The 72,089-nt window shown below is 41.1% G+C and overlaps 2 protein-coding genes across 4 annotated transcripts; both read right to left on the bottom strand.

The window, feature by feature from the left end:
- Positions 1–13,627: 13,627 nt before the first annotated feature.
- NUCKS1 (nuclear casein kinase and cyclin dependent kinase substrate 1) lies at positions 13,628–45,928 on the bottom strand. 2 transcript variants are annotated; one of them, XM_040262964.1, is made up of 7 exons: positions 45,618–45,928; positions 28,342–28,391; positions 26,660–26,765; positions 23,709–23,764; positions 21,175–21,327; positions 20,202–20,351; positions 13,628–19,276 (listed from the first exon to the last, which is right to left on the bottom strand). In XM_040262964.1, exons 1-7 carry the CDS (start codon positions 45,632–45,634, stop codon positions 19,077–19,079), a joined length of 732 nt encoding a protein of 243 aa, XP_040118898.1. In that variant the 5' UTR covers positions 45,635–45,928; the 3' UTR covers positions 13,628–19,076. The 2 variants fall into 2 exon arrangements, with proteins under 2 accessions (XP_040118898.1, XP_040118899.1); XM_040262965.1 differs by having other exon boundaries at positions 20,202–20,348; positions 45,618–45,909.
- Positions 45,929–59,070: 13,142 nt separating this feature from the next.
- Positions 59,071–65,665, bottom strand: RAB29 (RAB29, member RAS oncogene family). 2 transcript variants are annotated; one of them, XM_040262963.1, is made up of 6 exons: positions 65,400–65,662; positions 65,054–65,279; positions 63,159–63,230; positions 61,801–61,982; positions 61,386–61,507; positions 59,071–61,107 (listed from the first exon to the last, which is right to left on the bottom strand). In XM_040262963.1, the coding sequence occupies exons 2-6, from the start codon at positions 65,175–65,177 to the stop codon at positions 60,996–60,998; spliced, it is 612 nt and encodes a 203-aa protein (XP_040118897.1). In that variant the 5' UTR covers positions 65,178–65,279; positions 65,400–65,662; the 3' UTR covers positions 59,071–60,995. The 2 variants fall into 2 exon arrangements, with proteins under 2 accessions (XP_040118897.1, XP_040118896.1); XM_040262962.1 differs by having other exon boundaries at positions 65,054–65,665.
- Positions 65,666–72,089: the final 6,424 nt, after the last annotated feature.

Raw genomic sequence — 72,089 nt, 5'->3', positions numbered from 1 at the left:
TTCTGAAGGAGATCAGTCCTGGATGTTCATTGGAAGGACTGATGGTGAAGCTGAAACTCCAATACTTTAATCACCTCATGCAAGGGGTTGACTCATTGGAAAAGACTCTGATGCTGGGAGGGATTGGGAACAGGAGGAGAAGGGGACGACAGAGGATGAGATGGCTGGATGGCATCACTGACTCGATGGACGTGAATCTGAGTGAACTCCGGGGGTTGGTGATGGACAGGGAGGCCTGGCGTGCTGTGATTCATAGGGTTGCAAAGAGTCAGACACGACTGAGCGACTGAACTGAACTGAATAGTCCATTGCATATGTGTACCATAGCTTCTTTATCCATTCATCTGTTGATGGACATCTAGGTTGCTTCCATGTACTAGCTGTTGTAAATAGTGCTGCAGTGAACACTAGGGTATACATGTCTTTTTCAATCACGATTTCCTCAGAGTATATGCCCAGTAGTGGGATTGCTGGGCCATATGGTGGTTTTATTCCTAGTTTTTAAAGGAATCTCCATACCATCTTCCATAGTGGCTGTATCAATTTATATTCCCACCAACAGTGCAAGAGGGCCCCCTTTTCTCCATACCCTCTGCAGCATTTATTGTTTGTAGATTTTTTTGATGATGGCCATCCTGACCAGTGTGAAGTTGTAGTTGATTTGTTGTAGTTTTGATTTGCCTTTCTCTAATAATGAGCAATGTTGAGCATCTTTTCATGTGCTTATTAGCCATCTGCATGTTTTCTTTGGAGAAGTGTCTGTTTAGGACTTCTGCCCACTTATTGATGGGGTTGTTTGCTTTTCTGGTGTTGAGCTGCACGAGCTGCTTGTATATTTTGGAAATTAATCCTGTGTCAGTTGTTTTATTTCCTATTATTTCCTTCCATCCTGAGGGTTGTCTTTTCACTTTGTGTATAGTTTTCTTTGCTCTGCAAAAGCTTTTAAGTTTGATTAAGTCCCACTTGTTTAATTTTGGTTTTATTTCCATTATTCTAGGTGGTGTGTTGAACCTTACCTTTTGTCTCTATATAGAATCTTGCCCTCCTTGTCCCCACTGCTTAATGCTGATGACTCTGTGTCTTTTGATCAGTCCTTTCTTCAGATGGTGCCTTGATTTTTGCTCCTTGTTGAGGGTAACTCCCGTCATTACTGTAATGCTCCCATCCTCCCTCTTGGATGGAAGTGCCAAAGTCAATTGTCTTCAGTCTCCAAGGAGTATTGACTGAGGCCCCACTGTGTGCCCATGCAATGCGGTCATTGGATAGAAAATCACTTGATGTTCACATAAACTGAACATCCATAGCAGCCTTATTTGTAATAGCCCCAAACTGGAAACAACCCATATGTCCTTCAAAGGGTGAATGGTTAAATAAACTCTGGTACCAACGTACCACAAATTCAGTTCAGTTCAGTTCAGTCGTTCAGTCATGTCCGACTCTTTGCAACCCCATGAACTGCAGCACGCCAGGCCTCCCTGTCCATCACCAACTCCCAGAGTTCACTCAAACTCAAGTGATGCCATCGAGTCGGTGATGCCATCCAGCCATCTCATCTTCTGTCGTCCCCTTCTCCTCCTGCCCCCAGTCCCTCCCAGCATCAGGGTCTTTTCTAATGAGTCAACTCTTTGTATGAGGTGGCCAAAGTATTGGAGTTTCAGCCTCAGCATCAGTCTTTCCAATGAACACCCAGGACTAGTCTCCTTCAGTCTTTCCAATGAACACCCAGGACTAGTCTCCTTTAGGATGGACTGATTGGATCTCTTTGCAGTCCAAGGGACTCTCAAGAGTCTTCTCCAACACCACAGTTCAAAAGCAGCAATTCTTCTGTGCTCAGCTTTCTTCACAGTCCAACTCCCACATCCATACATGACTACTGGAAAAACCATAGCCTTGACTAGATGGACCTTTGTTGGGAAAGTAACTACTCATAAATAAAAAGGAAAAAAAGGGATGAATTATTGATGCACACAACAACTTGGATGGATCTTCAGGGAATTATGCAGAGAGAAAAGCCAATCCCCAAAAGACACATGTGATGTGATTTCTTTTATATAGTATTTTTGAAATAAAACCTTAGAAATGACTCACAGAATAGTGCCTGTCAGGAACAGCGGGCAGGGATGGTTATAAAAGGCCAACACAAGGGATCCTTGTTCTCTGTCGTAACTTGAAAATCTGGATTGTGACAGCTCAAACATACACAGGTGATAAAACTGTATAAAACTAAACACTCACACAGGCACACGTAAAATGGAAAAGCTGAATAAGATTTGTGGATTGTATCAGGGTCAATATCCTGGTTGTGATACTATACTATAGCTTTGCAAATGTTACCTTTGGGAAAAAATGGGCAAAGTGTACAAGGAATGTCTATTATTGTTAGTAGCTTTTTGTGTGTGAATTTGCAATGAGAGAGAGATCTGCCTTCAAGGGGTTCACATTCTCCAGTCCTCTGCTGCTTTATCCAGCTCTGCATTGACTGCAGTTGAGGTATAATAATTGAGGGACTTCCTTGGAGGAGAAGGGGACGACAGAGGATGAGACGGTTGGATGGCATCACTGACTTGATGGACATGAGTCTGAGTAAATTTCGGGAGTTGGTGATGGACAGGGAGGCCTGGCGTGCTGCAGTCCATGGGGTCACAAAGCGTCGGTCGCCACCGAGCGACTGGGCTGACTGAGGCATAATAAACAAGTGGAAAGAGGTTGCTGAATCGTCATCGAAAGACCACAAATGCAGCTTACCCTCACTCCTCTGCACGGTTTCCCGAGTCCCAGCCTCCCCAACTGTGGCATTTTTTAAAACAAAGAATTGGGAGACAGAGGCGTTGGAAGTTGGGGTAGGCAGCCCCGAGGTCAGGGTCAGGGTCAGCCTCCCCCGGGCTCCACGGCCGGCTCCCTCCCCGCTCGGCGGCTTCCTCCCTCTCGCTGTGGGTCTCGCAGCGACTGTGGATCGTGGGATCTCTTCTCTCTGCGTCTCTTTGCGTCCATCTGTCTGTCTCACCGACAGAGGAAAGAAGAGAGGTGCCCGTAACCCTCACATCCTGGCCCCTGCCGCAGGAGCGACCTTCCCCGGGAAGCAGCAGCCCAGCTGCTTCCTGCTCCCATACCCGCCTCTCCGCGTCCTCACCTAGGATCCCACGAGGGGCGCTTTTCTGAACCCAGCCCCCGGGGACTGGGCGGGCGGAGGAGGCAGCCCCTAGGAGAGAGGAGGATCTTGCAGCCGCGTCCCAGGCCTTCGCCAGTCTCCCCTCCGACCCCGGGCCGATCCTCCCTTCCCTCTCCCAGTCCTCCTCCGGCCCAGCTCGAGCCGCGGCTCCATCCCCGGCGGCGGCTCCATCCCCGGCAGCTGCGCGCAGCAGGGGTGGGGCAGCCACACCGCCCTCCCACCCGGGCAGCGGCCGAGGGCCTGCGAGGAAACATCTCCGCTTCCTCAGGGTCTCTTCGGATTCCTAGCCCGTGGCCCCCACCTCCTCGCATCCTTCGCCAGGGTTTCCTCCCAGCATCCGCGTCTCTCAGCCCGGCCCAGAGGTGGATTCCGAGGCGTCTGCGTGGAGGAGGAGGCGCTCCGCGTCTCCAGGCCGGGTTGGGCGCCCCGGGCGAGGCCGGGGAAGGCAGGGGGAGCTGTGAGCAGCTGCCTCCTTTCTTGTTCTTCCCATGATACCCGCGACGAAGGGGCACCGGGGACTTGGGTTTCCCAGCTCGGCCGGGAAACTATTTCCTTTCATAAAGAGGCATGTAATTAGCCTGGGGAAAAGGGAGGACCCCACAGTCAATGTGTCCTTTGGCTACACTGACGACAGAGGAGGGGCCCCAGGGGGATGGGAAGCCCCCCTCCCAGCCTCTGCAGCACACAAACCCTTGATGCTCTGCCTGTTTCTCTCGCATACACGCACACAGGCCGCACTCAAAAAAGAAATACTAGGTATGCTGGAATAAATGGAAGACCTTTGGAATCTTGTTGAGTTGGGAGCACACTGTGGTGGGTTCAGGAGGCAGGCAGACACAGGGCGACCACGGCTACACACGACTTGCTAGAGGAAGGTGGTCCCCTGGGATCCTTCCCTCCCAGCTTCCTGTTTCATGTCACTTCCCACTCATCGCCAGCTATTCCCCCAGGACCCAGACCTCACAGGCCTGCACTGGCGGACAGTTGCAGCTTGTTCACGGAGGTGCGGCTGAAACTCCCGGGCCTCCCCACCCCGGCCTCTCTGCTCTATAGGAGCTGCAGCATTGAATCTGAGGGGGCTTGCGGGGGCTGAGTGGGCGTTCACACCACTCCCAACCCTCCCCCGCCCCAGCCCATATCGCTACTGTTCTATTTCCCAGTCAGAGCCTCTCTGTTAGATCTTTCTCTGTGTTTCCACCGTGCACTACTCCCACCCCTAACCAGAAAGGTCTGAGCAGTCAAGAGAATGTTGTTTCCAGGCAGGCCTAGCCTGTGCCCTTCGGGGGCGCCGAGACATTCTGATCAGAGATCCCCATCTGGTTCTAGCCCCCAGTACCAAAATGTACATAAGCCTGTTGTTTGCCAGCTATTTCATAGGACAAGTGTAAATAAAGTGCTCGGGAGGCACAGAGGGTGGGCAGCCGGGAGCCTTGAGACAAGTTGGCTGGGTGGTTCCCATCTCCTCACTTACTTGGATTGCCCCCTCATACCACCTCCTGCAGAAGGCGCAGCCAGAGAAACTGCTGCATGCCTCTGCAGCACGAATGAAGGGCACTCTGGTTCGAGAGAGCCGAGGCTGCTCCTCTTTCATATTAGTGATGCATGATTAGCTTCGAGTCCCCTGGAAATAGCACCATGAGGCCTCTAGCTGGGCGGGCTCACTTACGACCCTTATAACAACCCTGAGAAGTGGATGTCACTGACACAGTTAACAGTCTGAGAAAACGGACACTTTGGGAAAGTCAGCATCCTGCTGGCGGAGAACTAGAATTAAACCCATATCCCCGACTTTCTGTCTAAAGTTGTTGTTTTTCTTCATTATATATCTTTTAATCTATTTTTGGGAGAAGGCAATGGCACCCCACTCCAGTACTCTTGCCTGGAAAATCCCATGGACAGAGGAGCCTGGTAGGCTGCAGTCCATGGGGTCCCTAGGAGGACTCAGCGACTTCACTTTCCCTTTTCACTTGCATGCATTGGAGAAGGAAATGGTGACCCACTCCAGTATTCTTGCCTGGAGAATCCCAGGGATGGGGGAGCCTGGTGGGCTGCCGTCTATGGGGTCGCACAGAGTCGGACACGACTGAAACGACTTAGCAGCAATCTATTTTTTGGGTCAATTCATTGCTTCCTGATATTTCAGCTAGAAGCAGAATATGGCTATTCTGGGGAATGGCAAAATGCAACCTATCAAAGTTGGCCTTAGTCAATAAAAAAGTAGCTGGAGAAAAAAAAAAAAAAGAGGAGCACATGCTTGTCAGGCCATGTGCTCCGGGGCACCCCCTCTAGACCTCGGTTTCCTCCTCTGTAAATTGGGGATCGTGACATTACCTGGATCTCATGGGGCTGTTGTAAGGATTCAATGATAAAAGCCATGATAAATGTTCAAGATGATTCCTTGAACATAAACACTCAAAAACAAGAGGTATTCTCATTAAGACTAATGTTGGAAGAAATACAGGGTTAACAGCCCAAATGAGTTCTCCAGGGTGAGATGTAGATTATTAAAGGATGTTACTATGTATTTTCACTTTTGAACATGAACTTCCGTGGTTTGTCAAAGACATTTTCAAGGTCCAGTGGTCTTCCCAGAAAGAATTTGAAAAAAAAAAAAAACACCTTAAGACCAAGGCCTGGATTTGTAGGAAGTCCAAAAGCAGGCAGAATTCTTAAGGCACAAGATAAAAAAATCAGAGGTACCAGTGAGATGACAGCAGGATTCATTCCAGAGAAAAGGGCTGTTTCCATCTTTAGAGACTCAGAGAGGAATGAAGCATCTAGGGTTGAAGAAAATCATTTCCAGGAAAGGAAAATAAAGGTGCAGTTATGGGGTTTAATTGGTGCTATTGAGCCAAACTGAGATGGGTGCAATAACTGGTCTGTCGCAATAGCACCATCTAGGCCAAGTCGCCTTTCCAATAAGAAGGAAAGGGCAAGGGTCTGGTCTAGCTGATCCTTTGTCATGATTTAAACTAGCAGAGGTTCTCAAACTTCAGCGTGCGTTGGAATCAACCGGAAGGCTTGTTAAACCCCAACAGTTGGGCCCTGCTCCGTTTCTGATTCAATAGGCCTGAGATGGAGCTGAAGATTTTGCATTTTGAACAAGTTTCCAGCTGATGCTGAGGCTGTTGGTCCAAAGATCACATTTTGAGAACCACTGGTTTAAAGCCCTTTTCCAGGGGCAGCCAAAGTGTTTGAAATTGCAGAATCCTTAATATCTTCCTTTCCAACACATATAACAGTTGCACTTACTTACTAGTCATCTAACTCCATCACATTGATTAGAAAATGAATACGTGCATTCTCAATTAAGAATTTTAAGAATGTGGAAAGCACAAAAAGAAATAAACACCCCATAACAAAGAAATCTCTTTGGAAAGTCTGACTGACACAAGCAAGAACTGACCTGGTCTATGCGGCGAGGAGAACAGGGCTGAGGGGAAGGCAGGTCCCGGACCACTCACACTGCGTCACCACTGGCTGCTTTTCTATTGAGAACCTGCCTTATTTGTCTGTCTGCCCCCAAGCCCACATTCTGACTCTGCAAGAATGTTGCGAAAGCTAAGCCTGAGGAGAAGAGGGCCATCCTGGTGCATAGCTCAGTTTCCTCAATACCACACTCTTAAGAGGGAACAAAATTCCAGTTCTCACGACCTTAAATGCTGACACTTTTCCAAAGTGCCTAATGAGGAGGAAGCGTGTGTCATGCACATTAGCAGAGCTCAGAGATGCTAACTGCGTTGCGAAAAGTGAGAATTTTACTAAAGCCCAGATGACCAGTTCTATCTCTTTAGGCGAGATAGCATGACAAGAGGAACTTGCAACTTCTGGGAGTTATTTTATCTACACGAGAAGCACAAATGATCTTCTTAAAAATCTGATGGAAGAGAGTGTTCAAGATAACAGGCTTCTGACCAGAATTTCCGTATTTTTAGTCTGACTGTTACTCAACTCACATAAATCAAAGTTTAAAAAAAAAAAAAAAGCCTCTTCCATATCTGTTGAAATTGCATCTTCCTTCCCCTCAGACTGAAGAGAATTTGTGGGGGAGGAGGGAGCATCTATCTTCTAGCTCATCCCTGCGGTCCGGTTGGCAAGACGCTCTTCATCTGCAGCAGGGTTTCCTGATAGGGGCCTTCTACAGAGAGCACTCTGGCGAGGCCCCAGTGTCGTGAGAACACAGGATATCATACTGCAACAGCAAAACAGTTCAGCTGACCCCCGGGGGTCTGTCCCTGATAATGGCTCCAGCAGATAGTTTTGTGGCTTCCTTTCTGGTATTAAACTTGAAAAACCAGAGATACAAAAATATAGTGATTTCATACACAAGAAATATGCTCCTGACAAGTATTTCTAATCAGCTTTCCAGTGAAAATGAGCGTTCCCTCTTTTAAAACGTATGTCCCTTAACTAGAAATACAGTTTGTAACTACTGGGTGGAATTTTTTTTTTTTCATGTGAGAAGCTGAATACTCACACCCCCCCATCAGTTCTGTGCACCCCCACTATTAAAAATCCTTTTCGGGTTTCCTTGGTGGCTCAGTGATAAAGAACCCGCCTGCCAATGCAGGAGACACATGTTGGATCTCTCAAGGGGGAAGATCCCACATGAAGCGGAGCAACTAAGCCCATGGGTCGCACCTAATGAGCCTGTGTTCCAGAAACCAAAAGCCGCAACTACTGAGCACACCTGCTGCAACTACTAAAGCCCATGCACCAGAAAGTCTGTGCTCTGCAGCAAGAGTTCAGTTCAGCTCAGTCGCTCAGTCGTGTCCGACTCCTTGCGACCCCATGAATTGCAGCACGCCAGGCCTCCCTGTCCATCACCAACTCCTGGAGTCCACCCAAACCCATGTCCATCAAGTTGGTGAGGCCATCCAACCATCTCATCCTCTGTCGTCCCCTTCTCCTCCTGCCCTCAATCTTTCCCAGCATCAGGGTCTTTTCAAATGAGTCAGCTTTTCACATCAGGTGGCCAAAGTATTGGAGTTTCAGCTTCAACATCAGTCCTTCCAATGAACACCCAAGACTGATCTCCTTTAGGATGGACTGGTTGGATCTCCTTGCAGTCCAAGGGACTCTCAAGAGTCTTTTCCAACACCACAGTTCAAAAGCATCATTTCTTCAGCGCTTAGCTTTCTTTATAGTCCAACTCTCACATCCATCCATAACCACTGGAAAAACCATAGTCTTGACTACACAGACCTTTGTTGGCAAAGTAATGTCTCTGCTTTTCAATATGCTGTCTAGGTTGGTCATAACTTTTCTTCCAAGGAGTAAGCGTCTTTTAATTTCATGGCTGCAATCACCATCTGCAGTGATTTTGGAGCCCAGAAAAATAAAGTCAGCCACTGTTTCCCCATCTATTTGCTATGAAGTGATTTGGACCGGATGTCATGATCTTAGTTTTCTGAATGTTGAGCTTTAAGCCAACTTTTTCACTCTCCTGTTTCACTTTCATCAAGAGGATCTTTAGTTCTTCATTTTCTGCCATAAGGGTGGTGTCATCTACATATATAAGGTTATTGATATTTCTCCCGGCAATCTTGATTCCAGCTTGTGCTTCCTCCAGCCCAGCGTTTCTCATGATGTACTCTGCACAGAAGTTAAATAAGCAGGGTGACAATATACAGCCTTGACATACCCCTTTTCCTATTTGGAACCAGTTTGTTGTTCCATGTCCAGTTCTAACTGTTGCTTCCTGACCTGCATACAGGTTTCTCAAGAGGCAGGTCAGGTGGTCTGGTATTCCCATCTTTCAGAATTTTCCAGTTTATTGTGATCCACGCAGTCAAAGGCTTTGGCATAGATCAACGAGAGAAGCCACCACAAGAAGCCCGAGGACCATAACTAGAGTAGCCCCACTTGCTGCAAACAGAGAAAAACCTGTGCAGCAGTGAAGACCCAGCACAGCCAAAAATAAATAAAATTATTTTTTAAAATTAAAAAAAAAAAAAAACTTTCACTGGAGTAGACTTGGGAATTATTGTCACTCTTCCTTCCCCTCTAAAGCCACCCTACATTGGGGCTGGTTAAAATTTACCCTTTTGCAAAAGTGTTCTTACTAATAAATAACTCATTTGTACTCCAGAGACAAAGCTAAAAGGATTTCAGTTTGGCATGAATGAGGTTTTCACTGCCCCTGTACCTTGCCTAGAGGCACACTACTGCTTTTGTTTGAGGCCGGTTAGTCTACAACCTAAGGTTCAAGGCATTAGGGACACACAGCCTCATTCAGGCTCATAGCATCCCTTTGAAGCAAGGAAAGTCAGTCAGTCCCATTATATAAAATGGAGAATCGTGCATGGGGTGCGGAGAGATGAGGGGCTGGGCAGGTAAGTGACTAGCCTAGGTTCACTCTGAGCTGATCTGCTTGATCCACAACCAGCCACAAAGCTTTTCTTAAAGCAGGTAGGAAAGATGAGGCTTCAATGAAAGGGAACTCGTGCTTTAGTGGGCATTATGTCCTATTCTCAACTCTGCTGTTAACATCTGTTACACTTTTTATACAAGGCACGTGCATTTCCTGAAACAGTCCGGTTTTAAGTATTTCACATGTTAGTTCCTTAAACTATAAAAATATCACAGAAATGCTAATACTCTGAGATCCAGACTGTATCTTAGACTGTTTTTTCCAGTGAGGAGTAGGACAAAACTTCATGACACCACAGGTCCCAATTTTGGGCTGGGAATATCGTCACCATAATTTTCATCGTTGAAAATTGCTGGCTAATTCAGAGGTAAACTCCAGAAGCAACAGACGAGCTAGAAACTCTCATTGGCACTGTCTGGCAGTAGGAGCATGTCCCCTCTTAGACTTGAATCTCCCAGAGCAAGGCATCTGCTTCTCAGTGGCTGCTCAGGATATTGACTTCCTCAGTTAGTGACCCATGAGCCAAAGTTTCGGTCTTATTGCTTCAGTCGAGGGCGTGGGAAGAGAAAGAGGGAAAGCAAGATTAGAAAAGGAGCGACTTGCTTTGTAATGACCCGACTACCCGTTGTGCAGGGTCTAGGGCAACAAGCACTGCCTTTGACTGGGCACCGTGTGTGCACATCCTGAGTACCTGAAGTCACAGCAGCAGCTCCCTACAATGGAGCTTTGGAGTCTAAGCTCTGCATTGTTCCAGGCTTACCAGGAAATGCTATTTATCTTGTATGTGGGCCAACTGTGTGACTCTACCAGACAGGTGGTTCCCCAACGACTTCTAGGGCTACCTGATTCATGTATAAACAATATGTTTGCCTCAAACACACTAACCCATAGACACTATTTATTCACCAAAAAAGAAGAGACATGGTGGTAAATTAGGTCAGAGGCAGAAGACCGAATCCAGGAGCCTGGAGTCTGTAACCGAGATGTGGCATGCATTAGATATGAAGTCAGGTTACCAAAGCCCCAGTTCATGTTCCAGGATCTACCCAGAATGTCAACTGAGCCCTCTATGACTCCTAAAGACATTCCGTGTCTTAGAAAAGCGCTTTGCTATTTCATTTTTCTTAACTACATTAGAGGTAAAACTATATTTTTAAATGACCAGTATCTTATTCCATTAAGTCAAACTAGACAATCAATTTATATCACAAAGTGAGGATTCAGTGTATGTAACCGCCTCTAAAGTTTTGGGTAAAGACAAGTGTTTCGTCATCAACTTTTTATTAATTATATCACTGTACACATTGTTCATTGATGAGAATCAATTTTTACCACATAACTAATCTAGTTACCAAGCTGGTAGTCACCCTAAGATTTAGGCCACTGATTTCCTTGTGCCAGTGACTTTCTACCTCCTTCACAAGCTTACCTAATCCATTCCTCCCCATCTCTTGTAATCAGGAGAGCCTTATGTATCCATGTTCCTGCCCAAGGTGGGCAAAGTGTTATCTACTAGACACGTTACATATCAGCCAAGGAAGTGGTCTTACACATTCTAAGAAAAGGGGGTGTGTGCCTCTCCTTCCTACCAGGCTCCTCCGTCCATGGGATTTTCCAGGCAAGAGTACTGGAGTGTGTTGCCATTGCCTTCTCCTTATGCTATCATATTTTAAAGCAATTATTTTCTTTACTAGGGTGTAAACTCTGGCTGTGCTCTCATTCCCTGACCCCAGAATCAACATGCATTTATTTCACAATATTTGTCCAGGACTTTAACACTGAAACAGGAGGTACACCCATGAGCAATGCTGATTGCTCCTGGTGGTGCCCCAGCCAAAACATGTCAGATGGGTACCTGTCCATTCTAGTAAAATAATGGAGGGAAAGAGAAGCATGCCATCAAGGTAAAGGAACACATGGTACCATGTTGCTTTGAAGTCTCAGTAATTTTGTCCACAAGCATGTCATCAGTGCTGCTTGTGCAAAAAGATGAGGCTTTTGAACTGGAGGGCAATTTTAAAAGACAATACTTGTTTCAAAATGGGGCCAAGAGTTCACGGCTACTTTTTTGAAATCTCAACATATACTTTCATCTTGGGACCATTATGCACAAAGGTTTTGGGAACTGTTAAGGGAATATAAGCAGACAGATGTGCGTGAATCAAGAGATCCTATTTTGCACTGAAAATCAGAAAATGTTACTGCTGCGTACACTAGGATCTTTAGCAGGCACACTGATCACAGGACATCGCTAACACAAGCCCACGGTAGTGTCTCCATACTGTGGGTGTTGAGCCCAGGGCAGTATAGAAAGAGGTAAGGAATGGGCTAAAGCATATGGAGGACACCGCCCTCTAGTGGCAAAGGGTGAGAGCGGCAGTCGAGATAACATTTTTCTCTACGTAGTCACTACCCTAGAACACAATCAATGAAAGAAAGGAAAGCTTTTCACATAAGCTGAAACTTCCTGTCTAGGGACCACAGGGATTTTCAAGTAAATTTAAGCACTTAATGAGAAATTTTCATATTTCACTGAAAAGAAAATTTCCCATTAAATCTCTGATGTAACATTGTTCAAGTATCACCTTTACTTAGTGATGCTGCTGCTAAGTCGCTTCAGTCGTGTCCGACTGTGACCCCATAGACGGCAGCCTACCAGGCTGCCCCATCCCTGGGATTCTGCAGGCAAGAGCACTGCAGTGGGTTGCCATTTTCTTCTCCAATGCATGAAAGTGAAAAGTGAAAGTGAAGTCGCTCAGCCGTGTCTGACTCTTCGTGACCCCATGGACTATAGACTATCAGGCTCCTCCGTTCATGGGATTTTCCAGGCAAGAGTCCTGGAGTGGGGTGCCATTGCCTTCTCCAGTGATGCGGAGGAATATGTTAAAAAGTTTATCATCAGTATGAAGGAGCTGGTTTTAGAACCAACAGCTGTGACAGTTTAAAGGATGACCTGATCCGAAGCCTTGTCACATACTAGCCACATTAAATCACATTCTACCTGAGCCAATTTATTTTCTACAAAATTGTGGAGGAACATCTGAGCAATCTCAGTTGTTGGGAAAACTGAAAGAGGTACTACGTAAATAGAAATGCTTCATAGGTAGAAACCAGTATGGTACTGTTAAGTGATTATCCTTCTATCAAAAATAAATTTTAAACAATGCTCAGTTTTTTAAATGAGCTGCAATGTTAAATTACTGTAGAGTAATGCTCACAGATAGGAGTCGAGGGAGGGAGGGAGTTCCAAATGTGTCTCACCAAACATAAACTACGCCTCCGGTGTTTGCTGGCCTGATGGCCTTTGAAGTCCTGTAAACCAGACTGTTTCTTCAGCACTGTGCTCAAGCAGAAATCTGATGTTAATCATAAAACAGCGACAGAAGGAAAAGTGGCTGGTCAACATTCTTAGGAAGTAAACTTTGGCTTGAAACAAACAACTCTATAAAAAATAAATGCCAAGTTAGCTAGTCACTAAAGGGTAACAGCATGCAAAAAGCACTTAATTTCAAAGCCAAGGTGAGTTTGTATGTGAATTACGTTTGGATGACAAGGCCAGAATGTAAATCAGGGGAAAGGCTGAAAAGGATAAAATCTCTAATACCTAAAATATCTTGTACCATATTCTCCATCAGAGGTCATAATAGTTAACTGTAAACTGCAAGAGAGTGTAATTTTTACAGGTATTTGAAATTGAATGCAAATGTCTATTTTACACATATAAACATTATTCTTCATTACATAAGATTGTTGAAAGGATTTTGCCCTCGTAAGACTTCATAACCTGGACATGAACGTGAGAAAAGACACGAACTAGGATTCCTCCATCACCCAGCTTCATGCTCCCTTGATTAATCAAAAGTTAATGAGTCTGTTTCTTGATTCCTAACTCTAGTCCTAGTTAAGACAAAACATATGTTTCCTGTTACCAACAACAGTGATGGTCACCGCTAAAATAATTCATTCATCTAGCAATTTCCCCCTAAAGTCAAATTAGACTGGGAGGTGCCAGGCCAAGGAGCCCAGTTGTATAGTATATCAGTGTCTTTGCTTGAGTATTACAAGAAGTACACAGAGCACGCATCTGGGTTACAAAAGCCCTTTTATAAAGCCATTTTTAAACAAAACAAAAAAAGTTTACAAAAGAAAAAAAGATACAGAAAAAGAATAACTTGCTTCATATGTCCCAAAAAGAGAAAAAAAATAAAAGGGACAATGCCAACATGCTCAACAATAAAGTGTTCTTTTTTCTTATTTTTTAATACAAAATACAAGCAAAGGATACACAGACTTAAAACAGAGCTCAGGAACAGACACGCAGTCCTGGAAACCCTTCAATAAAAGAAAGCAGGAGTTTGTTTTATCTTTGTTTATGCAGATACATACAGAGACTGGGATATGTAAAAATTAAGTATCACAAAAGACCATCGCACAAGTCTACCAATGCATGTTGCATCTAGAATTCACGGACATGGTCAACAAAATCATGTTCACTTCAACCCCCATTTCATTTAAATTAAAAGAAAAAAACTTTTAAATAAAGTGGTTACATTCAAACTTTTAACTTTCTTAGTACCATGTTGCAGGTATCAGCACTGTTAAGGTGCTGCAAGAACGCCCAGCCCTCTGGTGTCTGATCACGTATACCCAGCAACACTACAGTCTTGAGGGATGCCCGGGTCTCAGCCCGTGGACAATTCAATACATTTAAGCAGGTTTTTCTCCTTCACCCTTCCTGCTTCTAGAACATAAAAGGTTAAGGACCTCAATTAAGGAAGGCTGGGAATTTTAGAGCTGGCAAAATGAAGTCTGAAAGATGAATCAAGGCCAACAATGACTGAGAAACTGGCTGCTGCTTAACCTGGCAAATCTTAAAAGTCGTTACTTCAACCTTGTGGGAATTAGGTGTAAAGGGTTTGCTGCAACATGTTCTTGGTAAACAAACTAAGTAGAGCTCTTATTTACAAATCTTGTAACAAATACTTCTGGAGAAAAAAAAAAAAAGAATTCGCTGATTTCCAGAAGACAAAGTTTTAATTGCCAGACATATAACAAACACACACTCACACACACACCCACACAATACTTCAGGGATTTTTATACAAGTTATTTAGGGCATAAACTGAGTACTATACCCCTACATCCCATCAAAAAGGGAACAACAACAACAAAAAAATCCCAATTTTGCCCTCCCCCCATAATCTAGAAAACCCTCCCTTCACCCCGATGTACAAAGTGTATGCACAATGGTGGCGTCCCACCAGCCACACAAAGCATGCCACACAGATGTCACCAGTCCAGTCACTCCATGGCATGGCAACAGGCAGGTTTACAGGGTTTTTTTTCCAATAGTGGTTAATACACAGAAAGCACCACTGTGAATTTTGAATTAGGCTTTGAGAAAAAAGTGTAACTAGGGATTTGGGAGTCAAGAAAACGTATTTTGTATCAAGCTTATCTCAAGAAAAAGGGAAAATGGGTTGCGGATTGAAATTTGGCTTGAAGTAGTTTGACGTCCCAAAATTCAAATAAACTAACTCCTTTTCAAATAAACCCAGCTCCATGCACAGAGAAAAGGACAACTCTCTAACCTCAAGAGTTATCCTTTGACAGAAAATGAATATTGCTTGTTCTATCTGAATGTCATAAAAACCGGAGGCCAGGCTTCTGCCTTCCCAAACTGCTAAGGTGACAGCTTCTTCTAGGCACAGCTACTGGTGATGCAGGCACAGAAAGAAGTGTTCAAATCAAAACTCCCTTTCTTTATAAAAGCCACGATGGTCACATGACCTTTTATAAAGCGTTCCCTGTAGCTCCTGGGATTAATTTCTGCTCCCGCCTTTCTGACACCCTCAAAGCATCTTCTACAGAAAAGGAAAAGGAAAAACAGGCACTATTCCCTTCCCCCAGTAAGGACTCTCAAACTCACTGTCACTTCAATGTTTGCAGCAAACAAACCCCAAAAAACTAGCCTCAAAAAAAGTGTCGGGTTCAGTTTAGTTGATCATATCTGTGAGAATGTCAAACACTTCAATGGACTGTTAACCTCGAATTCCACTCTTGATTAGTTACCTGTAAGAAAATGCTGTTTGAACCAGTACCAAGAATAAGTACTGAACTGAGGGCTGAGCCTGGAACAAACCAGTTATTATGAGAAAAAATAAAAAAGGTTACCAAAAGCTCCATAATGGAAAATCAACTACTATTCTTCCAGATGCAAAGATTTCCACTCACTACTTCCCTAAAGGAGGAAAACACCCATTAATTTTCCTACCTGGACTCAATAGGGAGCAGAGATATGAGAGGCAGAAATGTTTTACAACACAGGACAAAGCTACCCTTACGAAAACTAACACATATCCTTCGAGCCCACTCCATTGATTAGTCTGAGGTGGGAAAGGCGAAGAGCAGCAGCAGGCTACACCAGATATAAAAGGTGCAGGCTACCTAGCTGTGTGTGTGTGTGTGTGTGTGTGCGTTTGGGAGGGAAGTCTGAGAAAAGAATCTGGAGAACTAGAATGTAGTGTCAGTCAGCGTAGCTGCCGAAATCCATGTTCCAGAGGTAAACCTAACAGGGCTAACAGAGAACCGAGATAACACCAACAAGCACTTTCAAAGTGAATGTCCCACTTCCTGAGCAGCTGCAAAACAAGACAGCGAACACTGCCGCCGCCTCCTCAGAGGCGCTCTAGAGAAGGGGGGCATTTAGCCAGGGGCGGTGCCAATGGGCAGTCACTAGCAGCCCCATCCCATAACCTGTCCCGACACCACTGTCAGCCTGACTCCTGAGCACCTGTTCCCAGCTGAGACGCCACAGCTGTCCTGTTTGCATGCGTGATTTGAGGGGAAGACCAGAGTGTTTTAAATCATCAGCAAAACTGGAGAAAACAAAGGTCATTCAGAGCCTGTCTCTCTTGGGGACACAGATCCTTTTTTCCAGTCTATTAGAAATATACATTTTTTAATCTCATGAATTAACCTTTAAAAAAGGGATCCCAAACAAAAAGCCTAACCAAATGCACACAAATAACCTAGAGGGTGTGATCACTCTAAAGGACGTGCATATATCACAGAAACGTTAGTGCAGATTACTATAGTAAAGAGACTGTTACACAAAATACTAAGGCTAAAGGTTAAAAGACCCTTCCCCCTAGTCTTCGCGAGGAAAGCACACGTTACTAGGAATGTTAAGACTTAGTTATAAACCCCTAAAAACAGAAGTGCATGGTGGAAACACTGATAGGTTTTTTAAAACATGTGAACACTAATCTTGTTAAAATACCTGAACAAACCAATAAAGCAAACAGAATAATCTTTAACACCGCATTACAAAGTTCACAACTGTAAAGCCAACCATCATGAAAGATAATAGTCCAATTGCTACTTATGTTCAAGTTTTACATGTTTGGCTGAGTATTAAAATCTCCAAATTCATTCTTTGACCTCCACAGTGCAACAGTGAAATGACACTCTGCCACTGGTGCTTTCTTTAAAAGAAAGAAAAAAATCAGAGTAAGGATATTCCTTACAGTGTCTTAAAAATACTCCTTAAATAACCTTTTTTCTATGAACATCTGTAGGAAAGCCAGGTTGTTTGAGAGAAAAATATGCTATAAGAGCAGATAGAAAGGAAACTGCATTAGTATATACTGAGGAAGCAAACCTAGATAAAAAGGCAGAGGTTAAATTTCACTAATTTTTCAGTTTTTCAGCACACTGTGTCCTGTGCTAAGTTGCTTCAGTCGTGTCCGACTCTTTGTGATCCTATGGACTGCAGCCCGCCAGGCTCCTCCGTCCATGGGATTGTCCAGGCAAGAATACTGGAGTGGGTTGCCATGCCCTTCTCCAGGGGATCTTTTATCTCCGGCGTTTCCTGCATTGGAGGCGGTTTCTTTACCCACTTAGCCACCTGGGAAGCCCATTAGCACACTAAGACCCCCTAAACCTTGCCCCCATTAGCTCATGGTATCAGAATGTGGAGAAGCAAATCCACCGATCTGTCTCCTGACTACCTTCATAAGGTGTGTAACTGGTCTGTTACCCACTGCACACAGGCCTCCTGGATGCATGGTTTCTCCAGCTCTGCAGAGCCCCGTAAACTGCTGCTGTAAGCGGCACGCACCGGTATAAAGACAAACGCTAACTGAACAGTGTCGGAGCAGCATGTCACATACTCCCATCAAGTACAGGATATGAAGTGAAGAACAGAACCAGGAGAAAGCATGTCCTGGAGCAGGGCTGGTGGGCGCTGCGAGTGGGCTGTGCAGGAGAGCCCTGTGCACTAGCAGGAAGCCAAGAGATGCCCTCCACACTGTTTCTACCAAGAGACGGGAAGAACAGGTCTGACAGGAAAACACTCTCCCGCAGTAAAAGCAGAGCATGGTTCATGGACTCTGAGTGCACATTTATAGCATGAAAGAATGTCAATTCTCTGTTTCCATAAAGCAAAAATCTCAAGTCTTTGTGATTGAGTTTCACATTAACTGGCACTTTATTTCGCTTAAAACCCAAACATTGTCAGTTTGAGAAGAAATCCACTGTGATATATAGATCTCCCCATTTTAATTCTAGGGTTTCTTCTTTTGATCCTTGGTAAAATTTTTTATTCAAGAAACAGAATAGATACATATATATATATTTAAAAACATGAACCATTAGAGAATGAAATAGGAAATCAAGAAAGATTTGAGTTTTGGATAGGAAATTAGGAAAGATTTAAGTTTTGGCGGCCCTTGCTTTTTTTAAAAGTTCTTTAAAGACTGTAGCTGAATAAAAGGATCACTGGCTCCGAGTCTCCTAGAGATAACAAGTGATGAAACTAAAAACAAGCAAACCTATATCCCCAAACAGGGTCAGGTAACCTCAGTTCCCTGCCCCCACAGTAAAAAACATGAATACCTTTAGTAGCAGTTCAGAATTCATCTTTATCTCCTACCTGCCCCATCAGTGGAAGTTTAACATCATGATTTTTTAGACATCCGTATTTTTGTATATAGAATATAAACTTGTATTAGATGACAATTGATTTTTTAAAAAAAATTCAGGTAGAGAAAGAAGCAATAACTTTTAACTAAAACCTTCTGCATTTTTTGATTCCTGTTCAACTTGCTACCATTTAGCAAAAAGCAAAATTTTCATAGTGTTAACCTCAAATCTTATTGCTTTACAACTGTGGCATACCCTCCATTAAAAATAAAAAGATGAAGCAGTCAATCCAGTGATTAATTTAACATGGCTTTCATTGGGAAAGGGGGGGAGGGGGAAGGGGGGGTCATGACGAAGAGACCAATAGACAAAAAAGGTAAATTAAACATACAATGCTTTTCTTAAAAAAAAAAAGAAGAAAAAGAAGAAAAGAAGAAAATGTTATTTTCAACAAAAGGGAAAAAAAGCATTGAAAGCCCATGAGTCAAGCCATAGCCAAAACCATATTCTATCTTAAGTAGCTTTTTTTTTTTCCCTCTTTTTTTTTCTTTTTTTCTCTTTTTTTTTTTTGTTTTTTAAATAAAATCTCTCCCCAGACCATCATCACTTTTAATCTTCCCCAGACTGGGCTTCATCTTCAGACCCTTCATCCCCAGATTTCTCAGGTGGAGGGCTTGAAGACGTTTTCTTTTCCAGAGGGCTTTCTGGTTCCTCATCTTCTTCTTTGGGAGAAGGAGTCTTTTCCTTTGATGCCTTTGAAGCTGTGGGGCGACCCACTTTCCCCTTGCCTTTCACAGGACTTGGCGTCACTGAAAGAAGAAAAATACCAACTTGGGGAAGGGAAGAAACATCTAATGTTTTTAACAAAAATCAGGTACAGAACAATCGGTAAGAAAAACAATCATAAAGACGGCACCCTGACTTACTGAAAATGAAGGTGGGTACTGGTTTTCAAACACTTTTAGCCAACACTGCTATGTTAACAGTAATGTTTGTAATAAAGAAACAAGATGCTATTGAAACTACAGAACATCCTTAGTGGCTTGCAAAACTATCAGTTGTTTATGTTTAAAACTTGAGTGAAGAAGAGGGGATGCAACTTAACCGGAATAGAAAGCCGTCAAATACCTGTTATTTTTTAATTTTTTGGCCATGCTGCATGTGGAATCTTCATTCCTTACTAGGGATTGAACTCGTGCACACTGCCCTGGAAGCTCAGAGTCTTAACCAGTGGAGGGTCAGGGAAGTCCCCATCAAGTAACTTTTAATACTTTCATCATTATCAAACAGTAAGACATGATTTTAATAAAAGTTCTATTTGCCAGAATTTAAAAAAAAAAGCAAATCCAGCTTTCTGATTTAATGACAAACTAGCTTCACCCAGAAGAATATCTGACAGAAACCACAAGGGCCCAAAGAAAATCAACCTATGCTGTCAAGTGTGATTTCATTCTCTGTACAAATCAGAACACTTAAAAGGCAGTAACAGCTAAGCTGGTGCAGTGTGAATAGGTTCTTCCCAAATCTTGCCTTCTGTACAGCGTTAGCTGAAGAGCAGGGCCAAGCCGCCAGACTTCTAGAGGGGCTGGAGCCCTTAATAAGAAGTGAGTGACACTTCCAGGCACAGAAGACAGGGTCCTTTTATTTTTGTTATGTGGTCACCATCAAGCCCTACTGAAGGATTTCTGTAGAGAACGTTCATTGGTGACTTAACCTGACTTCTGCAGAGCTCACCTGTGGCCTTTAGCCTGGGCTTCGGCATTTTCTTTTCTTTTCTCTCAGGCTTCGACTTCTTAACCATCTTTTTGTTTTTCTTTTTTGAACTGCCATAGTCACTATCGTCATCGTCTTCTACTAGGAAATCCTCATCACTGCCGGAATCTTCTGAGAGGAAAGAAGAATTTCAACGTCCAACTTAATGTATACATCCTTCCAAGTGAACAAAGGGAGAGAGCGCTAAGAATGGAGGATGGGATTTGGAAGTCAGACCCTCTTGGGTTCTATTTGCAGCTGTACTACCCATTCGGTTGGAGCTGTCATTGGCCCCACCTGTAAAATGGTTTAACATGCACATGAGGGTTCCTTGACTGACTTGTTTGAAGAGGAGGCAGAAAAACAGGAAGAGATTAGGCTTAATGTGGATAAAAACTGAGGTCATCAAACAACTCTTGGTAGTTCTACATTTTCCATATAGTCCTGATAAGACCAGGAAAATGAAAGTGAACTGATTTGGTGTGTTTGGCCCAACTATAAACAAAGTAAGAAACATACATACAAAGCAAATATACATATAATTAATTAATCTGAGTAACCCGTGAAACATCTAAATTCTGTTAACACCTTTTTTGCAAAGAGATGTCTACACCTTTCTCCACTAGGACAAAATACAGATCTTAATCACAGTACCCACCAGGTAACTGTTATTCTAACAATGGTTCATTCAGTATATGAGAATGAACGATGTACTTAATCACTATTTGAGTACTTAATCAGTACTTGAGTACTTATTTGATGTACTTAATCAGATAATAATCATGAGAATCTCTGAGTTTTTTAAAATATAAATAGATATCAAACAATCATCTCTAATAACACTGAGTGTCTAATTTAAGGGGCTGATTTTAACACTGAGCATCCAAAAAACTGCTGAAGTAAAACTGAGGTCACAAACTACAACTACGACCAAGATACAAGGCACGCTACGCACTCTCCTGGAATGGCGCCTCATCCTCCTCTTCTTGCTCCTCCTCACTGCCCACATCTTCCATGAGCATCTCCCTCTGTTTAGAGGCTGCTTTCGAGGCTGCCTGCCGTTGCTGGCGCACGTTTTTATGATCTTCTTTTTCATCTTCACTGTCCTCTGCAATATCAAGGTTATAATGCAACAATCAAAGAGTTATGGGTTTGACAGATGACTGGAAAAGGCAATGTAAGATATAAACTGCAGCTTTATTACATTCAGAAAGGGAAAATTCTATTCCTAAAAATGTCTACAAAATATGCAAAAGCAGGGGTGAAATTCAAAGAAGGAACTTGAATAAGGCTATGTACCCATTATTATGGGTTTCCCTGACAGCTCAGTTGGTAAAGAATCTCCCTGCAATGCAGGCGACCCCAGTTTGATCCCTGAGTTGAGAAGATCTGCTGGAGAAGGGATAGGCTACCCACATCCAGTATTCTTGACTGGAGAATTCCATGGACTGAGTCAGACAAAGAGTTGCAAACAGTCAGACATGACTGAGTGACTTTCACTTTCACCCACTATTACATATAAAATAACCTAGGCATGTAGTTTTAAGTAATAATAAAGCTCAATTTAGGTATAACAGATGCTTCCTATAACATGCTTTAAACTTACATTATTATTGTACCCTAAAATTCTCAATTACATTCAAACCTATCTACACAGTTTTTAGAAACTAAAGTTAGAAAAATATTTTAAATAGTAGAACAGGGGAAGACAGTTTTCCAATATATTCATTCTACAATACAAAACATACAGAACTCAAAATAATGCCAAACTACTACCCTTTTCAACGAATGAGGTGTGGGCATTTCAGTTTAGAGGAGACAGAGGGAAATCTTCAAAACACACATTTAGATCAATCAGATCTTAATACAATTTTATAATAAAAAATTACTCTCATATACTATAGTTTATTAATTAAAAACTTTTCAGCACATAGTTGTGGTCGTGCATAAATCTGACTTAAAGGGCAGGATGCCAGCCTACTGTCTCTAGACCAAGTTATATTTATATCAGTTTCACCTATAGCCCTGCTCCTGGACTTTGAGGCTCCCTTATTCTGTCAAGGTTTAGCTGTTACTCTTTTGGAAGAGTCTTATGAGCCTTGTTATGGACAGTGTTCAAGCCATCACTTTCACTACCAAAAACTTCACCTGAAGACAACAGACACAAGAACAGAGCTGATTTTGGCAGACTCAAAACTAAACCCACTTGGTAGGAGGTATGCTTAACATTAGTACAGAGTTATTCATCCTGAAGTGCTCAAATGCTTACAAACACAAGAGATTCAAATTAGGGTTTACAAGGTAAATGAATAAGTATATGTTACATTATCACAACATTACTAGATAGGGCAAAAAGTTAATACAATTTCTTTTCAGACAATCATTTAGCAGACTTGAACAAGTGAAAGCAAAACAGCTCAGTGGAGTGCTCGCCTGGTGACTCAGGGGAGAAGAATCCATCTGCCAACACGGGGGGGGGGGGGGGGGGGCGCGGGGCACGGGCTTGATCCCCGAAGATCCCACGTGCTGGAGAGCAGCTGAGCCCCTGCACCACAACTCTTGAGCCTGAGCTCCAGAGCCCGGGGCCTGTAAACTACTGAGGCCCATGTGCCCTGGAGCCCGCCCCGCTGCAAGGGAAGCCCGTGCACTACGGCAGAGTAGCGCCCGCTCACCGCAACGACAGGAAAGCCTGCGCAGCAGCGAAGACCCAGCACAGCCCAAGATAAACAAATTAACTAAAGGATTAGAAAAAAATAGCTCAGCAGGGCGAATTCAGTGGAACTTTGTCTACGCTTTACATATTACCTAAATACCATGGTAATGTAGACTGAAACTAACATGTTTGGGAGCAAGGTAGAACTCTCAATTCTTGAACGAGTTAAACTTTAAAAAATAAATACCAACAACAAATAATCAGGATTTAACATTTAATCTAGTCAGAGTCTCTTCAATTGATTCTTTTAAGTTAAAACTCTTACAAAAAAGTTTTCTCTGTGGCTACTGTTTCAAAGGACCTCTTCCCAGCTAAAAAGTCAGACTAAAACTAATCATTGTTTGCTTTTCAACCCAGAGTCATCACTTCCTGTATTTTATACCTTGATTTCACTTAGTATTATATATATTCTATACAGTTTGATATCTTTTATTTGTTAAAAACCATGTAAGTGGTTTTCAATTTCAATTATGCATGAGAATAATCTGTAAATACTTGTAAAAAACAAAGCCCCAACATCCCGCCTAGATTTACTGAATCAGAAGTCCTGGGATGGTATGGACATAAGTATGCTAAAAAAAAAAAGCTTTCACAGGAAATGGTAATAAGCCAGCAGGACTAAGAATCATCGGGAGCTCTTTGGAGACGGAAACACTCAGTTTGTAACGTGGCATTTACCACAGAGCCTGGCATTACTATGAAACCACTTATCAAAATGCCCAATAAATAAATATATAAATAGAATTATAGCTACTACATTAAAAATTGTTTACTACCTGCTGAATGAGAATCATCCTTCTTAGTCTTCACATCTTTTTCTTCTGAGTCCTCACTATAAGAAGAAGAGGGAAAAGTTTAAAAGTCTTAGGTCAAAATTCAAGTGAACATAAATCTCTAGAAATCTGACTGGAGAAGAATGCTAAAGAAAAGCTCTGTTATGCATAAAATAATTCAGATGCTGAGGAGTGAAATTGCTTCCATTATTTCCCTAATACATAGAGATACTGGTGACTAAGAACAATTTTATCCACTTTTGGAACATATTGCTTCCTTTGAAGACCCAAAGGAAAAAACGAAGGTATCTCAACACAGGCTAAATCTTTTCACCTATGCATTAAGCCCTGGTTCACAAGAACATTTAATAAGAAAAAAACTTCATTGTCAGAGACAGAGTATGAATATAATGAAAATAAACCATGTTATGTATCAACGATGGTAAAGAAGGCAAATTAGTGGATAGCACCAAATATAGATGCAGCAAATACCTTTATAATTATTACAAGGTGCCCAGAAATTTATCTAAAGCGAAATGAAAATAAATTATCTCCTAATACTAATATTTAGGAGTCCAGCATGCTGCACATCAGAAATCTCAACACATAGGCCTGCCTTACATCATGGAGAAAATAAAAGCAAGCTAAAGATCATTGCAGGGTAGAAGTTAAAGAGTTTCAAAGTTAAATGGAAAATTTTATAAAATAATTTTTTATGTCACAAAGATGCACATTTTATATCCTCACAAATTTTAACTTAGAAATCTGGTGTCTAGTGTTCTGTCTTTGTCATAAATTTAGGCAATTCACTTGGTACTCTTCAGTGCTAAAATTTTGATTCCATGAGAAATTCTGACAACCAACCACCAAAAAACCATACATAAAACTGTCTTCATAGCCTTCTTTTTTTTAACAGCAGATCCTGTAAATCTTTTGGTATTCCCATAATCTAGATCACACTCAAATGACAAACTATTGAGCCCAAGATTCCTAAACAAAGAAAAAACCAAACACATTTCTTTACTAGGCAATTTGATCTAAATATACTGTAATTTTGAAAACTGTGACTATTCCATCTAAATATTTTATGCAAAATAAGCATTTAATTCACAAGTCTATTAAATGATGAAGAATGAAATCCATTTATCTTATTATTGAGTTTATAGAGACCATTAATCCTTGAGCCCCTTTAAAGTGAAGTAATAGCTAAACTTTTAAGTAGACACCAACAGAAAAATCAACATAATACTGGTCTGAGGGAATAAACATATGAGACAATACAAATGGCAACAAAAACGGTATTTCAACCATTTTTGGACACATAGGAGAGACTAATAAAACCAAATGATTGCAACAATGAAAAATGTAGTCTAGATATCAATTATATTGATGAGACATGATAATAGGCAATGAAGATGCTCATTCCTAGGGAAAATACAATAAAATAAATACAATAAAAGACAGTTCTAAGTCAGACTGCTGTATGAAACTGGAGTACAGACTTCCCTGACGGCCCAATGGTTAGGACCTCGAATTCCAATGCATGGGGTGTGGAACTGATCCCTAGCCAGGGAGCTACGTTCCCGCAAGCCTTGTGACAAAAAAAAAAAAAAAAAAAAAAAACACAAAAAAAAAAAACAAACAAAAAAAAACAAAACCCAAACATGAAACAGAAGCGATACTGTAACAAATTCAATAAAGACTTTAAAAATAGTTCACATCAAAAAAAATTATTTTAAAAACCTGGATTAGAGAGATATATTAATGAACCTATGGAAGAGTTATCTTCCTACAGTAAAATTTTATCTTATTTTTCCTAAAAAATTTTCCACATTTCTGAAATTCTCTAGGAAATAAAATATTAGAGGTTAGTGATTCAAGCAAACAGAAAATGCTAGGTGAATGTATTAAATTTAGCTTTCTGTGAATTCAGAATGAAAGACTTCTACTCAGGGCTTTGTTATACTGATTTTAGTGCTCAAAAGTAAATATCTTAGAAGAACTAATGAGAATTATCATTTCATTTCTTTGAAATGCTCATACTTAATAGTATTGTTTGGAAGTGGTATAGTCTAAAGGCTAAAAAAATGGATTTTGGAGTCCAGTAGACATGGTTTCAAAACCTGTTGGTTCACTCGCCAGCCCTTAGATAAATCACTGAGTCCTCTGAGTTAATGTTACTTACCCTAATAAAGGTTTTGTGAGAATTAAATGATAATGATTATAAATTAGCACATAATAGATACTGGCACATAATAATCATAAATGGTAACTATCATCACCACCACCATCAAGAAGGTCTTGGTATAGTTATACTACACTGAACTTGAGAGCTTACATGTATACCTGTAAGAGCAGAGATGAAAGCTACTGTACCTTGGTCTTGTGAGGCAATTATAGTTAAAAATGTAACTCATCTGAACTCATTTATAAAACGAAGGGAAAGGGAACAGCTCAAAATGATTAAATTATTTAAACAAAGTAGGATTGATTACATAATACTCAGCAGGCAATGCAACTTAAGATTCTATAAGCTTTAGTTATAATTCTGTCAGTGATTTGTGCCAGTGATTTTCTGAATAGGAAAGATCACTTATTCTTTGCTCTTAATACAGTGAAAATGCCAATAGTATCTTTGGGCAACAAATTATCAGTACATACTTAAACAATCTTTCTGCCTTTGTTCAGAGGTTTGCAGTAGCAACAAAATCATTCTATCATTCCCAGAGCTCACTTGAGACTCCAGGTTGAGTCTGAGCAAGCCTCCATGACAGTAAAGAGGCTAACCTCTAGAATCAAAGCACTGCATACTTTGATAATATGAAATACACAAAAACACCACCAAGAGCACTTTCCCAAAGTAACTGAAGAGTCCACCAGTTTAGAGATCAGAGACTACCTCTATCTTAGAGTGGTGGCAGTGTGAACAGAAACAGATTAGCAATGCCTCTCACCTATCTTCCTGTGAATTCTTTCCAGATCGCCTCTTATTTTTAGCTTCTCGGGGAGATGATCGAATTTTCTTAGCTGGAGGGCCTGAATCTCTTCCATAATCTTCATCTAAACAGATTATGAAGATAAAATACATTTATGAAGATAAAAATTTTCAAATTCAATGAACTATATTATGATTTTTACATATCAAAAATACCACAGTATTTACTGAGATAATTCTCTCAAGCTGTTTAAAAGCTAAGAAGGCAGAATTTCCTAAATAATTTTCTTTCATTACAAAAAAAAAATTCTTTTCCACTCTAGTTCCACCTTGACTCAGTCATTTTTATTTTTGCCTATTGCTTTCTAGTCCTCATGTGTATACTTTAATATACTCACAGTCAAATATCTCTTATTTTATATTTTACCCTTTTAATTTGTTAAAGCCTTTAAATGTTTCCACATCTTTGTATTTATTTATTTTTACTATTATAGTAACATGGTTATATTATAAGCATTTTAGAATGTAAAGAACCCACAATTCTACAATCCTAACACAATTACTGTTATCAAGCAAATTACTTTTAAGCTAAAGTATTATATATAGCACACCCTGACACTTGAAGAAAACACCCTCAATTTAAAAAGTGCCATAAAACCTTAAAGAGTGACTATTTCCAAGCCTGTTCACTAGACCATTATATATAATCATGAGGATAGAGAACAGTGTGAAGCTTCAGCAATTATTAAATGGTTGAATAATTATAAATTATGGAATACCATACAACCACTAACAAGCATAAACTTTTCATAACACAAGAAAGCTAAGTAGCGGCAGCTGGGAGAGGCACAGAATCCAAAATTCTACAGAAAGATGTCAACTATATTTTTAAAAGGAAAAAAAAGACCAAAGCCTTTTTAAACAAAAAGGTTACTTGAGGGCTAGCTAAGGGACCTTGAATATTTCTGTCTCAGTTTCCTTATCTGTAAAATGGAAATAACAATACTTATAACCCCATTTTAACAGGACTGAGCTAAGGATTAAATGAGTAAACAAAAACATTTAGCAACTCTCTCTGGGAAGTTGGATTATGTTCTTTTTTTATTCTTCTTTATACATTGCTGTATTTCCCACATTTCCCCAAAGCATATAATATTATCTTAATAAAGTAAAATTAGATTAAAAAAATAAAGAAAAAAAGAACAGTAAACACATCTTGAAAATGAGAATAAGGACATATTCTAAAGAAACCTTTTATGGCTAAGATGTACAATACACTAGCCTCTCTCTAGTTAGTTCACAAATCAAAGGTGTTTCACAAAATACTCTCATCTTACTTCATCATGCAAAATACATACATGCTCCCTATTACAAGGTATGAGTTTTATTGTGATTATAGCAGGAGATATATTAACTAATAAACAATGTATAAGAATTATTGAACATTTAAACTTTAGACTCCAAAACTAGTAAGAAAAAAAATTATTGAAGTGTTTATTATCAATGATTTACGAAGGAAAAATTAAAATCCATGCAGGTTCAACATTTGTTTTGAGTGACACAGACTGATGTAATTTATATACGTCAAAATAGTCTAAAAATTAAAAATTATTTCAAAAGAATAAAAAAAAAGTGTAAATAAGCTGGGTATTCTTCCACTAATCAGTTCAATTTACTACTTACTGAAATCATAAAACTTACCAGCATCATCGGATTCCTGAAATTGTGAATAATCAACGACCTTCCTATTTCTGTAAAAAGAAAAGACTCTAAGCAAGATCATAAAAATATAGGACTTTTCTAAGATATTAGAACACACATTTCTATTTCATAAACAAAATTAGAACTCGCTCTCTGAAATTTATTTTTCAAAAAGCTGTCACCTCAGCCAAAAGAATGTCACATTGTGTTATAGGAAAGCATAGCTTAAAACAAAAGTATTTCAAATGACAATTCTTATAGTGCTTATCTCAGGGATAGCTCAAATATTATCCTTTCCAACAAAACAACCTCCCAGGAGTACATAAAATGGAGAAATGAGCCATAGTACCATATATTCTTTATATACAGAGTCTGACACCATATGCACACAAACCAAAACTGTAAATGTTATTTTATTCACATATATTCCTGATAAATAAGGTTACTACTAATTTTTTTTCACGGCAAAGTGTCTTAGCTTTTAAATATAATACAGTCAGTTATAATATACAAACTGTGGTGACTGTAAGTTAAGCTTTACACAGAAGGGAATGGAAGAAACTGATTCATTCAAAAGCTGTTCTTTGGGACGTCCCTGGTGGTCCAGTAGTTAAGACTCAGTGCTCCCAATGCAGGGAACTCAGGTTCGGTTCCTGGTCAGGGAGCTAGATTCCCTATGCTGCAGTTAAGACATGGCACAGCCAAATAGACAGATAAAGATGCTCTTTATTAGAGAGCATTTGGGGCCACACCTGACAGCGTGCAGATCTCTGCTCCCATCCCACAGCAGTGAAAGCCTGGACGGAGTCCTCCTACTCAGTACACCACAAGGAAGCGCCCCTAAAGAGCATTTATTAAAGGAACAAGTTTATGTATCTGCTTGGCTCAGTGATTTTTAAGTCTCAGTGATTTTTAAGTCCTTTCAGTTCAGTCGCTCAGTCGTGTCTGACTCTTTGCAACCCCATGGACTGCAGCAGGCCCTCTTCCCTGTCCATCACCAACTCTCAGAGCTTGCTCGAACTCATGTCCATTGAGTCAGTGATGCCATCCAACCATCTCATCCTCTGTCATCCCCTTCTCCTCCTGCCTTCAGTCCTTCCCAGCATCGGGGTCTTTTCCAACAAGTCAGTTCTTTGCATCTGGTTGCCAAAGTATTGGAGTTTCAGCTTCAGCGTCAGTCCTTCCAATGAATATTCAGGACTAATTTCCTTTAGGATTGACTGCAGTTCAGGGACTCTCAAGAGTCTTCTGCAACATCACAGTTCAAAAGCATCAATTCTTTGGCACTCAGCTTTAAGTACTTGTGTGTGTGTATGTGTGTGTGAAGTCGCTCAGTCGTGTCCGACGCTTTGTGACCCCGTGGACTGTAGCCCACCAGGCTCCTCTGTCCATGGGATTCTCCAGGCAAGAATACTGGAGTGGGTTGCCATTTCCTTCTCCAGGGGATCTTCCCGACCCAGGGATTGAACCCAGGTCTCCTGCATTCCAGGTGGATGCTTTAACCTCTGAGCCACTAGGGAAGCCCTACTTAAAAGTACTTTAAAAAGTGTTTCTTCCTAGGTAAAGCATCTTTAATATCTCAGACAAATTTAATTCCCATTTTTCTACTTCATATTCTAAACCCAGAAGTTTAACATTTCTGCATTAAGAGAGATATAAGAGCTTCCATGTTAGTATCCAAACAGCCTGGCCTTTAGAAGAACCTTAGATGCACTGTAACTAAGGGGAAATTGAACAAACGAATTGAAAGAACTAGGAGAAACATACCACCAACTACACTTAAACCTAAGCTGAGGACTATTCCTAGTTTTATAGGTTAACACGCTTCCCAGGTTGCTCAATGGTAAAGAATCCACCTAATGCAGGAGACCGGGGTCCGATCCCTGGGTGGGGAAGATCCCCTGGAGAAGGAAATGGCAACCCACTCCAGTATTCTTGCCTAGGAAATCCCATGGACAGAGGAGCCTGGTGGGCTCTAGTCTATGGGGTCGCAAAGAGTCGGACGCAACTTAGTGACTAAATAACAGCACAACAATAGATTAAGACACCATTTAAAAGGAAAATCAGGGCAGTCAGAATTCAAGTATAGGTGCAATGTCTATATAATATGCAAAAATGATAAAGTAGGAGTGAATTCTGAACACATGCTCGGGGCTTAGATGTGCAAGAAGGTACGGCCGCACTTTTTCAAGCTGTTCTGGGTCTCTGTTGTACACAGGTTTTCCTCCACCTGTGGTAAGGGCGCTTTGTGTTATGGCGCAGAGGCACTAGGACCTTCGGGCTTGAGAGCTACAGGCTCATGAGCTGCGGCCCCTGCGCTTAGCTACTCTGCGGCATGTGGGGCCTTCCCAGATGAGGCATCAAACGCGTGCCTCCTGTGCAGGCAGGCAGGACTTTACCACTTAGCCACCAGGAAGCCCTGTGGACACTCTTAGGAGAGAAAAAGGACTCGTAAGGAATTGTGCACTGTTTCTCGTTAGTCTACCAATAATGAATTGTCTTCTGACTTTATTGCCTCAATGAGTCAAGATGCAAAATCATAAAATATATTATAACTATGTTTTAAGAAACTGAGTTTATATATTAAAGATACCATTCTATTAGGAAAGTCAATTTAAAAAACATGACTATTAATTCCACTTACATGAGTTACCTAGTCAAATGCAGAGAGACAAAAAGGGGTGCCAGGGGTGGGGTAGAGGAAGATGGAAAAGTCAGTGGTATGTATTGTTTCAGTTTTATAAGAGTTCTAGAGACTGAATGCGCATAAATGTGAATGTATTTAACGACTGAACCGTACGTTTAAAAATGGTTAAGATGGGGCTTTCTCAGTGGCTCAGTGGTACAGAATCCGCCTTTAAATACTGGAGGCCGGGTTCAATCCCTGATGCAGGAAAATCCTACATGTGGCAGCTCAACTAAGTCTGTGCGCCACAATTATCGGGCCCGTGTACACAATTTCTGAAGCCTGTGAGCCCTAGAGCCTGGGATCTGCAGCCAGAGAAGCCTCTGCAGCGACGCCTGAGCATCCCAGCTAGGGAGCAGCTCCCACTCGCAGCAACGAAGATGCAGCACAGCCAAAAGCAGATAAATAAAATCATATAAAAGAATCGGGGAAAAAAAGTTAAGATGGTAAATATGCTACTTTACCACAATTAAAAAAAAAAAAAAACTATTGGGGAGCTAGTAAATATTCATGTTCTAGCAAAATAGTGATTTTTAATGACAGACACCATGAAAAACAACATTATGAACCCAATGCAAAGACGACCATTTTCTGCATTACTTAGTATCAAAGAAAATGGGACACTGAAGCAGGGGGAAAGGATCCAGGAGAGGGAGTTTTAAACCTCAACTTCTAATAATTATGTGCAGATTCTCAAACTGCAGGTATAATAATTTTAGGTCATCCATGCTGGTAGAATTGCAGCTAAAATGCGGTACAATTTCCAGGGATCGATAGACATATCCTATGATACTGTATAAAGGCAAGTAATCATAATGGAAAAGGATCACTGTTGTTCTTAAATCATTAAGTTGTGTCTGACTCTCTGCAACCCCATGGACTGCAGCCCGCCAGGCTCCTCTGTGCATGGGGATTCTCCAGGCAAGAATACTGCAGTGGGTAGACATTTTCTTCTCCTCCTTCTTCCTTCTTCATATGAAGGACAACTGAATAAATTGGGATTTTTTTAACTTGCAAAAGGGAAAACACATTACATTTGGTGGTCAGATTAAGTATGGGTTCAATATAAAGAACTTTCTAACAGCTTGCTAATGATAGTTACACTTCTCTAGTAGATCCCTAGAAACACTCCTTAGAAAGGAATTATGTAGTGATAAATACAAAATCTGCCAAGAGGAATTCCAGGTTCTGGTTCTAGAACTTCAGGCCAATCACTTATTCTCTGGGCCCCAGTTCCTCAGCTGTTGGAACTGATGACCTAAGTTGCTAGACAGATCTAAAAAGTTGCTCTGTAAAATTAAACACAATTATCAAAGTTTAATGAAAAATATGACTGTCAAATTCAAATAGTCAATGATCCTTTTGGGCATCACACAGCTAAACACATACTGCTGTACCATTAATTTTCTTCACTAATTTGAGCTCTTTGAAGCTAACAGTTATGTCTTATGTCCCCACTGGTGCTACAGAACAGGTAAAAGGTAAGCACCCAAATATTTTCTGAACTTTTTGCTCTTAGGGCCAAATTTTAAGAGCTCTGTTAGAAATCTATTTCTAGAAAATACTCTAGAGGTTAATCATCCAATCTCCTTAAAGTCTGGAGAAGGCAATGGCACCCCACTCCAGTACTCTTGCCTGGAAAATCCCATGGATGGAGGAGCCTGGTAGGCTGCAGTCTATGGGGTCGCTAAGAGTCGGACACGATTGAGCGACTTCACTTTCACTTTTCACTTTCATGAATTGGAGAAGGAAATGGCAACCCACTCCAGTGTTCTTGCCTGGAGAATCCCAGGGACGGGGGAGCCTGGTGGACTGCCGTCTAGGGGGTCGCATAGAGTCGGACACGACTGAAGCGACTTAGCAGCAGCAGCAGCAGCAACAATCAACACCAGGAGGCAACCAAGAATCAGGTTTCTTTTTTTTTTTAACCACCTGGTCCTGCAGCTACCTTGCTTAGAATGCTATGTTATCAGTCTCATTCATATCAGCTACAATATCACCTCTTAACACCTTTAATCCCTTACTGATACTACATAAACCACTGATGTCTGTCTCCCCTTTTAAACGTGAACTTCTTGAGGACAGAGGCGTCTCTCCTTCATTTAGAACATCAGATTCAAGGAAGGTTTGTTGAGTGAATGGATTTGGCCTCTGCAAAGGATTAGGGTGAGAGAGGGCAACAGAAGGGAGGATGTATGTGCCAGTGGAGGTTTTAACCTATCAGACTTTCAATCCCACTGCTCTGAACAACAAAAGAAAATTCAGTTTTCTCCAAACTAAAAAACTTTAGATTTAAGAGATTTGAAAGGGGAATTTCCTGGCAGTCCAGTGCTTAGGACTTGGTACTTTCACCGCAGTGGTCCAGGGTTTAATACTCGGTCAAGGAACTAAGACCTTGCAAGTCGCCTGGCACAGCCAAAAAATTATTTAGTGCATTTTTCTCTTTTTAGCCATGCTGCATGGCATGTGGGATCTTACTTAGTTCCTTGATCTAGCCTCCTGCTTTGGCAACAAAGACCACCAAGGTCCTTAGACCACCAAGGAAGTCCCATATTTCATATCAATATATTTTTTTCTATCCTAGTTTTCAACACAGGAAAACTACAAACATGTTATGATGCCACTGAAAGCACGGAGTCTAAACCACTGGAGCAACTATCAAATGCCAAAACCAATTCTTCAGTGTAAAATGAACATCAAAAACTCACACTGGGAGGACAATACAAAATTTCCAATACAGACATTGTAAAGCAATGATCCTCCAATTAAAATAAATTAAATTTAAAATTTTCAATATAGCATAAAAGTTAAAAACATGGATTTTAAAATTGGGTTTAAATCCTGGGTCTCCCAGTTACTTCCCCTCTTTGAACTTCAGTTTTCTCACCTGTAAGACAAATAACAACACCTGTCTCTCAAGGTTGCTGTGAGTGCCAGGCATACAATTATCCAATAAACAGTAGCCATTATTTCTTGTAAGCACTAACCTGTTCCATCCAGAACACCACTGCAATCTTGAACCCACCTGATTACACAACACTCTTGAACTATTTATCTGAACAGCATGATTAAATCACTCCTCTTAAAAACATTGTGTCTGGTTCTAGTATTATTTAGAAAGATTGTGTTCGGAAGAGTTTGTTGTTCATTTCACTAAAATGCAATGTCAAAATACGTATTTTAACATTATTTCCAACTCTATGATAAAGTTTCCAGTTACCATTTAGGCCAGAGAAAGTAGCAAGTTCGATCAATTTCTATCACTCAAATCACATGGAGTTCCATCTAAATAAGTCTAAAAATTTATACTAGAAAACAGAACTGTAACCCAGTAAGGAAAACAAATGTTTAAAATAGAAACTATAGGAACACAAAAACTTCAATTATGTGCCTGCTCTTATTTTAAAAGCTGATATAATCACTATATTTAGATTCTAGAGGTAACTTGGTTACACATGAACCAATTCTTGGATGACCACCAGAGGGCTTTGAGATAAGTCCTCACTTTTGCATTGGTATAAAGTACAAAACTCCAGTACTCTTGCCTGGAAAATCCCATGGATGGAGGAGCCTGGTGGGCTTGCGGTCCTTGGGGTCGCTAGGAGTCAGACATGACTGAGCGACTTCACTTTCACTTTTCACTTTCATGCACTGGAGAAGGAAATGGCAACCCACTCCAGTGTTCTTGCCTGGAGAATCCCAGGGACGGCGGAGCCTGGTGGGCTGCCGTCTATGAGGTCGCACAGAGTCAGACATGACTGAAGTGACTTAGCAGCAGCAAAATGCAAAAATGAAAGGTAAAGTTGGAAGCTAGACAAAGAACAAGAAAAGATCTATTTTTGGCATCAAAAATGGCTAACTCAAGCAATAGGATTTTTTTTTCTTCCTCTCTCTTGATCATCAACTTCCTTCTACTAAACAACAGTTAAGTCTACCCCCCCCGCCAATATATTTTCTTTCTTATAGCAGCAACCATCTAAGACCAAGTCAATAATATTTGAATAACATTCTAAAGATCAAGTGAAGTGAAAGTCACTCAGTCGTGCCCGACTCTTTGCAAGCCCATGGAATTCTTCAGGCCAGAATACTGGAGTGAGTAGCCATTCCCTTCTCCAGGGAATCTTCTAAACTCAGGGGTTGAACCCAGGTCTCCCACATTGCAGGCAGATTGTTTACCAACTGAGCTATCAGGGAATGAACAGTATTTCAGAGATGAAAATTACCACACCTTTGAGATGATCTCAACTAACCCTCTTAACCTTACAGATGAGAAAACAACGAAACCCCAAAATCTGATGCTAATCTATAACAAACGTTCACGTCAAATTCCAGGCAAGGAAGCAGAACTTTAAAATAGAAACACACATTTAATTGTTGACACCTTAAGCTTTATACTACTTAAAGAGCACAAAATCATTTTCTCAAGGAAAACCAGACAGAACTTAGAAACAACTTACATTGTTTAGCTCATTCAAGCGGACTATCCTTCCATTTGTAACCCTGAAGAAATCACACTCCTCTGGTCAATGCAGGGAAGAAATACCTAGCTAATTTTCTAGAATTTAGTTTATCTGAGTTTTGAGAAACAGCTAACATAGCTCTTTCCACTAATCATGTAAGTGGTAAATATCTAGAACAATGTTTTTCAGTCTGTCAGTCACAACCCGTTACTGGGTCCTGAAGCCAATTTACTGATGTATGCCTGCGAGTGTACTCAGTCACTTCAGTCGGGTGGGTCCAACCCTTTGTGACTCTGTTGACCGTAGCCTGCCAGACTCCTGTGTCCATGGGAGTTTCCAGACAAGAATACTAGAGTGGGTTGCCACGCCCTCCTCCAGGGGATCTCCCTGACCCAAGGATCAAACCCACAACTCCTGTGTCTCCTGCATTGCACGCATGTTCTTTACCCACTGAGCCACCTGGGAAGCCATTCAGTTAGTTCAGTAGCTCAGTCGTGTCTCTCTGCAACCCCAAGCACCACAGCACGCCGGGCCTCCCTGTCCATCACCAACTCCTGGAGCTTGCTCAAATTTATGTTCATCGAGTCATTGGTGATGCCATCCAACCAACTCATCCTGTCATCCCCTTCTCCTTCCACCTTCAGTCTCTCCCAGCATCAGGGTCTTTTCCAATGAGTCAGTTCTTCACATCAGGTGGCCAAAGTATTGGAGCTTCAGCATCAGTCCTTCCAATGAACATTCAGGACTGATTTCCTTTAAGATTGACTGGTTGGATCTCCTTGCAGTCCAAGGAACTCTCAAGAGTCTTCTCCAACACTACAGTTTAAAAGCATCAATTCTTTGGCATTCAGCTTTCTTTATAGTCCAACTCTCACATCCACACATGACTACCGAAAAAACCATAGCTTTGACTAAACGGACCTCTGTTGGCAAAGTAATGTCTCTGCTTTTTAATATGCTATCTAGGCTTGTCATAGCTTTTCTCCCAAGGAACAAATGTCTTAATTTCATGGTTGCAGTCACCATCTGCAGTGATTTTGGAGCCCAAGAAAATAAAGTCACTGTTTTCATTGTTTCCCCATCTATTTGCCATGAAGTGACGGGACAGGATGCCATGATCTTAGTTTTCTGAATGTTGAGTTTTAAGCCAACTTTTTCACTCTCCTCTTTCATCAAGAGGCTCTTTAGTTCCTCTTTGCTTTCTGCCATAAGGGTGGTGTCATCTGCATATCTGAGATTATTGCTATTTCTCCCAACAATCTTGATTCCAGATTGTGCTTCATCTAGTCCGGCACTTTGCATGATGTATTCTGTATACAAGTTAAATAAGCAGGGTGACAATATACAGCCTTGATGTACTCCTTTCCCAATTTGGAACCAGTCCATTGTTCCAAAGTGAAGCCCTTACTGATGTGTAACTAGCATTTTATTTTTTTTTTTTGCCACACAGGTGGGGGATTAGTCCCCCTGACCAGGGGCTGAGAGCACTGAGCCTTAACTACTGGACCGCCAGGGAATTCCCTGTAACTAGCTCTTTAAAAGAAAAAGCAGCAAATAGAAAATATTAGAGAAAATTATACCTAAATAACTGGCCTGAAGCTTGTTTTTGCGTTTGTTTACGTGTAACAAAATTGCAATGTCAAAACTATTGCTTACAGGAACCCCATCAAAAATGTCTTGAGAGCCACTGCTTTAGAATATACTGATTTCCAAAGTAGTTTTCACTTTTACAAGAAACAGTTATAATCTGTGGCCACAAAAGTGTAACATTTTTTTTCCTACTTTAATTCATCTTTTCACAATGCCTTTATTCTCATGCAGAAGTTAGAAATTTTCTTTTCAAGAAAATCACTTTTTTAACCTTAAACACTCATAAAGCCTATCCAAGGTTAGCGGCCTGTGGGGATCAGGGGGAAGGGTGATCAACCACCAGGTACTGGAACTACTGGACCTGACCGCTAGCCCAGTCTTACTCAAAACACACCATCCTAGTAACAGGTGTACTGTGAGGGCTTGACTGAGGACCTCCGTGATCTCCCAAGGCTACTAATTCTAAGAAAACTCCACAACGGAAGTTTCCAGCGCCATGAGATCTGCCTCTTAAGTCCACGCACCAATTGTCTTGTCTAGCTCCTGGTATTACCATGGTCTAACTCTAAACTTTCTTCCACAAATCAGCCCTTAAAATTGATGTGACAGTTTCCACACTTTCCTCCAAGGCTAAATATGAAAATTTCTGCTTATCACTAATCACTATCCACTCTCCCCTTAAAACTTAGGACATTTTACCTCTATTTTTCTCTCAAGATTATTCATGTGCCAAATTTTCTCAGGATGTAAGAAAGTTAGTTCATAGAAGCTGAGATACATAAATTCAATTAAGGGTAATTTCTCACAATTGCTTATCTTTGAGCTTCATGTCTCTTTTGGCTGAGAAATGTTGCTTTAACTGTATCTTATATCATTCTGCTTTTTACAATTAAACAGAATTCAAAACCATTCACAAGATACAAGAAAGTAAAAAATCCTAAATAAAAATTAAAAAATCAAGAACGTTACAGGAAAGAGTTCTCGGTTCTTCAAATGGGAAAAGTAAATTTCTAACTTCTGCACGAGAATAAAGGCATTGTGAATGATGAGCCAGATATATATTAGATAGTTATTACAATTCCCTCCTAAACCTTTTATCAACTTGCTAATATTTCAGTCCAGGTGAATAAATATGAACTATTAGATGGCACTCCTTACTCCCCAAATAAATTCAGTTCCTCCATATAGGAAAACATTTCCAAACATAAGTTTAGTGCAAAAACTATACAATTAGGAAGAGTAAACCTCAAGCAGTTGAGATTAAAGGGGTCTCAGATGAGCACATTACCAAGTAGAGTCCTGTCTGCAGCAAAGTCTTGGAAACTTCAGTGGACTCTTCCAGTTGTCTCAATGCAACTATCAGGGACAAATCTGTAGCCTAAGAAAGTCAGATTTACTGACTCATAAAGATGATGGAACATCAGAAGTGTGGAGCATCTAACCCAACAGGAAAACTGAAAAGGATTTGGAGAAGGGTACAATTTAGGTGAAATTTAAATGAATCAGTGTCTTGATGGGCTCAAAGCACAGTAGGACTGTGTGAAAAGGGGTCTTCATCAGGTTTAGACTGTGAAGTGGACCTTGGGTCCTATTTCTTGGCAAAGAAGTTAAGGTAGATGTCAATTCTGTGCCCAGGAAGTCCTTATTTGAGGCTCTAAAGTTGTAAATCAAGGACAGCTTTTCCTGACAAGCGTGATGTTTCCCTCTAAACAGTGCAACCCCAAGTAGCAGAGTCTGATGGTCTGATTTTAGAGAGCTCAGTGGGAGAGCAGTAGTCAGAAGAGTATTCTAGTTTATATTTACTCATTATTATAAACTATTATAGATCTTTCCAGTTGTAGCTTCTGTGGAAGATAGTCTGTTATCTCAGCCCAATGAATAGATGGCTGGATGTTTACTTCTCAGTGGAGCTAAGTTTAAGAAATTCACTTTCTGGGTCATTTTATCTGGACAGATGAAATCTTCCTGAAGATCACCTTGCTTTGCAGGTAACTGTACAGGTGCACAGTTCAAAAGATACTAAGAAGCACCTGAAAATATAGCCAGTTGAAATGCTCTGGCAACCTAAAGTTTTTCAAACACCTCTGACTATTTAGATACTAGTTATTTCAAAAATATGGCAATGCAATTCTGTAACAATCAGTTCTACTTTCTAGAACCTAGATAGGAATACATTTTTTGAGACAAAACAAAGGGATGCCCCAGTTTGATCAAGTTGTCATGTGCTAGATCAAATGTTTTCTCTTACTGTCTACAATACTGCAGTCTCTTATTTCTAAACTCAACAATCCAAGAAGCCACTTCTTCATAATCCAGAATGATATGTTTATTTCCCTTTGCAGCTAAGAATTTAAAAAGGCAAACAGAAGTAACACTTCACAGGATACTCAACAACTTCATTAAGTTCAAGTGACTCAAGTTTGCAAACTCTATGTGACTGCCTATCATTAACTCTCAACTCCAGAGGCACCATTCACATGGACTGTAATGTGGATGTTAACTGGGTTGGTATCCCAGAGCTACACAGAACGGTGGCCTTGTGTTTTATATTTCTGGGGAAAACAGACCAAAAACATAAGTAAAACCAATCTCCCTTTCTTTATTCCAAATTACTTTCTCCTTACTAATGAGTTGTATTGCTAAATGATTTCAATCACTAAAACTCAACCACTTACCTTAACTTATAACTTCTGTCAAGTTAAATCAACTCCAATTTATTAATCTTAATTTCCTACTAATTGTAGTATACTAATGAGTTTTATAATTGGTGCTGAACCTTTTCAAATGCTATGGTCTTTCTCCTTTGGTTGTTTAATAATATGATGAAATCAGTGAAAGATTCTACATTTTGTTTCTGGGACATATTCTACTTGATATTTTTAATACATACTAGATTCAGTTAGCTATGTTTGGCATTCTTGCATCTATGTGTATACGTAAAATGAGCCCATTAATTTCCTGTGGTGTCCTTTGGGTGGTTTTGGAATCCATTCACTTACTTTGGTCAGGGGAAAAATGCCGACTTATGAACTGTATTCACTTAAAGCCATGCTATTTTCTTCCCACAAAAGCCTCACACTACTTCAGTGAGTTTTCCTCTGCATTCAAGTGTTCTTTTCCTTTAATGAACCTCTTCGCATGTTCTCTTACTCTTGCCCCCCAACTCTCCTTTTCTCCATTCACACCCCTCCCCAGCTTACTCTAAAATTGGTCGTGTCCACCAAAGTCCTGCTATGAACTAAACGCCTCCAAAGATGGCAAAGTGTGCTGCTACCACGTGAGTAATGCCCCGAGGCAGTGACTCACAGAACTGATCACACTGGCTTTGGACTGGCCACAGTTTCTATTGGAATTCCTGCTTCCTCTTAACGGTTAGGTCACCTTGGCCAATTTATCTAAGTTTCAGCTATCTCACATACAAAATAGGGATAATATATATACTTTGCTTAAAGGGACAAGATTTTTTCCTAAAATTAAAGGTTGAGAAAGGGACTGCACTGTTAAAAGGTCCATTCTCTCATCTATGATTTGGAAATTCAAAAAGTTCTGAAAACCAAGCTTTTTCTTAATGTATATGGTGGTAAACATATGAGGGGCAAATGAGAGGATTTTTAGAATTTTAGTGTGAAAATTCCTAGGTTTTACCAGAGATTAATGTGTTTCATTATAGAAGCACTACCCCAGACTGGTGATAGTACATTATATATTCAGTATAGGAACCCTGTTACTTCTTTTTTTTAAATCTTGCTACCTGCTTACAAGTTTTGAAAATACTGAACTCTCAAACACATATAGTCCCCAAATGGTTTCAAACTAAGGATTGTGGACCTGTAATACATTTGGTGTGTCATCAAATACAATACAAATCTGGAAGAGACTTAAATAAGTAAGACTCATGAAGCCTAAATCTACCTTTACTATTATTTCTACACCTTAGCTCCTTGACTTCAAAGTTATCACTTCAAACAGATGGTACTGGACTAAGCTGAAGTTCTAGTTGTTTTTTTTTAAAAAAATGCTTTTAATTCACTTATTTCTGAAAGTTAAAGATGGAGTTGGAAAAAAACACAGATCGCTATTTAAAACATTTTGGCCATGTATTTCCCCTCAACTATTTTCTATATAAATCTTAACCACCGGTGCCTACAGAATGCACTCACCATTAGAGATGATTAAATAAAGTCACATTTGCCCATCTTCATGCCAAACACTTGGAAGGAAAGAGTGGTACCACAGAATGAATGCCAGCATTGTACTCAGAAAATCTCAGTTCAAATACTGGCTCTGTTTGATAGTTCTGTGACATTGAGTAACGTACTATTGTAACTTATTTTGTCATCTGTTATTTTAAAAACTGTTCTATTACAGGGTGATAAGGATAACACAAGATAAAGTGAAATCCTCTAGTGGAGTATGTGATTCTGTATTTATACTTAGTAAATGTTTATTTATTTTAAATGTTTATTTAATTTCTCTAAAATCAAACTTAAAACACTTTTTTTTTTTTTTTGGCTGTGCCACACAGCTTGCAGGAGGATCTTAAGTTCCCAAATAGGGATCAAACCTGGGCCATCGCAGTTAAAGCATCAAGTCCTAAGCACTAGACCACCAGGGAATTCCCAGCGTTGTCTTATTATAGTTTTCACATTAAATATATATATGTTGGGAAATGTTTGAGTATTTAAGTGTTGTTACAAAATTAACTCCTCCATTATTCAGGCTTTGCAAGTTATGTGAGATATTTTGGAAGGTAAAGTCTACAAAGAGTTTGTCTTTTTAGAGGAAAGTGACATGTAAGTTAACAATGTACAGATTCAAGGTTAATAAAAATCACACTTTCACATGCACACACGCACACCCTGGACATAGAGAATAAGATGAGATACAAGGAACCAGGCTCATCTAAAACCACATTTATTAGTATATGACATTTTTAAGTATCTTCCTGTGTCTACCTGGGGGCTTTCCAGGTGACGCTAGTGGTAAAGAACCGGCTCGCCAATGCAGCAGGAGACGTTAAGAGATTTGGGTTTGATGCCTGGGTAGGGAATATCCCCTGGAGAAGGGAATGGCAGCCTACTCCTGTATTCTTGCCTGGAGAATCCCTTGGACAGAGGAGCTTGGCCAGCTAGTCACAGTCGACTTAGCATGGTGTATACTTGGTATCAAAATCCAAACTATCTAAAATTTTCAGGTTTCCAAGTTTTTCCCTTTAACAGGCCGTTTTGAAACTAATTTCCCGGTAAGAGAGTGTCTTTTTTAAAAAAAAAAATTAAGAAATCCAGACACATTCCAAACAAAATTCTCTTTGAAAATAAAGCAATTTGAAATCTTGGAAAAGCTGTTAATTTTCAACAAAAGTATAAACAAGACCAAAACTATTTTTATCAGTATGTAAGAGCCTATGCTTTCACATCTAACTTTCAATGTTAAAGGTTCTTTGCAATCTCAAGTACTAAACAAAAAGAGGCATGATATCAAGTACACTTACAAGATGAAGAAAGGAGAAATAGATTGATCTGAGTGACTTGGGAGTATTTTCAATAAGAGGGGATCTCTGGAGAATACACCAAGCCGAATTTCAAAAAACCCACTTTCTAGTCTGGGCAAGTCAGTAAATCTGAGCTTTCTTTTTCATCTTTTACAAGTAGTAGCATTTTTAGTCCCTACCCCAAAGGATAAGAGTCATAAAAACAAAAGTTCAAAGTGTCATATAGTCAAGTAACATCAATTCTTATCTGGTAGAACATTTATGTGGAAAGGGGGAGGATGAGGGTAAGCAGGGCTGGAAATTAAGAAATCTAGGTTCTAGGCCCAATATTGGCATGTATTAGCGGATGACGCAAGGCACTTCACTTGTCCAGGTCCCCACATAAAGTCACTTGCAAGATGAATTTGCCTCAATTTCTTTCTGGCTCTAAGACTGTAATTTTATGCTATAAACTTGAATCCAAGACCTAAAATATTTGAGCTCTCATTTATATGTGAGTCATATACTATAAAAGGTGAAGAGAGCAATACAGCCTGAACAAAACTACTTAGATATGTGTGGCGCACACATCTGTGGAAAATCCTGCCGTAGCTGATCAATTCCACTCATTTGGAAACTAGTGTCAAGCAGCCATTAGTACATTTCTAACTCTTCTTTAAATGCTTCGGTTAACATTAAAACAGTCAAAAACGTAAACCAGAAAACCCTCAAAATTATATACAGGCCTAAGGACAGAAACATATCCCTAAAGAAGCTGCAAAGACACTTAGCCAACACGTGCTTTTTTTGGTTTTTGGTTTGTTTTCAAACGAAGTTGATCATTCTGATACTGGGTCAACATCTGTAATTTTTGGTTACATTCCCTAGAGTAAACAGATTCAATTACACCTTGAAATAAAAGCACTTCCCTAAGACAGAACTTTTTTATTGCAAATTTAACAAACCACCAAACTCAAGTTTAATTATTTCTGCTTTATTATTGATCAAGAGTACGTAAAAGACTTAAAAGACAGTTACAAAGAGGCTTCATCACTAAATATATAATCAGAAACCAAGCTGCTTGAAATTAATAATTTGAAAGTGACTCAAAAAAGTCTACAATATATTTAACTTCATTCTTCAATTAGGGACAAATAAACACTTAAAAAAATTACTTTTAACATACTAAGAAAAAAGTTGTGCACAAATCCCAATGCCTACCAAAAAATGCATTAGAACGTGCTTAATGTATTTATTCCCACCTGGTGATATTTTTAAAAATCCAAGTTTTCAAGAGATAAAAGATGTTCCTGTCCCAACATATAAATCTGGGGGCACAAACTCAGGCAGAGGAGTTAAGTTACAACAGTGAAAAGTCATCAAAACCTAGTGAACTGCGGTTAGAAGGTAGAGAAAAATAAATCCATTTTCATCACGCAGTAATTTACTTCCAGAAGACAGAAGATCCAATCCAGGTGAAATAAATCTTTATTATGATAATTGTCCTGTTTGTTCTGATCCGAAAGAAAATAGTCTACGAAAATTGACCGGATACACCGGTTAATTATTATGCAAAAAAGTATGCATACTATAATTTGAAATATCGATTCAGACTCCGTGCCAAAATGCAGGCAGAACTCTTCCCGGTGGCGATGGTAAGGTATCAGAGATGCGGGTTGAAATTAAGCAGAAAGGCTGTCAGGTAGGTAGTGAGCACTCTCCTCACGCCCACCCGGAGCGCAGGAGTGTGCAGTCCCAGACCACCACCAGATGGAGCGGACAGTCTAGTCTGGAGACAGAACGGTGTGCAACGTTTAAAAACCCTTTCCGGGGTTCCAAACCTCCCTTTACAGCTCTAGGTCAAAATACTTCCGTTTCTCACAAAACTTGGACTGGAGAAGGGGGAAGAAACTGTTAAAATACCTAAAAACGAAACCTATTTATCCAGAAAACACTACGCCAAGTAGCCAATCCTTACATTGACAGCCTCAAGGACATTATGTTAAAAATAACATTTATTAGCAACAGCGCTCCTTCTTAAGGCCGCACCAGATTGGATTAAGCCACACCCCTCCATAAATGGCACATTCCATACAATAGCCAGGACAGCAGAGGGCGATTCCACCGGGCGCTGGGGAACGGCAAACTTGTTGACAGTCTCAGAATGAAGTCCAACGACTGCCCGACCCTAGCCCGTTTATTATTAAAGTTACTCGGGCGGTGAAAAGATTCAAACACACCCGAACGTGTTCGGCCACGTGAGAGGAGAGCCGGGTAACGGGAAGGACGAGCACTCGGGATTTGGGCCGTGCAAGTTGACCCGCACCTCTCTGAGCAGGGACGATTCCCCGAGGAAGGGCATTTCTAGACGGGAGCCGGAAGCGAACTCGGGATGGGAGGTGCGGGGGGTTACCCCGTTTAGAAAGCCCCAGGCGGGGCAGAGGCCGCAGTCCGCGCCAGGGCCCAGCCCCAAACTCTTCCTCCCGCCTGAGGGGAAAAGAACGCGTCCCGCCCACGCCCGGCCCCGATCCGGGAGGTGGGGCCCTGCAGAGACCCTGGAGGACGGAGGCGGGCCCCCGCGGCAGCGCGGCCCCTCCCGCCCAGCAGGGAGCAACCCCGTCCGCTGGAGAGAACGGGCCGCCTCCCCCCACCCCCACGCGGGGCAGGCGCTCCACGGCGTCTCTGCCCCAACCCCCAATGAGGCCGGGCCAAGCCACCAAGCCCGAGGGGCCGGCCCCGAGGAGGTGGGGCCTGCGCGGGGGCGCCGACTTCACACCCCTCCCCCTCCGGCCCGCCCCAGTGCGGCGAGTGGGGGAGGCGGCAACGCGGCCCCAGGCCCTGCAGCGGCGCGGGGCGGGGAGGAGCCCGAGCTCGGGCGCGCAGCCGCCGCCCCCGCGCAGCCCCGCGCGCCAGCCAGGCCCCCCGCGCTCAGGGGCGCGCGCGGGGCCCGAAAGGGAGGAGGCCGCGCGCGGCGCGGAGAAGGCCGGCGCTGCGCCTCGGCTCCCCCCGCTCCCTCACCACTCACCCCAGCCCCCTCCAGCCCGTTCCAGGCCTCGGACTCCGCACTGACCTGACAGGCCGAGACATGTTCGCTGTCGAAACAGGACCGAGTCGAGGAGCCAAAGACCAGGACCCCCCCCCCCCCGCGCGCTCGGCGCCCCCCCCCCCCCAACTTCGGCCGAGGAGGCCGCTGCCGCCGAGCCCCGAGCTGCTGGCTTCTCAGACTCCGCCGCTCCCTGGTTCAGGGCCCCTTAATCAGACGAGCCCCCCGCTCCCCAGTCTCTTCAAAATGGATGAATCAAACCAGCCGAAAATGCGCCAAAGCCGCCGGACTACCGAACCCACTAGGGCCTGTGGGCTCCGCCCCAGCACGACCGGTCATTGGCAGCTCCTGCCAGATGCGCGGAGCTCATTGGTCCGTTTGAATCATCACGCCCCCCAGGCTCCGCCCCGCCCGCGGAGAGGCCCCACCTCCTCCGTGAGGTCCTGTTTGTCAAGATTCTCTGAGAGCGCACGGCCGCAAAACAAAAATGGTCGCTGCTCGTCCCGCCCCCTGGTTGCCACTCCGGAGTTGCAGATTCGTCTTGGATCGCGCCTTAGGACGACTGAGAAAAAAGATTTATGAAGGGCTCCGTGTTATTTAATGTTAGCTTAATGATACATCATTTCGCCTGTCTTGGTCATTTATAAACTCCACTGACAGCAAAACCTGTGGGCTAGGCAGCTGATTCGTCAGCAAGGGGCTGCTTCTGAATTGGAGGGAAACTTCACAGCTTCAAAAATTTTGACCTTAAACCCACAAGCCCCTTCGCTTTGCTTCACCGTTAGACCTTAGGAGCCCAGCAACTGCTGGAGCAGGGAGGCAGGCTCTCAGTCAAGGAAAAACTTCACCATCAATTTCCATTCTCCATTCAGGACCTTGAGATCACTTCAGGGTCATTAACGTCCCAGTCGTGGACCTCAGGGCCCTAAAAATTAGGAGCAAGAGCGCTGGGCCAGAAGGTTTTTCTGTTTGAACCTCAGGTCCACCACTTAATAGGTGTATAGCTTTACCGCTCTGTGCCTCAGTTTTCTCATATGTAAAATGGGCAACAGTACTGAATTCGTAGGATTGTTAGGGTTAAATGAGTTGATATATTAAAAGGCTTTAGGACAGTCTCTGGAACAGTAAGCGGAATGTAAGTATTTGTTGTTAGTAAATTCATATTCCTAATTCCTTGGTGGGGATGGGGGAGGGGCTGGCTCAAGACTCAAGTCAAATAACTGAGGGTAACGCAGATCGTTCCATTTAAATCTATGAACATTTGTTGGAAGCATAGAACTCTCAGAAGTAGAGCTCAGGATCCCTATGGGAAAGGCCAAGGTTTACCCAACCATTGTAAAACAGACTTCAATCCCTGTTACAGGCAGCCTGTTAATAACCAACTGAAGCCACAGTCCATAAACAAACAAACCAAACCTTTACTATTGCCTCCTGAATGTCTCCCCTTGTACACTCTGGCTTCCCTAAGGGAAAAGAATAGCACAGTCCACCAGTAAAGCGTAAAACAAGTTATATTTTCTCTTCCATGTCACACCACCCTTTCCCCCGTGAATGTTGTTGGTAGTTAAAAAAGAAAGCATACCATTAGTACATTCACATCTCCAGAATATTTTCAACTAAACATTATACTTAAACACTAATCCCCCAGTCCCTCTCTCCTGAGCCCTGGTACCCACCATTCTTATTCCTGTCTTCATGAATCTGACTACTGCAAGGAACCTCACGTAAGCGGAATCATATTGTATTTATCCTTTTGTGGTTGGTTTATTTCACTTACCATAATGTCTGTTCAGGTTCAATCATGTTGAAGCATGTATAAAAATTTTCTACCTTTTAAAGACTGAATACTATGTCATTATATGTATACACCACATTTTGTTTATCCATTCCTCTGTCAGTGGACACTTGGATCACTTCCAGATTTTGGCTATGGTGAATAATTGCTGCTGTGAATGTAATATATAAATAGTTCTTCTAGCACCTGCTTTCAATTTTTGGGAATATATACCCAGAAGTGGAAATCCTAGCTCATACAGTAACTCTATTTTTAATTTTTCTGAGGAATCTCCATTCTATTTTCCATAGCAGGTGCACTATTTAACGTTCCCACAAACAGTGCACAAGGGTTCCGTATCTTGCCAACACTTTTTTTGGTTTTATAATGTATTTACTTTTGGCTGCGCTGGGTCTTCATTGCTGCACAGGCTTTTCTCTAGTTGCAGAGCAAGGGCTTCTCATTGTAATGGCTTCTCTCATTGCAGACCATGGGTTCTAGGGTATGTGGGCTTCAGTGGTTGCAGCACATGGGCTCATTAGCTGCGGTTCCCTGGCTCTGCAGTACAGGCTCAATAGTTGTGGCGCACAGGCTAGTTGCTTCGCAGCATGTGGGCTCTTCCTGGATCAGGAATCAAATTCATGTCTCTTGCATTGGCAGGTGGGTTATTTACCCCTGAGACACCAGGGAAACCCTTGTTTTGGTGTTTTTTGATAGTAGTCTTTTTTTTTTTTTCTGGTGGTAGTCTTAGGTGGATGTCCAAATATGTTTTGACTAAGTATTGTCATCCATTATTGCCACAATTGCCAGTGCAGAGGCTGGCGTGGCGCAGTCACAGGTGACTTTCTTGGAAGCTCTATTAGTAGGTCAGATTGCTGTTATTTAGCAAATACCATTATTTGTTATTGTGAGATGAGGCAGAGGAATTCTTGTTATTCATTTATTAGGCAATGAAAGGAACTGACCAATCTACATATCCAGGCAAATAGAAAGTTCAGAACAGGTTTTCTGGGCCTTGGCACTGTTGTTTACTTCCAGGCCTATGTACAGATGGCCACGGAAGGCTATTCCTCTTCCAAAGTGAGGGTCATATCCTATCTCTCTCCTTAGCTTCGGCTAATAGCTTCTGTTTGCTTGTTTATTCACTCAGTATTTCTTTTTTCCTCTTTTTTTAAAACACTGGATACCCTTTTCATTTGTTCCAGGTACTGTTCTTTTTTTTTTGTTGTTGTTGCCGCACTGTGTGGCACATGGGATCTTAGTTACCCAACCAGGGATCAAACCTGTTCCCCCTGCAGTGGAAGTGGGGAGTCTTCACCACTGGATCAGCAGGGAAGTCCCTTCACTCAGTATTTCAACAAACACTGTCTCTCAGGAAGGAAGAAGACTTGAACTTCTAGTTTACTTTTTAGTGAGCAAGTACAGAGTTATGCCTGCAAGACCCCTAGAACTGTCTCCCTAGCTGTCAGGAGAATCTGAAATGCAACCTCCAAGGTCAGATCCCTCCAGTGCATCCCCACACAATCTCCCCTGGACACCTGTCTCAAGCACAGCCACTCTGTAGGAAACTGAAGACAGACACTAATCATCTGGCACGTTAGATCTCACATGCACTGTCAGTTAACCTTGAAGAGACAATATACAAAATTGTGAAAATGAAACAGGCTCAGGAGACAGAAAAGACAGTTACTCTTTCTCCCAGGAAATGAGATTTAATGGCTTTGGGAACCCAATGCTTAATTTCCCCTATGATTTTAGTTACATTTTGAGAATTAGCCTTTTCCTTCTCCCCTGCATATGTTAAAGACAATAAGAAGTGACAAGTGTGGGGGCAGTGAGTCTGATGGTTCTTTCCTACCCCTAACAAAGACCCATTTCCTTCAAGGCTATGCTATAATTTCTGGGAACTTTGTAAAAAATTTTGAGCACTTACTCCATGCCGGGCACTTCCAGTTCTGTGGCTGCGTGAAAATCAGCCAGCCAGGTTTAAAGATAGACACTGCTTCAACATAGTTTTGGAAGTTTTAGCCACAGCAATCAGAGAAGAAAAAGAAATAAAAGGAATCCAGATTGGAAAAGAAGAAGTAAAACTCACACTGTTTGCAGATGACATGATCCTCTACATAGAAAACCCTAAAGCCTCCACCAGAAAATTACTAGAGCTAATCAATGAATATAGTAAAGTTTCAGGATATAAAATTAACACACAGAAATCCCTTGCATTCCCAAACACTAACAATGAGAAAACAGAAAGAGAAATTAAGGAAATAATTCCATTCACCATTGCAACAAAAAGAATAAAATACTTATGAATAAATATACCTAAAGAAACAAAAGACCTATATACAGAAAACTATAAAACACTGATGAAAGAAATCAAAGAGGACACAAATAGATGGAGAAATATACCATGTTCATGGATTAGAAGAATCAATATAGTGAAAATGAGTATACTACCCAAAGCAATCTATAGATTCAATGCAATCCCTATCAAGCTACCAACAGTATTTTTCAGAGAATTAGAACAAATAATTTCACAATTTGTATGGAAATATAAAAAACCCTGAATAGCCAAAGCAATCTTGAGAAAGAAGAATGGACCTGGAGGAATCAACTTGCCTGACTTCAGGCTATACTACAAAGCAACAGTCATCAAGACAGTACGGTACAGCACAAAGACAGAAACATAGATCAATGGAACAAAATAGGAAGCCCAGAGATAAATCCACACACCTATACCACTTTATCTTTGACAAAGAAGGCAAGAATATACAGTGGAGAAAAGACAATCTCTTTAACAAGTGATGCTGGGAAAACTGGTCAACCACTTGTAAAAGAATGAAACTAGAACACTTTCTAACACCATACACAAAAATAAACTTGAAATGGATTAAAGATCTAAATGTAAGACCAGAAACTATAAAACTCCTAGGGGAAAACATAGGCAGAACACTCGCTGACATAAATCATAGCAGAATCCTCTATGACCCACCTCCCAGAGTTATGGAAATAGAAGCAAAAATAAACTAATGGGACCTAATTAAACTTAAAAGCTTTTGCACAATGAAGGAAACTATAAGCAAGGTGAAAACACAGCCTTCAGAATGGGAGAAAATAATAGCAAACGAAGCAACTGACAGTTAATCTCAAGAATATACAAGCAACTCCTGCAGCTCAATTCCAGAAATATAAGCGACCCAATCAAAAAATGGGCCAAAGAACTAAACAGACATTTCTCCAAAGAAGACATACAGATGGCTAACAAACACATGAAAAGATGCTCAACATCACTCATTATCAGAGAAATGCAAATCAAAACTGCAATGAGGTACCATTTCATACCGGTCAGAATGGCTGCTATCAAAAAGTCTACAAACAATAAATGCTGGAGAGGGTGCAGAGAAAAAGGAACCCTTTTACACTGTTGGTGGGAATACAAACTAGTACAGCCATTATGGAGAACAGTGTGGAGATTCCTTAAAGAACTGGAAATAGAACTGCCATACAACCCAGCAATCCCACTGCTGGGCATACACACCGCGGAAACCAGAACTGAAAGAGACATGTGTACCCCAATGTTCATCGCAGCACTGTTTACAATAGCTAGGACATGGAAGCAACCTAGATGTCCATCGGCAGATGAATGGATAAGAAAGCTGTGGTCCATTTACACAATGGAATATCACTCAGCTATTGAAAAGAATGCATTTGAATCAGTTCTAATGAGGTGGATGAAACTGGAGCCTATTATACAGAGTGAAGTAAGTTGGAAAGAAAAACACCAATACAGTATATTAACACATATATATGGAATTTAGAAAGATGGTAACGAATGACCCTATATGCGAGACAGCAAAAGAGACACAGATGTAAAGAACAGACTTTTGGACTCTGTGGGAGAAGGCGAGGGTGGGATGATCTGAGAGAACAGCACTGAAACATGTATATTACCATGTGAAACAGATCACCAGTCCAGATTCTATGCACGAGACAGGGTGCTCAGGGCTGGTGCACTGGGATGACTCTGAGGGATGGGATGGGGAGGGAGGTGAGAGGGAGGGTCAGGATGGAGAACACACGTACAGCCATGGCTGATTCATGTGAATGTATGGCAAAAACCACCACAATATTGTAAAGTACTTAGCCTCCAATTAAAATAAAAATTAACAAAAAAAGAAACTATGTAAGGCTGTATGCTACACCAACCATAACAGAATGACAAATGTTCTTTCTTAAATACTTCAATTAAAGATTCCACATTGTCCATTAAAAGAAAAATAAAGATAGACACTGCTTCTACTGTCTACAGGAGCTCAGAAAAGGACCTGTCTTTGAAGACCCTGCCAGGAAATTAAAGAAAGATTCTCCAGAGTTGTGTTTTCTTTTTCCTTCTTCTTCTTTTTAAAAATCTTTTACCTCCAACCTGCTGACCCTCTGTCCCATCACAACACTCATAAGAAAGGGTGGGGTAGAGGAGCTGTGTGTTTTGTTAGTCTTTCTGTAACCCCAGTGGCCAAAAACCTTCTTGGAGATAGGTTCATGGTTAAAAAGGATGCTTCCTTGCCTCAGGTCACAGCCAGAAAAAGACTGGGCCAAAGTCAATTTAAACTTTCTAATTCATTTTCTCAAGTGTAAATTTTTTATTTTCTCAAGTGTGTATTTCTTCTGCTCCAGACTTCCATCTTCCTTTCTATTCCTAAGAATGTTAAGAGATGGGGCTTCCTTGGTGGCTAAATGGTAAAGAATCTGCCTACCAATGCAGGAGACATAGATTCAATCCCTGGTCTGGAAAAATCCCACATACCATGGAACAACTAAGCCTGTGCACCACAACTACTGAGCCTGTGCTCTAGAACCCCGGGAACCACACACTGCAGCTACTGAAAGCCTTGTGCTCTAGAGCCATGTGCCGCAACAAGAGCAATGAAAAGCCTGCGCACCACAAGGAAGAGCACCCCTGACTCGCCACAACTAGAGAAAAGCCCACGAAGCAAGGAAGACCCAGAACAGCCAAAAATAAATAAATAAAAGAATGTTAAGAGCTAAGTTTAGGTGGGTTTCTGTTACTAAGACAAACAGGATGTACAACTTGACATCAGATTGAAGGAAAAAAACCCCAACACTAACACTTGCTGTTTTGCTCAACAGCAGTAATAGAAAACTTGCACTTGTAACATGAAAGATAACACAGCCTTATCCATCTAAACCACCAGCAAACACTGTTAAGTGAACACTACTGAAAGGGGAAGCCCCAAGGTATAACAAAAAGAGCATTGAATTTGTGATGAAGAATGTTGGCCCTGAGCACTGTGTGTTTACTACCTAGGTGATCTTCAGCAAATTTTAAATTCTTGTGCCTCTGCTTCTTCATCTGTAAAATGGAGAGAATTATGTTGGCCCTTCCCTCCTTCACAAGATGGGTGTAACAATAGCAACAAAAGGGGCTCCCTTGTGAAAGTAGGTTGGACACTATGGAGCACTGCAGGAGGTAGAATGAATTACACTGTCTTCACTGAAGAGAAAAAACCAAATCCAACAGCTGGTTTATGCCTCCACCGGAACATAACAATCCTCGGGAGGAGAGTAAACAAAGAGTGCCCACAGCTACACATGGAGAAGAGGTGACAGAAGTGATGACAGTCATCTTTTACCTCCATGAATATCCAAGGAGGTATGTCCATACTTTGGCCACCTGATGTGAACAGCCAACTCATTGGAAAATACCCTGATGCTGGAAAAGACTGAAAGCAAAAGGAGTAGAGGGCAGCAGAGGATGAGATGGTTAGACAGTATCATCAACTCAATGGACATGAACTTGAGCAAACTCCTGGAGATAGTGGAGGACAGGGAAACCTGGCGTGCTGCAGTTCATGAGGCCGCAAACAGCTGGACATAACTTAGTGACTGAACAACAATAACATGTCCAAGGTGCTATCACTCATTCTCCACTATATCCTAACCATTCCTAGGAGGACTGTATTCTGACCACACCCAGTACGGACATGATTCTATCAACTGCTGCTAGCCTCTCTGCCTCCAGTGAATTCCAGGATATTGGAGTTCCAGTCCAGTATCCTGACTGCCTAGCAGACATTTCCACTTGAATACCCACAAGCTCAGTTCATCTATGCCAAACAAATTATCTCCCCTACCCACATTCTTTTCCTGACTCCTCATTTCTGTCAGCAGCATCTTCTTAATCGCCCGAGCTCAAATCCTTGGTGCTACTGACTCCACCCCACCCCTTCACTGTTAAGTCTTCAACACGGAAACCTCTTGATTCTTTCTTCATTGCATTTCTCAAATTCACTATTCACTTGCCATGTCCATTGTCACCATTCATGCTTAAATTACTGCAACAGCTTCTCTCCCCTTTTTGGAATGTGTGGTAGATACAACAGACAATACTATCTTCCTGAAGTACGGCACTCATGGCATTCCTATAATTAAATTTTCAATATGTCCTTATGGTTCTCATAATAAAGTCTGAATACTTTATACTAACATTTAAGCTGTTGCCAGAGTTGCTCAGGCACAAGTCTAATATTATTCTACTTTAAACCTCTCCATGAACTGGGGAAAATATTTACAATATGTATGAGAAAAAGTTAATATCCTTAATATAGAATGAGCTTTTACAAAAGCACTAAAAAAGACAACAAAGTAAAAACAGACATAGGCTACAAATAGGTGACTAATGTAAGAAATAAAAATGACAATTACATTTAATCATAACCAAGTTTTTTTTTTTTTTTTTTACATTTCACTACTTAAATTGGTAAAGGTTGAAAAGAGTCTTGTTAAGGATATAGATAAACTGGCCCCTCATATCTTACTGGTGGGAGTATATAATGGGACCAACATTTTGGAGGGAAATTTGGCACTATATTTAAAGTATGTATACCCTTTGACTTACTTCTAGGAGTTCATAAAGAAGGTTTCACACAAGTCTATTTATAGAGAGATTCTGTGGCACTATTTGTAGAGAGGAAAAAGAATCCAAACATCCACTAACAGATAACTGGTCAAGTAAATTATAATACATCCATACAATCCTATGCAGCAAGTAAAAGGAATGAGGTAGAACTGTGTATTCTTACAAGGGGAGATATCCAAGATACATTAAAAAAGAAAAAAAGCAAGTTTCAGGAAGCCGTGTACAAATTTGTTTTGTTTTGTTTTTAGGAGAAAGAGTTAGTTGTACAGCTGGGACTGCATATGCAGAGAAAATCCTGGAGGAATATTCATACTCTTAAGTTGTCTTTCAGAGGTCAAATTACAAAAGAAATCTATTTCCTTCTAAAAAATATATTATGTGAATTATAACAATAATGTTCTTGGCCCTACTACCAGCTAGTCGTGTGACTCCTTAACAAGTTCCTTAACCCACTACTCCTCAGTTCTATGACCTAATCTCTGGAACCTGTGAACATAGGAAGGGGAACTAGATTGCTAATCAGCTGATCTTAATATAAAATTAACCTGGATTATCTGAGCAGGCCCAGTGTAATCACAACGGTCCTTAAAAGTCGAAGAGAGGGACAAGAAATGTCAGAGTGATAAACTGACTTGACGGACTTTTGTTGGCTCCAAAGATGGAAGAAGGGGACCATGAGCCCAGGAATGTGCATGGCCTCCAGAAGCCAGAAAAGGTAAGAAAATGATTCTTCCCTAGAGTCTCTAGAAAGGAATGCAGTCCTGCCAACAACTTGATTTTAGTCCAATGCAACCTATTCTGGATCTCTGACCTCCAGAATTATAAAATAATACATTTCTGTTGTTTTAAGCCATTAAAAAAATTAATAATGTTTATGTATTTTTCAATTAGAAAAAAATATTAAAAAAACAAACCTTTTAACAGTTCTCCAACAAAATGAAGTTCAGATGCCTCAGCATGGCCTATAGAGCTCTTCCTGATTTACCCTATCTCCAATCTCATTTTCCCACAGTCCCCTGCTCTCCTCCATCCATCCTCTCTCTACCCCTGCTCCCCTCCAGGTCTAACATCCATCTACTGTCCTTACAGCAAGCTCTGATGTTTAGTGAGTGCCCCCACGCCTTTATTCACTTTATCCTGTCTAAGAATGCATTTCTTCTTGTAGTCCTCCAGTTGGAGTGCCCTCTTCCATGAGGTTTTTCCTGACCTCCTTCCTTGTCCTACATCACTACAAAAAGTAGACTCCCTTCAGTGAGATGCAATTCTTTTACATGCCTGGCTCTCTTCTGGACTGCCCTTCCTGGACAGAAAGCATTTCTTCCCCAGGTCTTATCCCACAATTATAACAGTAGGTATACCACTTAATTAGTGACCTATATAATCTCTCCATGGTCTTTCTAACCTTATTTCCCACTGCTCTATAATATGACCCTTTTGGTCTACTGGTGACTACTCAAACCTGCATAAAAACTCTAAGCCTCCTTTCTTCCCAGCCTGAAATCCTATCCTACCTCTTTCTTGATTGGTATCCATCTCATGTCCTACTTCCCTTTAAGAAATCTTTCTTGACCGCCTTCCATGAACTTCTATGGCATAGATCTTTATATCCTCCACGACTCCTACTGTAATACTGGATACATAAAAAGTATGCAGTGAAAACTGCCTTAAGTGTGAAAACAAGTGTACGAAAAAAGTCTGCACATGAAAAAAATGGACTGAACATAAATTTATCAAAATGTAAACAGAGGTTTTGTTTGGGTTGTGGGACATTTTCCTTAAGGAGAAGATTTAAAATTGTTATAGAAGTACTTAAAAACCTGTACACCCATTTAATAAATTACTCTTTATGTGGGCAAACGTCAAGGATGCCACCACCAAAACAGACACATACAAAACAGGAGGCAGTTTATTTAGTAAAAGGAGCTCCTGAGGTTAACACAGCTAAAGGTTAAAAATGAGTTTGCCACTCTCTAGCTGTCTAACCTTGAGCAGTCTTAATTTTTGTGTCTTAAGTGTCTACACATATAGAATCTTGGGATCATTGTGAAAATAAAAATAATCCATGTGACCTGCTTAGACAAATATGTATTTGGCTTATAGAAAATGCAATGGCTGTTAAAATCCCTGTACTTGCATATATAAAACAAACAACAAGGTCTTACTGTATAGTACAGGAATCTATTCAGTGTCTTGTGATAAACTATAATGGAAAAGAATAACTTTTAAACAATTTCTGTATTGCTAACAATAAAGCTGATGTTCAAAAGTAAATGACAGTCACTGCATTTGGGTGACATTATCTTAGTCACTGGAACTTGTCAAACATCTCAGGACACATCTGTGCTGCGTGCTATTCATACAGCACTAAACTTAGCCCCAAGTTTAATTATACACATCTCTGAACACAATCTCAAAGTCTATCTAATACAAACTACATTTCCAACCCAAAAAGGGTCAGTTCTGTTTCTCTAAATGTCTGGGCTCATATTCTATTAATAAAATAGGTTTTTCAGGTCAAAGACTTCCCAGAAACCTAAATGAAAGAATGGAGATGGGGAATTTGAAGATTTGCAGTTATGTCTTGGCTTTATTACAGATTCAAATGGCTGTCTTTCATTAGTCAAATTTTGAGACAGTTTTTCCCTCAAATATAAAATGAGAACTGTTTACTTTCTTATTTCCAGGTTAGTGTAAGAAACATGCACAACTCACAGGTCTGAGGGAAGAGTTTATGTAAAGTCAGATATTCGTATCTAGTACTACTGGACTGCCTTTCTCAGGTCATGATAAATCATAAAATGTCTATCTTATTTTCTTCCTTTCATATCTGCTTTTCCTCTTTACTCCCATTATATGTAGGTTAGTTCCTAATCAGTTAAATCAAGTTGAGTGTAAAGAAAGTTATCAAAACAGCACCATTACATAGAAAAGTACTGTTAAGTGCAAGTAATGGTTAAGTTTGTGTGTCAGTTTGACTGGAACATGGGTTTACCCAGATATTTGTTTAACCATTATTCTGGGTGTTTCTGTGAGGGTGTTTTGGGATGAGATTAACACTTACATTGGTAGATGCCATAAGGCAGATTGATTTCTCTAATATAGGTAGGCCTCATCCAGTTAGTTGAAGATCTGAACAGAACAAAAGGCTGACTCCCCATCCTGAGTAGCAGAGAATTCTCCTGTCGGACAGCCTCTGAACAGGAAAATCAGCTCTTCCAGTCTGCCAGTCTGGGGACTTGAACTGGGGCATCAGCTCCACAGGTTTCAGGCTTGCCAGCCTCCATAATCACACGAGACACATTTTTATAATATATCCCTTTACATATATACACACACATATTCATATATATACATACCTACATATCTGTATCTTATTAGTTCTATTTCCCTGGAGAAACCTAAAGAAGAGCAATACCATTATTATACTAAAACTCTGCAGATAAAACTGAACAAAATTCAGATTATGCTCGAAAGCCAAGGAGAAGGCAGGGTTTTTCTAACAACAACAAAGATCATGCGTAGATATATTCTCAAGTCAAAAATACATGTAGAATTCTTTCCAATGCACATTTTCGAGTGGCTTTCTACCTATTCTACTTTGCAGCATGGGGGGTATCTGCCTTTAATAAATGAGCCATGTACACAGCTGGGGCCTCTTCCTATACATAGTGAAGGGGGTGAAGGAGAAAAGGGCACTGAAGTTTATTTCCTTGAGCAATCTAATCACTGGATTGTACAGAATATCTATCATGGAAATTTTTACATCTGCTAACCTTGGCCACTGCCTACAAAAGGATAAAAGGCAGGAAGAGCCTTCTGTTAGATGGGACAGTGTTCTGGGGACAGAATACAGACCAGCTAAGGAAAAGAGTTAAATCTGGAGATAAGGGGGGAAATGAGGAACCCAAATAGTCCTCAGCTATTGTTAAATGAGTTAGAGAAATCATCTTAGAGCAACTCCGGCTCATTATAGCACAGAAGAGCAAACCATCACTTACTGTTGAGGGGCCTTTCGTGACCTGTGGTTCCTTTCCCAGCTTGTTTGATCACTCAGCTATTCTGTTCAAAGTAGCAAGCCAAGGCAGTCACAATTCCACAGCTCTGTTCTCAGCCCTTCCTTGCATCTCTTAGAACACTCTGCAGGGAATGCCTATGTTTTCTTCTTGGCCACAGACTAGCTGGATAGGTGGAGGGGCATCTTGTCTCAAATATGGAAATTTCTCTAGGGAAGGGCTACAATGATATCCATGTTCCAAACAGTTTTACCCGAGAAGTAGCATCCAAATGATAAGATCTAATTATTTTTAATATAATCACATTTCTAATCATGTAAATATTTTTTTATTCTTATCTTAATTACTTTCTCTTTTCTTTACAGATAGGGGTATGGAGAGGAATTATATTTCACTTTCTTCTTTAATTGGTTTAAGGGCCATAATGTTCACCAGTTGGGAGAGAAAATCCAGAAGGGCTGGCAGGCCAGCCTCTAGCAATGCTTGAAAAGGCAGAAATATCCTGAGTCAGCCAGTGGGAAAAGAAAACATTCAATTTTTTAAAAAATGGTCACATTTCCAAGCAGTATTTGAGAAGTTACATCAGGTACTGAATTGGAACAAGGCAACTGGTGCTAGTAAATTAACATATAACAGAGTAACATTTACCTTCATTTTAAAGAAGGTATTTTAAAAAGTCTCCATTTCTATAATACTCTTATCAGTATAAAATAACACTTTAACAAACTCATATTGAAGGTCAATAACTACCATGAATACAACACTTATTTCCCATTTATTTGTGATTTTGCAGGGGTTCAAATCATTGAATAAAAATCAATTTTCTTTTTACAGAGAACTTGTTCTTCCACTATTATTTTCAGAATCACTGTAATAAAAACTCTACCTGGAATGGGTAATACAAAAGAGAACTTGAAGGTCTAAAAAGACTGTGTAAAATTTATAACAATTGGCATTAAAAACAAACCACCAAAGGCTCTGGTATCTGGCTTCTGATCTCTTAGGAGGGTGGTTTTCAGTCTTCACGCATACGTGCTAAGTCACTTCAGTCATGTCAGACTCTGTGCAACGCTATGGACTGTAGCCCATTAGGCTCCTCTATCCATGAGATTCTCTAGGCAAGAATACTGGAGTGGGTTGCCATTTTCTCCTCTAGGGGTTCTTCCTGACCCAGGGATCCAGCCCTCATCTCTTATGTCTAGTGCACTGGCAGGCGGGTTCTTTACCTCTAGTGCCACCTGGGAAGCCCCAGTCTGGTATGTGTCAAAATCACCTAGAGAACTAACGGAGCCTACAGAAGCCCAGGAACATTTCAGTGGGAAGGCCTGGATCTCTGCATTTTTACCACATTCTCCAGCTGTGGTTTCCAAACTGGCCTGATCAGAATTGCCTGGGAAGCTTTGAAAACAACAACCAACAATGAATCCCCAGGTTTCACTCCTGGACATTGTGATTTAGTAGGTTAGATTGGGAAACACAAATCTTAAAACATTTTAAAATCTTTAAACAAACTTTCCAGGTGGTTTTGATCAGATGTGGGAACCACAGATTTAGAACACTTATTTAGCTGTGTGTCTCTCACAGAGCTCTAAGTCTGAGCTCACTAAGACTATTCATAACTCTAGGTAGGTTATAAATCACCATCCTGTGAGAATTTAACAAATTAAACTGTCTAGAAGTGATTGGATACTAAAAACTCTACCCAATTTAGCACTTAAATTACCTAATGATTTTCTATCTACTTTCTACCCCCAGGCAAAGGTCTATACATAATATTTATTTCCTATGACTGTTAAGTGCTGGCCACAAAAGTGCTCATAAGCAAGTTGTCCCACAGGATTTTGTTCTGTTAACCTCTCCCTCTTCTTCCACTCAGACTACCAGAGCTTTGAGGAACAGACCTATTTTAGGGCACCATGGCCAACTGATGTCACTTGCAGCATTATGCAGCAAGGCATCAACCCAGAAACCTGCAAACCCGGTCCCCAGCCCACTGGGAGAAAGACACTAGAAAACACTAATGTGAGAATTGATTTCTTTTGAGAAAGAAATGCTCTCACCAAAGAGTTCATTTAAAAGCTTGGCTATTCTTCAAGCCAAGACAAGAGAAAGCTAATACAACTTTAGAATCTTAAAAAAATACAGTGACTTTTAGTTTAGGGCCTTCAGTAGCCCTAAACACATATTATCTGGCCCCACTCCTCCTGCATTTCAGAATCAGATGTTTAATTCAAAGGCAGAACGGAAAGAATCTGAGAGCAATGGCCAACAAGGAATTTAGGAAATGAGCTTTGATCTCACTTTCCTTGCAACTGAAGTCCTATCAGACTGGGATAGCAATATAAATTGAACGGAAAAATACACTCAAAAGCAGGTGAGAATTATGCTTCTTGAAACACAGATGCTAATTTCTAATCCTTGCCACAAAATCAATCCCAGATCACAAACTGAAGGATGAGATGATCTTGTTTGGACAGAAGAGACTGGTCTCTCTAAGCCAGCAGCAAGCAAGAGGCAGAAATGCCCATGGGTCCCATGTGTCTTTTCTTAGTGATGATGGTTCTCCTTACCAGACAGTCACCAGCAGACAGGTCAAATGTACTTAGTACAACTGTTGGATGGGCAACCAAAGGGAAGAGAAAGACTTCCTGGAGCTGGGAGGGAAAACAAGCCAAATGCTACTAGCAGCAGGCCCAGCTGGAGGAGGGCTTGGTTTGCAGGTTGATGTAGTTCCCCTGGGTGGACAAAGACATATCTTCTCTGGAATTGCTCATCATCTTTTCAATGAGGACTCTAAAAATCAAATAAAAAATAAGCCTCAGAAACTGAATGGTGAAATGGCAGATATTGTCTGCTTTGTCACCAGATGGCATTCAGTAAAGCCACAAGGTTTAAATGCCTCACTGTCCCCAATTATCTCAGGAGAGAATACAGCATCCCTGGCCTTCAGAAGTTGGCATTCCATTGGCTCAGTCTGTTCTTATTTGCTCAGAAACAAGAAGGTCCAAGTTGCTGCAGTGAAAGATGGGTAAATCTGTATGCTTATCCCTAGAACAGCATAAGCTACTCACCTCATGGCCTCATTAATATTTTTGTTCTCCTTGACTGAGGTTTCTGTCCAACCTGTGAAACCATTCTCTTTACTGAACCGGTCAACCTGGTCTCGGCTCACTGCCCAAGGGGATAGATCACACTGGCAAAGAAAATAAATTAAAGGCACCACCATAAACTTCCTGGGAATAGGAACATTGCTCAGATACACATGGATTTAAAATAGTTCCCCCAATGGCTAGAACAGAAGCATCAGAAATCTACAGTCAATGTTCTTCTCAAAGAAAGTTTCAACATCTCTTGAAGAGAGGTAGAGAAGATTTTGCCAGCTTGAGAAGGGCAAGTGGAAACCTAGAATCAGAGTGCATTTTAGATTCACTTACTCTCTGACCACAGACTGAAGCCAGGGGCTGTTTTCCAAGCTGACCCACATACCTTGTTGGCTAAGAGCAGGCAGGGCACCGGCTCTCCATTGGGCAGTGTGAGCTTGCTGTCCAGGTCTTGTTTCCATTTCTGGCTGTTACTGAAGGTAGTGGCATTGGTAACATCAAACATAATAACACAGGCTGAGGCATCCCGATAGTAAAGTCGGGTCATAGAGGTGAAGCGCTCCTGCCCTGGGAAGTAATACAGTTCTTGAGAAGGTGATCCTTAGAACCAGCTTGGGGACCCTCTCTGACACCCTGCCCTTTCCATCTTCATTTAAGGAAAGAGGGCAGTATGAGGAGCGGGTGAGTCCAGATTCTGTACCCAGATCATCCACTTCCAAATTCCTGCTCTGTCATTTACCATCTATGTGACTTTGGATAAGTCAAGGTTTCAGTGCTTCAGATTGCTCATCTGTAAAGTGGGGGGAAAGCAGTGGTTTTTTATTACAGGCTAGTTGTAAAGATTAATGACTCAGTGAATCTAAAACGTTTAGAAAAATGATTAGCAAATAATAAATAAGGGTTGTTGTTCAGCCGCTCAGTCATGTTCAACTCTTTGTGATTCCATGGACTGCATTATGCCAGGATTCCCTGTCCTTCACTATCTCTCGGAGTCTGCTCAAACTCATGTCCATTGACTCTATGATGCCATCCAACCATCTCATCCTCTGTCGTTCCCTTCACCTTCTGATTTCAATCTTTCCCAGCATCAGGGTCTTTTCCAATCAGTCCACTCTTTGCATCAGATGGCCAGAAGTACTGGAGCTTCAGCTTCAGCATCAGTCCTTCCAATGAATATTTAGGGTTGATTTCCTTTATGATTGACTGGTTTGATCTCCTTGCAGTCCAAGGGACTCTCAAGAGTCTTCTCCAGCACCACAATTTGAAAGCATCAATTCTTTAGCACTCAGCCTTCTTTATGGCCCAACTCTCACATCCACACATGACTATTGGAAAAACCATAGCTCTGACTAGACAGACCTTTGTCAGCAAAGTGATGTCTCTGCTTTTTAATACACTGTCTAGCTATTATTATTGTCTTCTCTTCACTTGTTTCTCACCAAGGTTAGCTGGAAACCTTAGAAAGAGCACCCTCTGCCTGCTGTGGGAGCATCTGCCTATGGTCTTCATAGTTCACTACCTCACCACCCCTCCACCCACACAGAGACGGCTCTATATTTATTCAGGGTAAAACATTTACAGAACACATCTACAAAATCTCTACATCTATTCAGCTTACATACCCTCAGAGCAGTCTGATCATTCCAGCTTCAGAAAAAAAAGTTTGGTTCTACTTTTTCTCTGAAAGCTTGTTGGTTAAACCAAAATCTCTCCCCTTATTCTTGTCCCGTTTTCCCATCCTACCTGCAATATCCCACAGCTGGAGGCGCACCATCTCTGAGTCAGACCACTGGAGAACCTTCAGAGCAAAATCCACTGAAAATATAAGTATAATATACTTGAATAAAGTTTACCTTTAAAAAGTCCACAAAGTCATATCAAACATGCAGATACAACCCTAGGGACACACAACTCCAATCAAATTCATTCATTCATTGTTTGTTTATTTGGTTATTTTAAGCCCTCAATGGACCACACCCATGTACTAAATATGGGACATATAATTCACATGCATCTTCTGAAGGCATCTCTGGCTTTTACTCTCTTGTCAAACCGATTATTTGATCCTACTAATATTACCTTATCTCTTTTCAGACAGTTGGCTCAGGCTGAGAAAACTCAATTGGAGAATATTAGGTGAGAGTAATTACAAAAACAACTCCTTATCTCAGGTTAAACAGTTTTTGGAAGATTTAGGGGGCTTTCTCAGGGAAGGGATGATGAGGTAGAAGACAGAAATGAGGTAAGTGTGTTGGCCTTTGCATTTTCCACTCACTGTTGGTTTCTAATCCAATTGTATTATGAGAAAATCACACCCTTGGGGGAATTCTACATCCTTCATAAGGCTGTAGGAATTATCCTGGGCAGGAATGAGATAAAGTGAAAAGGTCTCAGAGGATTCACCCCATGGGTGATGCTTAAGAGCTGTGCTGGAAGCTCCTGCCACATCTGTAGATGCTGAGACTCCATGAGTTAAGGCCAAGGGGGAAGAGCTTTTGACAAAGACAGAAACAGGATAATTTCTGATGTTTGGAAATATATTTCTTCACATCTATGACAGAAATGAAAGCTAGGGGAAATTTAGAATAAACACTGAAAAAAATAGCCAGTCAATTATATTCTTTACTATAGGAAAACTAGAGCAATTGTTAAAAAATTAGTGGGATACTTTTAAACCAAATCCATGAATCAGAGGCCCTCATGTTACTTATTTGTTTGTTTGAAACTTAAAACCCTTCATTTTGATGGATGCTCTTAAGGAAAATGTCTTAATTGCATGTTAATTTTTTAAAATTCCATAATGAACACTAGTGTACATTTTCAAAATTTGTATTACAAAAGTTCTTTTAATGGAGATAAATAAATGTTTGTTACTTTTCCTCTTCACCAGCTCTCCCCAGCTAAATTTTTAATTAAAAGGCATTCTCCTACTTCTTGAAAGATAGTTGAGTCCAAAGGCCATACCTGGAAAGAAGTGAATTAACCCCTGGTGTGTCCCCTTTGTCCTTTGCCTCCCTAGTTTGAGAGAAAAAGGGGTGGGAAAATAGAAAAGTGGTATATTTTACACTAGGAATAGGTTGTCTTTAAACAATCAATGGACAAAAGCCACACAGCTCATCAGCATCTGACAGTGTCCAAGGGCTCTCCTCGGCAGGCATCTCCATAACAAAGCCAGGCTCCCTGAGGCCAGGTTAAACACCCTTCTGTTCCTTCAACAGCTGTCTGTAACTCTCGTGAAAGGGAGAACAGCAGCCCAGATGGTACCTAACCAGGTTCTCCAGAAGGTCTCAGTGGAGTCCGCTTGTCGCAGAGATTTGCCGGTGAACGGTAGGAAGTCTGGAGGCTTGAGTTCACAGTTCCCCAGCGAAACGCAGCAACTGCTCATTTTCTCACCCACCCTTCCCCATTTCCTACCGTCACACCTTTGCCTTTCCCAGACGGTCAGCTCTGACTGGGAAAATTTAACTGGAAAACCCCCCTGAGAGACATGCACATCCAACACCAGGGTCTCAGACAGCTCCTTCCTGGCCCGCGGAAGGACCTAAAGACGGCAAAACCCCCGGCCCCCAGCCCACTCCAGTCCGCGGCTAGTCCCAGGACCCCGGCCGCTCCCCCGACCGCCCCTCGCAGCGTCTCACCTCCCACCGTGGACTTGTAGTGTTTGCTGAAGCTGTCCTGGGAATATCGCTGCACCAGGGACGTCTTGCCCACCGCGGCGTCCCCCACCACCAGCACTTTGAACAGGTGGTCGCGGCTGCTCATGGCTAGCGGGATGGGGGGCTCGCTTATTTTCACCCCTTGGTCTCGAAACCCCCGCTCAAACTGAAGTGTGGCATACCCGCCCCATGGCCCGTTAGGGCGACTCTGAAGAGAAAGCAAAAAAAAATAAAAGGAAACTTTGCGCTCAACTAGACGCGCTTCCTCCCCGCGCTGCCGCAGCCTGGGCGGAGCGCAGGGCGCAGGCTCTGAGCCCCGGGCTGTTACCTTCTTCCCCTGCCCGCCCGGCCGCCGAGAAAAGGGGCGAGGCACCACGAAGCCTTACTCGCCCGGACTTCCCCGGAGCTGCTCCGGCGGGCGACGGAACACGGCCAGCTTATTTCACCTCACGGTGGGGAGGAGATGGGGGCCATCCCCTAACTGCACAGACCGAATTCGGGGGGGAAAGAGAGTCGTACGCCTAGCCTCCCCCGGACCCCGGACCGCCTCAGGTGGCGCGGTCCCCTCGCCTGCCTCCGCGTGTCACGTGCAGCGTCGCTTGGCGCACTACACTTCCCAGCGTACCTTGCGGCGAAGGCTACTTGCCGAGCGCAGCGACTTGCCCGCATGGATTCCTGGGAGTGTAGTTTATACGCTATTTTTTTTTTTTTTTAATACACTTAGTTTCAAACTCCTTCAATGGTTTGGAATTTTATTTTTAAATAATTCTGGAATAGAAAACATCCTTCAGAAAGCGGTTTGTTCGGCATGATCTAACCTTCCTAAATCTGTCTCCACATACATGTGTCATCTTTAATAAAAGTTTCATGGAGCTAAGATTAAAAAATTATTCCATAGATTCCATATATTATTTCCGCTAATAAACGCTCCAGCCTCATCCCTCATGCTTCCAAGTCCATTTCCTATTCTTCCAAATGTATAGATAGACATACCCACCCCAAAGACCTCAAACCAGTCAAATTCAAGGACAGATTAAAAGACCGACTCAGGAAATCCCATGTCGTTAAATGTTAGTTATTAATATTTAATAACTTGCTACTGCAGTAAAGACAGAAAACAACAGACGGTTCCTCATTCTCACTTGCACAATCTTCAGTCACACTACACCGCTCACATCATTTGAGTTGGAAGCTGATTGAAGTACACTGCCAGTCCTCCTCCGTTTGTTTTTGCTGTTGCTCATGAATAATGATTAAACTACAGTTTTGTGAATATTTTTAATTTTTTAGTCTGTAACTTCTGACCTGCCTGCCCTTTAGGTAGGAGTTAAGTGGACATGAGCTTCATGGCAAACAAAATAAGCTCCATTTTCTATGCTTTTCCCAAGAATAGAAGAGAAAGCAACAGGAAGATGGAAAAATCAGCCCTGCTCGGGTCTCTTGACCTTAACCTCGAGGAGAGACCATCAGCATGATTCACAATGTTTGTTAACCAGGTAGGGAAGGTCAAGATAGGCTTCTCATCTTTTTGGAATGTCTCAGTTTCCTTCCCAGTGGTCTTTTCTCAGTTTCCGTTGGCTTTGACATAGTGAACAATTTCTTGAAATTTGCTTCTCATGTGACTTAGTGACACCTTTCTTGTTCAGCCTCCTTCTCTGATGATCACCTTATTTCACCATTTCCTTTCATCCTGTCACTCTTTAAGTATTTCTAAAGGCTTGATTCTTGGTCCCTGAGCTGATCATTCTTTAAACTTTTTACTTTGGTGAATTGCCCTTGGCATCACATTTCTCTTTGTCTAAGTTTTATTTATATCTTCATCTCCAATCAGTTTTGCTCAACTGATATAAAGGTACTTTTAGTTGGCTGTCCTGCCAGAGCTTCCCTTTCACAGCTTCACCTCAAAAACAACTATTTCTGTCACTGGACTCATCATTTCTTCCTTCCACTCAGACCTGAAATTTTTTATTTTACTGTGGTAGGAACACTTAACATGAGACCTACCTTGTAAGTTTTTTTTTTTTAAGTTTTAAATTATGCAGTCACAGCCATATAAAAATACAAATTTTAAGTGTGCAATAGAGGTACAGTGTTGTACAGCAGTTCTCTAGAACTTATTCATCTTGCTTAAATGAATCTTATGCCTATTGATTATTAACTCCCCATTTCTCCCTCCCTCCAGCCCTTAGTCACCACTATTTAGTCCATTCTTTATTTCTATAAATTTAACTGTATAGGTGAAATTGCAGTAGATTTTCTTATTGGATACTTCACTTAGCATAATTAATATCTTTAAGGTTCATCCATGTTGCAATGTATTGCAGAATTTCCTTCTTTTTAATGGCCAAATAATATTACATTGTATGCATATACAACTTTTAATTTTATTTTAAAATTTTTATTGGAGTAAAGATGCTTTACACTGCTCTGTAGATCTCTATTGTGCAGCAAAAGAATCCGTTATGTGTATACATGTATCTCCTCTTTTTTGTAATTCGTGCACATGTAGGTCACTATAAACTCCCTGTGCAGTACAGAAGGTTCTCACTAGTTATCTGTTTTATACATAGTATCAGTAGTGTATATATGTCAATCCCAATCTCCCAGTTCATCCATCTCCCCTTTCCTCCTTGGTATCCACGGATTTGTTTTCTACATCTGTGTCTCTATTACTGCTTCATAAATAAGATCATCTATACCAATTTTTTTAGATTTACATATGTTTTCAGTTCAGTCACTCAGTCATGTTCGACTGTTTGTGACCCCATGAACTGCAGCATGCCACGCCTCCCTGTCCATCACCAACTCTCGGAGTCCACCCAAACCCATGTCCATCAAGTTGATGATGCCATCCAGCCATCTCATCCTCTGTCGTCCCCTTCTCCTCCAGCCTTCAATCCTTCCCAGCATCAGGGTCTTTTCAAATGAGTCAGCTCTTCGCATCAGGTGGCCAAAGTATTGGCACTTCAGCTTCAACATTAGTCCTTCTGTTGAACACCCAGGACTGATTTCCTTTAGGATGGACTGGTTGGATCTCCTTGCAGTCCAAGGGACTCTCAAGAGTCTTCTCCAATTTGTTTTCCTCTGTCTGACTTACTTCACTCTGTATAACAGTCTATAATAAGTCCGTCCACATCTCTAAAAGTGACTCAGTTTCATTCCTTTTTATGGCTGGGTAGTATTCCATTGTGTGTGTATGTACACAAACACACATACACATATATACACACATATGTATTCTTTGGTAATGCCAAAAAATGTTCAAACTACTGCACAGTTGCTGTCATCTCACAGACTAGCAAAGTAATGCTCAAAATTATTCTAGCCAGGCTTCAACAGTACATGAACCATGAACTTTCAGATGTTCAAGCTGGATTTAGAAAAGGCAGAGGAACCAGAGATCAAATTGCCAACATCTGTTGGATCTTTGAAAAAGCAAGAGAGTTCCTGAAAAACATCTACTTCTGCTTTATTGACTATGCCAAAGCCTTTGACTGTGTGGATCACCACAAACTGTGGAAAATTCTTCAAGAGATGGGAATATCAGAGCACCTCACCTGCCTCCTGAGAAATCTGTATGCAGGTCAAGAAGCAACAGTTAGAATTGGACATGGAACAACAGACTGGTTCCAAATTGGTAAAGGAGTATATCAAGGCTGTATATTGTCATCCTGCTTATTTAACTTCTATGCAGAGTACATCATGCAAAATGCTGGGCTGGATGAAGCACAAGCTGGAATCCAGATTGCTGGGAGAAGTATCAGTAACCTCAGATATGCAGATGTCACCACCGTTATGGCAGAAAGTGGAAAAGAACTAAAGAGCCTCTTGATGAAAGTGAAAGAAGAGAGTGAAAAAGTTGGCTTAAAAGTCAGCATTCAAAAAACTAAGATCATGGCATCTGGCCCCATCACTTCATGGCAAATAGTTAAGGAAACAGTGGAAACAGTGATGGACTTTATTTTCTTGGGCTCCAAAATCACTGCAGATGGTGACTGCAGCCATGAAATTAAAAAGATGCTTGCTCCTTGGAAAAAGAGCTATGACCAACCTAGACAGCATATTAAAAAGCAAAGACATTACTTTGCCAACAAAGGTCTGTTGAGTCAAAGCTATGGTATTTCTAGTAGTCACATGTGGATGTTAGAGTTGGACTATAAAGAAAGCTGAGTGCCAGTGAATTGATGCTTTTGAACTGTGGTGTTGGAGAAGATTCTTGAGAGTCCCTTGGACTGCAAGGAGATCCAACCAGTCCATCCTAAAGGATATCAGTCCTTGGTGTTCATTGGAAGGACTGATGTTGAAGCTAAAACTCCAATACTTTGGCCACCTGATGTGAAGAGCTGACTCACTGGAAAAGACCCTGATGCTGGGAAAGATTGAGGGCAGGAGGAGAAGGGGACGACAGAGGATGAGATGGTTGGATGGCATCACCGACTTGATGGACATGAGTTTGAGCAAGCTCCAGGAGTTGGTGATGGACAGGGAAGCCTGGCGTGCTGTAGTCCATGGGGTCACAAAGAGTCAGACATGACTGAGTGACTGAACTGAACTGACATATATATATATGATTACATCTTCCTTATCCATTTTTTGTTGATGGACATTTAGATTGCTTCCATGTCTTGGCTATTGCAAATAGTGCTACAGTGAACACTGGGGTGCATGTCTTTTTGAATTATGGTTTTCTATGGGTATATGCCCAGTAGTGGGATTGCTGGGTCATGTGGTAGTTCTATTTTCAGTTTTTTAAGGAATCTCCAAACTGTCCTCCAGAGTGACTGTATCAATTTACATTCCCACCAACAGTGCAAGAGGGTTCTTTTTTCTCCACACCCTCTCCAGTATCTATTGTTCGTAGATTTTGTGGTGATAGCCATTCTGACCAGTATGAAGTGATATCTCATTGTAGTTTTCATTTGTATTTCTCTAATCATTAGTGATATTGAGCATTTTTTCATGTGCTTGTTGGCCATCTTTATGTTTTCTTTGGAGAAATGGCCATTTTCTGATTGGACTGTTTGTTTGTTTTGCTCTTGAGCTGCGTGAGCTGCTTGTATATTTTGGAGATTGATCTTTTGTCAGTTACTTCATTTGCAAATATTTTATCCCATTCTGAGGGCTGTCTTTTCATCTTGTTTATGGTTTCCCTTGCTGTGCAAAAGCTTTTAAGTTTAATTAGGTCCCATTTGTTTATTTTTGTTTTTATTCTCATTACTCTAGGAGATGTGTCAAGAAAAGATCTTGCTGTAATTTATGTCAAAGAGTGTTCTATGTTTTCCTGTAAGAGTTTTATAGAGTCTGGCCTTACATTTAGATCTTTAATCCATTCTGAGTTTATATTTGTGTTTGGTATTAGGGGGTGTTCTAATTTCATTCATGTAATGTAGCTGTTCAGTTTACCCAGCACCATTTATGAAAGAGGCTGTCTTTACTCCACTGTGTATTCTGGCCTCCTTTGTCATACATCAGGTGACCATAAGTGGGTGTATGTATCTCAGGGTTTCTGTCCTGCTCCACTGATTTATACTTCTGTTTCTATGCCAGTACCGTACTGTCTTGATGACTGTCGCCAGGTAGAATAGCCTTAAATCAGGGAGCCTGCTTTCTCCAGCTCTGTGGTGGTTTTTTTTTTTTTTTCTTAAGATTGCTTTTGTTATTTGGGATCTTTTGTGCTTCCATACAAATTGTAAAATGTTTTGTTCTAGTTCTGTGAAAAATGCTGTTGGTAATTTGATAGGGATTACATTGAATCTGTAGATTGCTTTGGATAATCTTTTTCACAATATTGATCCTTCTAGTCCAAGAACATGGTATATCTCTCCATCTATTTGTGTCATCATTGATTTCTTTCATCAGTGTCATAGTTTTCTTCATACAGGTCTTTTACCTCCTATGTTTTTACCTAGGTTTATTCCTTGGTATTTTATTCTTTTTGTTGCAGTGGTGAATGGGATAGTTTCCTTAATTTCTCTTTCTGATCTTTCATTGTTACTGTATAAGAATACAAGAGATTTTTGTGTATTGACTTTGTATCCTGTGATTTTACTAAATTCATTGATTAGCTCCAATAGTTTTCTGGTGGCATCTTTAGGATTTTCTATGTTTAGTATCATGTCATCTGCAAACAGTGACAATTTTACTTCTTTGCCAATTTGGATTCCTATTATCTCTTTTTCTTCTCTGACTGCCATGCTAGGACTTCTAAGACAATGTTGAATAATACTGGTGAGAGTAGGCACCCTTGTCTTGTTCCTGATCTTAGAGGAAATGATTTCGGTTTTTCACCATTGCATACACAATTTTAAAAAATTCATATTTTGATGGACATATAAGTCGCTTCCTTATCTTGGCTATTGTAAATGGTGCTGCGATGAACATAGGACTACTAAAATCTCTTTGAGATCCTGATTTCAATTCTCTTGGATAAATTTCCAGAAGTGAGATCATGGATCATATGATAGTTCTATTTTTGATTTTTTCAGGAAACTCCATGCTGTTTTCCATAACGGCTGCAGCGTTTACATTCCTACCAACAGTGTACAAGGGTTTCAGTTTCTCCACATCCTTACTAACACCTGTCATTTCTCTCTTTCTCTCTTTTTAAAAAAAATAATAGCCATCCTGACAAATGCAAAGTGATACTTCATTGTGGTTTTGATTTGTATTTCCCTAATGATTAGAGTTATTGATCACTTTTTCATATATATATTTTTGCTATCTGTATGTCTTCTTTGGAGAAAAATCTATTCGACTCCTTAGCCAATTTAAAAAATATGTTGTTAAGTTTTTGTTTTTGTTAGTAGAATTTCCACACTTTTTTGCTTTTCTTTTTTTACATTTCTATTGAAGTAAAGTTGATTTACAGTGTTGTGTTAGTTTTAGGTATACAGCAGAGTGAATCAGTTATATACTCACATATATCCACTCTTTTTTAGATTGTTTTCCCATATGAACCATTGCAGAGTATTGAGGAGAGTTTCCTGTGCTATACAGTAAGCTCTTATTAACTATCTAT

This window comes from Oryx dammah, unplaced genomic scaffold (genome assembly GCF_014754425.2).
Source record: "Oryx dammah isolate SB20612 unplaced genomic scaffold, SCBI_Odam_1.1 HiC_scaffold_21, whole genome shotgun sequence".
Classification (NCBI taxonomy): domain Eukaryota; kingdom Metazoa; phylum Chordata; class Mammalia; order Artiodactyla; family Bovidae; genus Oryx; species Oryx dammah.
The sequence above is the reverse complement of the archived record's forward strand: the minus strand, read 5'-3'. Positions and strand labels throughout refer to the sequence as shown.

What these genes read in the sequence shown, in the direction of transcription:
- NUCKS1 (XM_040262964.1), bottom strand. An exon ending in TCAGGAATCCGATGATGCTG is followed by an intron (nt 26,766 to 28,341) that starts GTAAGTTTTATG and finishes TAATCTGTTTAG; the next exon opens with ATGAAGATTATGGAAGAGAT. An exon ending in GCCCAGGCTAAAGGCCACAG is followed by an intron (nt 19,277 to 20,201) that starts GTGAGCTCTGCA and finishes TTCTTCTTTCAG; the next exon opens with TGACGCCAAGTCCTGTGAAA.
- RAB29 (XM_040262962.1), bottom strand. Translation starts at nt 65,177, where the DNA reads ATGAGCAGCCGCGACCACCTGTTCAAAGTGCTGGTGGTGGGGGACGCC. An exon ending in CCAGCTGTGGGATATTGCAG is followed by an intron (nt 61,983 to 63,158) that starts GTAGGATGGGAA and finishes ATTACTTCCCAG; the next exon opens with GGCAGGAGCGCTTCACCTCT. An exon ending in GCCTGCTCTTAGCCAACAAG is followed by an intron (nt 61,508 to 61,800) that starts GTATGTGGGTCA and finishes TTTCTTTGCCAG; the next exon opens with TGTGATCTATCCCCTTGGGC.